Source organism: Elgaria multicarinata, chromosome 15 (assembly GCF_023053635.1).
Source record: "Elgaria multicarinata webbii isolate HBS135686 ecotype San Diego chromosome 15, rElgMul1.1.pri, whole genome shotgun sequence".
NCBI lineage: Eukaryota > Metazoa > Chordata > Lepidosauria > Squamata > Anguidae > Elgaria > Elgaria multicarinata.
The window spans coordinates 22,318,245-22,380,519 of NC_086185.1; the positions used below are offsets into that span (position 1 = coordinate 22,318,245).

General features: G+C 44.9%; 2 protein-coding genes and 1 long non-coding RNA gene across 5 annotated transcripts; 2 read left to right on the forward strand and 1 right to left on the reverse strand.

The window, feature by feature from the left end:
- Nucleotides 1-2,629: 2,629 nt before the first annotated feature.
- On the forward strand, nt 2,630-27,931 carry LAMP2 (lysosomal associated membrane protein 2). 3 transcript variants are annotated; one of them, XM_063141943.1, is made up of 9 exons: nt 2,630-2,729; nt 9,449-9,567; nt 10,554-10,764; nt 11,436-11,597; nt 14,664-14,875; nt 15,449-15,568; nt 18,580-18,646; nt 20,459-20,626; nt 25,454-27,931. In XM_063141943.1, the coding sequence occupies exons 1-9, from the start codon at nt 2,660-2,662 to the stop codon at nt 25,594-25,596; spliced, it is 1,272 nt and encodes a 423-aa protein (XP_062998013.1). In that variant the 5' UTR covers nt 2,630-2,659; the 3' UTR covers nt 25,597-27,931. The 3 variants fall into 3 exon arrangements, with proteins under 3 accessions (XP_062998013.1, XP_062998015.1, XP_062998014.1); XM_063141945.1 differs by lacking the exon at nt 25,454-27,931 and adding an exon at nt 21,733-23,634; XM_063141944.1 differs by lacking the exon at nt 25,454-27,931 and adding an exon at nt 21,727-23,634 and having other exon boundaries at nt 20,459-20,620.
- A 5-nt stretch (nt 27,932-27,936) lies between these two features.
- On the forward strand, nt 27,937-28,833 carry LOC134409282 (uncharacterized). The gene is made up of 2 exons (XR_010026170.1): nt 27,937-28,582; nt 28,618-28,833. It is a non-coding gene; the product is annotated as an uncharacterized LOC134409282 (long non-coding RNA).
- An 8,128-nt stretch (nt 28,834-36,961) lies between these two features.
- ATP1B4 (ATPase Na+/K+ transporting family member beta 4) lies at nt 36,962-56,564 on the reverse strand. Its single transcript, XM_063141724.1, has 9 exons — nt 56,208-56,564; nt 55,897-55,961; nt 48,464-48,629; nt 45,243-45,371; nt 43,468-43,575; nt 41,427-41,620; nt 40,640-40,696; nt 38,986-39,078; nt 36,962-38,185 (listed from the first exon to the last, which is right to left on the reverse strand). Exons 2-9 carry the CDS (start codon nt 55,957-55,959, stop codon nt 38,024-38,026), a joined length of 972 nt encoding a protein of 323 aa, XP_062997794.1. The 5' UTR covers nt 55,960-55,961; nt 56,208-56,564; the 3' UTR covers nt 36,962-38,023.
- Between the last annotated feature and the right edge of the window lie 5,711 nt (nt 56,565-62,275).

A 62,275-nucleotide genomic window follows, 5' to 3' on the forward strand; every position in this document is an offset into this window, starting at 1 on the left:
TTTTCATACCATTTTAAAAGTGTTATATTCTATATTCTAGTGTTATATTCTAGTGCCTGTTTGCATTCTCTTCCCCTCCTTATTGTTTTATTATGATTTTATTAGAATGTAAGCCTATGCAGCAGGGTCTTGCTATTTACTGTTTTACTCTGTACAGCACCATGTACATTGATGGTGCTATATAAATAAATAAATAATAATAATAATAATAATAATAATAATAATAATATAGCTCTTGCAGCTTTAACTGTTGTAATGAAGAGGGAATTTCACCAGGTTCTCCATATATACAAATGACACCTGCAGAAATTCCCTTTTCAATACAACTGTTAAAGATACAGGAGCCCTGTCCTCCTTTTCATATGGTCACCCTACAAATACATTGTATATGTATACAAATAAAATATATACAATTGTAGACAGATTAGATATAATGAATTTCATACACTATAGTGTGTGTGTAGATAGAGTATGTGAAGTAAATAAATAAACGTCTGCAGAGTAATCCTTCCGTCCACTAATGAGTTCAAACTTCAGAGTATCTCTTTTTGGCTGATTGCCTGCCTTCATCGCTCCTCTTGGGGCAGGCAGACAAAAGTGCCTCCGGCTCTCCTGCCCAACTTCGCATTTCGGAAAAATCAGGCACCCACGCAACAGCCTCTCATATGAGCTCAGAAGCCGCAACTCCCCTCTGACCGGTGCCTGGTCTGCTCTGATCTCTTTGCATGACAATGGCCAGCTCCTTTATTTGCAATTATTACAAGGCTGCACGTGACCGGCCCCAGAGCGTAACCATAACTCAGCATTTTCTTTCGGCCGCGGCCCGATTTAATTGTTTGGTTGGCCGCCGCCGCCTCCACCGTAAGCGAGCTGCGTTTCAAAAACAAATGAACCAGGAGCGTGGTAAAGCGCATCCCAAATATATATATATGGGAATATGGCCTGTTGGACCCGAGTAAACACGCACAGGCTCAAGCTGTTGACTTTGCTGGGTGACCCAATTCGTTGCAGTCCTTTCTAAAAGCGCGTGTTTCCAGCTTGGAAAGGCAGCTTGCATGGGAGGGAGAGCTTCCGTTAAATACAGGCACCCTACAATGAAGCCCCTGTATGTGTGTGTACATATGCATATGGATGTCTACAACAGGGTGACCATATGGAAAGGAGGACGGGGCTCCTATATCTTTAACAGTTGTCTAGAAAAGGGAATTTCAACAGATGTCATTTGTATGCCTGCAGCACCTGGTGAAATTCCCTCTTCATCACAACAGTTCAAGCTGCAAGAGCTATTCTAGAGTGACAAGATACAAAAGAGGGCAGGGCTCCTGCAGCTTTAACTACTGTGATGAAGGGGGAGTTTCACTAGGTGCTGCATGCATAACAATATCCTTGTTGAAATTCCCTTTTCAATACAACTGTTAAAGATACAGGAGCCCTGTCCTGTATCCCTCTGCTATACATGTATAATACCTCTGTGGATAAAATCCAGCATAAATCCAATTTAGAGTAGAAATGAACAGGGCTAGGAAATGGCTAACTTATGTCATTCATTTCAATGGGACTTGTGCTGGATTTTAGCCTGTGTGTTTGCAAAATATTGCAGGCTCTGTGTGTGTGTAAAATGTATATCTACACACACACATATACAAATATAATTGTTTAGATGTGGAGCAGTATGTATATAAATGCAATAAAATACATATGTAGATGTACACACATGCGAATACACATATCTGTTTAGATGTGGAACAGTATAAAAATGCAGTCAATAAATAGCTAAATTATATCTATATATTTATATGCACAAATGTATATGTTCATACTAACGCACGATATATTATATTTGGTTATATATTTGGCCTGTGGAGAAAATCGGAAGTCAATTTTATGTTTTAAGTAGGGTGACCATATGAAAAGGAGGACAGGGCTCCTGTATCTTTAACAGTTGCATAGAAAAGGGAGTTTCAGCAGGTGTCATTTGTATATATGGAGAACCTGGTGAAATTCCCTCTTCTATACTAGAGCTATACTAGAGTGACCAGATTTTAAAGAGGACAGGGCACCTGCAGCTTTAACTGTTGTGATGAAGAGGGAATTCCACCAGGTTCTCCATATATACAAATGACACCTGCAGAAATTCCCTTTTCAATACAACTGTTAAAGATACAGGAGCCCTGTCCTCCTTTTCATATGGTCACCGTAAGTGTTATGTGTGTTTTTTAACTTTGTATATGTTTCTCTCTCTCTCTCTCTCTCTCTTTTTTGTATAGTGTTTAAGTTGGTTTTGTTTTGAAAAATAAAAACTTTAAACGTAAAAAAAAAATCAACCTGTATTTTTCTATTATGTTACCTTTTAATTATCTTTTACATGCTTTGTATTAAACTCCGCTGGTTTGTGACCGTAATGAATGAAAGGATGGCAAACCCCACCCTCCCTCGCCTGTTACCGGAGCCGTTGTCGGCCCGTGAACCGCAAAGTCTGCGGCGGGGCGAGAGCGGCGCTGGGATTGGCTGGCCGGCGTCGGGAAGCTCCTCCCTCTCCCCCCTCCCCCGGCTCATATGACTGGTTTTGGCTGCTCAGCCTGCTGCGCCTGCCCGCGCGTTCTTTTTGCCTCTCGCTGTGGTCGAACCGGGCGCCGACGCCGCCAGCCAGCCAGCCAGCATGAAGACGCGCTGCCCCGCTGCCCCTCTCGGCCTCGTCCTCTTCGGCCTCCTGCTGCTCGACGGCTCCGGTGAGCGACGCGTCGGACCGGCGGTGGGTGGGTGGCTGGCTGCGTGGGTGGATTCCAGCTTTTCAACCGAAGTGGGCTCGGGGCTCGGGCGCCCCCCGAAAATACAGTGGGGGAGAGAAAGAGGGGTCTTCCTTTGCGGAGGGCTGCGGAGCGACCCTATTGTTAATATCATAATTATTTCATCATAATTGAATTCACTATTACGCTATTTATTTATTTATTTATTGCATTGATACAGCCGAAGCTCTCTGGGTGGCTTACAAAAGTTAAAAACAGTAAACATTAAAAACAAATATACAAAATTTTTAAAAAAAAAACAGAAGAAGATAAAAACAACAGTGTCCTTGTGAAAACAGCTATTCTGGTGGGGGGGGGGGTTCAGTTAAAAACGAACAAACTCAACCCATGTTGTTAACTCGTATTAGTAGTATTTTTGCAACGTTATTGAATTACATTATTATTTCAGCATTATTGCTTCATCATCATATGTGTTTCTGCATCATTCTTGATTTACTTTGTTGTTACTACAACTATTTGCTGTTGTTGTTATTTCAGCATTAATATTGCTATTGTTTCATCGTCATTGCATTTTTAACAACAACACCCAAATATTTTTCTCTTAGATGCCTTGAGCCTTTTGGGGTTTGTTCTTGCAACTTACAAGAATGGTTAGAATAAACAAAAACCTGAAATGGCTAAAACCAATTATTGCTATCTTATGTGTGCACTAATTTAGGAGCTGTGAGTGAAACTATTATGAGAACTATATGCCAAACATTAGTTTAGATGGCTTAGGTTGCAATGCTGTGCATGTTTAGATGGGGAATGGGGGGGGGGAGTCCTGCAACTCCCAGTATTCCCCAGCAAGGAATGCTGGGAGTTGTAGGACGTTTTTTCAGATTACATATGTATGGGACTACACCCTAAATGATTCCGAGAACTTCTCTATGCAAAGGTTAGCTTTCCATAGAGAAGGTTTATTTATTTATTTATTTATTTAGAATATTTATATACCGCTCCCGATTGAGAAATTTCGGAGCGGTGTACAAGGTAAAAATGAAAATAAAAACAGAATAAAACAGTTAAAACAAAATTTAAAAAGAAGCAAAAAACAACAACACAGAAATCCAAGGCTGCATGTTAAAGAAAGGCTTCTTGGAATAAAGATGTTTTCAGGAGGCGCCGAAAGGAGTACAAGGTTGGTGCCTGCCTGACCTCCAGAGGCAGGGAATTCCACAGGAGGGGGGCCACCACGCTGAAGGCTCTTCCCCTGGTGGATTCCAATCGGAGGATGGATCTAGGTGGAACCACCAGGAGCAGGCCCTCGGATGACGTCAGTGACCGGGCAGGTTGGTAAGGGAGAAGGCGCTCTCTCAGGTATCCTGGTTGCCTGCTGTATCTCTGCATAAAGGACTGATCTGGCTTGCTTCACCCTTTTCCTGTTGGCCTCAGCTGCATCTGCTTGTTCTTGCCATAGGTGTGCTTGGGACATTTAACCACACCCAAATGGGACAGGGTGTTCCCAGTTCTGTCCTGTCCCTGCATTCAATGCAGTGGGGAAACTCCAGTTACTGCTACTGCCAAGGTGTTCCAGAAGACTACCTACCTGAGGACAAAGGGGCCTGTGTTGTGCCTCTGCATGGATTACTGTGCTGGCTTGTTTTCTGGTATCAGAGGCAGTATATGCCTTGTAATACCAGTTGCTAGGGAGCAGAAAGATGCTATTGCTTATGGGAAGTCCTGGGCTTGCCAGCTTCTCATAAGCATCTGGTTGGCCATGGTGGGAACAGAATGCTGGATTGGATAGGCGTTTGGATCTGTTCCAGCTTCTGATGTTGTGAGTCTTCAGCATGTCTTTGGCTTGAGGGCAGTTGAGTCATTCAGTATCCACCCAGCACTGAGATGTGCAACATGAAGTCAGTGACTCCGTATCTGTCTTAAGATGGAGTCAGGAGTAGGCGACTGTTGCACATTCTTGTATTAAGAATGTCTGTCCTTGGAGACAGCTGTCTGTTGGCGTTCCCTGCATAAGTCATGAGTTGCCTCTTTCCAGTGGGACATGCGCTGAGCACAGTGACATGTGCAGAAATGCAGGGTGGTCACTATTACAATTTTCCTGCTAAAAAATGGAACTTCTAGGTGCAAGAGTGACTTGCACCTTCAGACTCTTAATACTAAGGGAAGTGAGTTTCAGCTGTCAAAAAGTTATTATTATTATTTATTTATCTAGCACCATCAATGTACAATTTATATAGCACCATCAATTTATATAGCACCATCAATGTACAATGTACAAGTTCTAAGGTACTAGTATATGGGAGGGGCCGAAGAATGAAAGGTAAAAATTAGGCAAGTGGTCGTTTTTGGGAGGAGGGCTGGGTATTGTATTGTGTTCACACTTAATGTTTCTAATCTATTCCTCTGGCTCAATGAGTCTTGCAAAGTGGCTCCCATCAATCTTTAACAACTAAATATACAGAGCTCAAACTCATTCTCAGAGCACCAGAGATAAACTTGCTTTGAGAGATTAAAAATACCTTTCTGCAAGAGCCTAAGACAGTTTTTATTGCCATTTCATGCCTTGTGCATTAACTTTGAAATACTAAGGCTGCAGTCCTAAGCATGGTCCAGCTACACGACAGAAAATCCCAATAGCTTTAACTGTTTTAAGAACAGAAGAAAACTGAAAGCATTAAAATGTGTCTTAACTCTGGCATAACAAAGAGATCCCTCCTTAGTATTAGAGCTATCAGCCATCCAGAACTCATATGGATTGCTCATCTTCTGGAAGATCTGTCCATAAACAGAACACCTGTTTAGTTCATCTTCTCTCTTGCATCTTCTCAAGATAGGTTAGCAGGGCGAGTGATTTACATGATAAATACAATTAAATTAACTACCATTTCTGGTTGTCAATGTGTTTCTCTTGGAATTCTGTTCCACAAATACATATGGGGCAGGGGAAATAGTTTTCTGTTCAGGAAAGTACAAGTGTGCTTTTTGTAAAATTCATCTGTAGAACAGCTAGTTGCCCACTGTGAACAGAATGCTGGATTAGTTGGTACCTTGGCCTGATCCAGCATGGCTCTCCTTATGGTTGTATAATAAAGCAAGTAAATGTAAATAATGTCTATGGTTGTACTTCAGCAATAGGCCTTTTCATAGAGCATTTTCCCCAATTACTGATGCTGTGAATGGCTGAGCTTAACAGGTTAAAAGCATGTAACTTGGGTGACAGACGTGGGCTGGGAAAACGCTCCTCTCAAGAATGCTCTTACATATCCAAAGAGTAAGGCCATTTTGCTTACCTGTCTTAACAAGAGTGCAAAAAACAGGTGTGTGTTTTTAAAATCCTTGTGTCAGTCTGTGCAGATGTTCTTCAGACACTTTAACATAGAGCTAGGCAACCTGAGTCTCTCCAGATGTTTTGAACTCCTCTCAGCCAGCGGGGATAATGGGAGATATGCAAGGGGCATGAAGTTGTCGAAGGCTGACATAGACAAAAAGACAGTAGCACGGAGGTGTCGTAGCTCAGTGGGAGAGCAAAAGCGTTTACACTCCATGCATAAGAATCCTTGGCATTCCCAGTAAAAGCAGGACTTGAGTTGCTGCTACACAGTGCGTATAATACTGGTTCATCCAGCCCATTACTAATTCACTTGAAGGGAGTTTCACGTTGGAGGACAGTGTGGGAAAGACAGGATTGAGCACGCCTTGGGTGTTGCAGTAATATTTGTCCGAGGGCTGTTAGAATGTCATCAGAGGGGTTGGCCAGCTGAAATAAAAGTGGCTTCACAAGAGTCTTTGTCCTCCACAGTGTGCTTATGCATTTGTTTTCTCTGTGTTGCAAGACGAAATGGAGAAACAATACATTTTAGACTCACTCGGGACTGAAAACGTTTTCCCATGCTTATTAAGTGTGTGACCCTTGATGTGGCTTCTTGGCGTGGTTTCTTTTAAACAAAAGTAAAAGTTTGTTTCATTTCTCTATTCCTACAAGGAGGTCAGTTCTGTAGCTGTAGTTGTGTCATAACTATGAACTCAGATCATCAAGCACAGTGTAAGCTTGGCTTCCGTAGACAGCACAACTTGAAGTGATCCGTTGACTCTCTCAAATGAGAAATACAAATACTTGCATAGCTCACAATTCACTTCAGATGGTAAACCTTAGTGGTCTGCCCTTCTGTAGGGAAAAGCATATCGTTGGGGTAAATGAGCAAGAGCCAATCAGATCCTAAAGTCTTTCCATGGATTTCCCAGCATAATCCCCAATTCGAAGAATTCCCCCTCTGCACTTCTCTCCCTTGTGGATGCTAAAGGTGCAGTCTTATGCATGTTTAGATAGAAAAAGTCCTACAACTCCCAGCATGCTCCAGCCATGCTAAACATGGAGCTTGTGGGTGAATTCTGCCTTGCATCTCTTAATACAAAGGTCTGATGGATGACCTTTATCGAGAGAGGGACAGGGGGGATGCAACCCTGTTAATCCTGCTCGATCTCTCAGCGGCTTTTGATACCATCGACCATGATATCCTCCTGGATCGACTCTGTGGGATGGGCATCGGAGGCACTGTTTTACAGTGGTTCCGGTCCTACCTACAGGGTCATTTTCAGAGAGTAGCATTGGGTGATCAGTCCTCGGCCTCTTGGCAATTGAGCTATGGAGTGCCGCAAGGGCACCATCTTGTCCCCAATGTTATTTAACATCTATATGAAGCCGTTGGGAGCGGTCATTAGGGGATTTGGAGCTAAATGCCATCAATATGCTGATGACACGCAGCTCTATCTCCCTGTGACAACTGAATCAGGTGAGGCTGTGCAGGTCCTGGACCAGTGCCTAGACTCAGTAATGGGCTGGATGAGGGCCAATAAACTGAGACTGAATCCTGGCAAGACGGAAGCCCTGTGGGTGAGTGGTTCTCGAGTCCGGGAGACAGGCTCATTGCCTGTTCTGGATGGGGTTGCTCTGCCTCTGAAAGAACAGGTTCGTAGTTTGGGGGTACTCTTAGACCCGTTTCTGTCGTTGGAGGCTCAAGTAGCCGCCACGGCTCGAAGTGCCTTTTACCATCTTCGGTTGGTTCGCCAACTACGGCCTCTCCTGGACAGGGACAGCTTGACCATGGTGGTACAGGCATTGGTAACCTCAAGATTGGATTGCTGCAACACGCTCTATGTGGGGCTGCCCTTGAAGCTGCTCCGGAAGCTGGAGCTAGTGCAGAATGCTGCAGCTCGGCTGTTGTCTGTAGCTGCCCCTTTCCAGCATGTACCTCCTCTCCTGAGGGAACTGCACTGGCTGCCTATTCGCTACCGGGCCAGGTTTAAGGTACTTGTACTTGTGTACAAAGCCCTAAACAACTTAGGACCAGGATACCTGAGAGAGCGCCTTCTCCCTTACCAACCTGCCCGGTCACTGAGGTCATCCGAGGGCCTGCTCCTGGTGGTTCCACCTAGATCCATCCTCCGATTGAAATCCACCAGGGGAAGAGCCTTCAGCGTGGTGGCACCCCTCCTGTGGAACTCCCTGCCTCTGGAGGTCAGGCAGGCGCCGACCTTGTACTCCTTTCGGCGCCTCCTGAAAACATCTTTATTCCAAGAAGCCTTTCTCTAACATGCAGCCTTGGATTACTGTTATTGCTTCTTTTAAATTTTGTTTTAACTATTTATATTCTGTTTTTATTTACATTCTACATTGTACACCGCTCCGAAATTTTTCAATGGGGAGCGGTATATAAATATTCTAAATAAATAATAAATAAATAAATAAATAAATAATACAACAGGAAGTGAGTTTCGGATATCAAAAAGTTCTGAGGTACTAGGAGATGGGAGGAGGAGGCGGCAGAAGAATGGAAGGTTAAAACCTAAAAAAAAAAAACCCTAACCCTTCCTCATCTGGTTCACACAATATCCTGTGTGGGGTTGCATACTCAAAAGGTGTCCACAGGGGTCCTTCTCCGCGAGCCCCTGCCAAAGGAAGTGAGGCAGGTGGCTACTAGGAGGAGGGCCTTCTCTGCTGTGGCACCCTGGCTGTGGAACGAGCTCCCCAGAGAGGTTCACCTGGCGCCTACACTGTACTCCTTCTGTCGCCAGCTGAAGACCTTTTTATTTTCTCAGTATTTTAACACCTAATTTAACTTAAATTTAAGCTTTGCTGTTTTAATTCCGTATTTTAATCTATATCAATTTATGCTGTGTGGTTTTATCCTGGTTGTGCTTTTTATATTGTGTTTTGCATTTCTGTTTTTAGACGGTCGTTTTATTATGCTTTTCATGGTTTCAATTTCTGTGAACCGCCCAGAGAACTTTGGCTATTGGGCAGCATAAAAATGTAAGAAATAAATAAATTGTGTCATTTGAGTAGCTCCATGGTGATTTTAGATCTTCTTACTGTATTTTATATTTGTATGACGCTTAGCAGTCTTAGAACAAGTTATGTGTAAATAAAAAAAACAGCTGCTTATGTTCTAGTGACCATCTTGGGCTGCTGCGCTTTGTACCTTATGTTTGTTAACTAGGACGCTTCTGGCAAACAAGGCAGCGTCCTACAAAATACCCTTGATGCAGCCAATTCACTCTAAACATTGTTGCTTGCAGCAGTAGGCTGAATCTTTAACTTTTCTTTTTCTTTTCTGGTCTTGTTTACTCTAAACAATGAGCCGCCTAATTGTGGTTTACTGGAGGTAGTTAGAACGCTGTCTTACGAACAAACAATGTTCTAGTTCTTTTCCAGACCTATGCTGTGGATGTAGAAGTGAAAGATGCCTCCAACATTACATGCCTGTATGCAAAGTGGATGATGAACATCTCAATAACGTATGAATCGGAAAGCAATGGGTTTGTAAGTGTCATACCTGGCATTATTTCTGCTGTTCAAGCTTTCAGAATCTGAGAGATGCCTGCTTGCTAACTATTAGTAGTAATAAAAGAAAAATTGCTGCATTTATATTCTGCTTTTCCTCCAAGGAAATCCAGGTGACTTACAAGGCTTCTCTTCCTTCCTCTCTCCTTCATTTTATCCTCACTACAACACTCTGGAGTAAGTTAGGCTGAGTTACTGACAGGCCTTGGTCTCCTAGTGAGTTTCATGGCAGGGTGGAGATTTGAACACGGGTCTCCCTGTTCTGAGTATTCTAACCGCTACATCACACTAGCTGTTTATATTCTGGGAAATACTGAATGTTTATCATTTGAGTTTCAAATCTTCAAATTAACCTTGTGTCCAATACAGTAAACAGGGTTCAACTTAAAAGGAGGTACAAAATTTGCCAAAATTTAGCATGTTGTGTGAGCCATTCCTAACCATGGTGGCTACATAACCATGGTTTAAACCCGGTCACTAAAAATTTGCTGCGAAAGTGTGGCTTAGCGTGTTGTATGAACGGGCCCAGTGAGTCAGTCCAGCTAGGCCAATATTGTCAACACTGACTGGCAGCAGCAGCTCTCCACGGTTTCGGACAGGAGTTTGTTCAAGATGCCAAGGATTGAACCTGAGACCTCCTGCCTGGAAAGCGTGTGGAACATAGGAAGCTGCCTTCTACTTAGTCAGGCCCTTGGTCCATCTAGTCCAGTATTGTCGACACTGACTGGCAGTAGCTCTCTAGGGTTCCAGGCAGGATTCTTTCTGTGACCTTCCTGGAGAAGCCGGGGATTAAACCTGGGGCCTTCTGCATGCAAAGCAAGGTGCTGTATGACACAGAGCTATGACCCTTCCCTGCTGTGTGGTCTACCACTGTGCCTCAGCCCTTCCCCAAAACAGATGAGCATTATCCTGTTTATGCAGTTTGAACATGCTAATCAGTAACTGTTGTCTTCCAAATCTTTCAGAAAAAAACCGCTTTTACACTCCCGGAACAGTTAACCTACGACGGAAGCTCTTGTGGCAACGACACCAAGGGCCCGGTGCTGGCAATAGAGTTTGGCAAAGACCATTCTTGGGTGATCAGCTTCACAAAAACAGCCGACACCTATCAAGGAAGCATCTCCTTTACCTACAATACCAACGATACGGAGTTATTTCCAGATGCTAAAAAGAAAGGTAAATGGGATTCCAAGTTGCTTTGCTGTAGCTTTTTCTGCAGCTGTCATTATTATTGTTGTTTGGTAGGGTTTTCTGTTCCTCGCTTAAAAAAAAAAAGTCCTAAAATTCTGATCCCAGGTAATCCAAACTTGTACCAAACAAAACCAGTCTTGGAACAATTTGCGTAACTGTTATATAATTCTAATTGGGGAAAGGGATAGCTTAAGATTCAGCAGGCTGATACAGGGTTTCAGCGCCTGAGGCTGTGGCCTACTCAGAATATGCCATATATTGGTTAGTCTTCAAGTCATCCACACAGCTTTTTATCACAGTTAATGGTGAAAATGGTTCTTCTCCTGGACTTAGCGATGGCTTTTACCAGAACATAAGAAAAACAACCCCTTATTTTAAGGAGTTGCCGTGCTTTCATAAGTGTCTGTCTTGCAATTAACAGAAGAGCAAAATTCTTTCTCTGCACCCAGCTTAATACCCTGTTTTAATGTAAAATAAGTCGCAACAGAGCGTGACCCTCAGCCGTTTGCATTTCAAACTGTGAGCAAATAGTGCGAGGAGGGTGGATGTTGGAAAACTGCTTTTGTACTTGAAATGCACCAAGAGACTTCTTGCATCTCTTTAATGTTTATCCGCATCCGTTGCCAGTCCTGAGGCCTCTGTTCTGTTCTTTCCAGGCCTAATTACTATCTCGGCGAACTATCCTGAGCGTCCAGTCCAATTAAACACAGTTTTCAGTTGTAATGATGTGGACTTCATTGAAGACGACAACGTTAGACAAGACTTCTGGAATGTCAGTCTGCAGGTTTTTCTTGAGGATGGCTTTCGCAGTAGCAATAGTGAGTGATTTTTGCAAGCATTTCTCTTTAGCTAATGTTAATGGTCTCTGCTAGCTAATCAGGTCAGCATATACACTTGATAATGGAATGTACAGTGTCTGAGATTAGAGAATCTGTCTTGTACACCATGAGGGTTCACTGAGACCTGCTGCTTCTGGCAACCGAGAAGCACTGTTTCGTGTGTGTGTTTTCAGAATGAATCATAGAATCATAGAATAGCAGAGTTGGAAGGGGCCTACAAGGCCATCTAGTCCAACCCCCTGCTCAATGCAGGAATCCACCCTAAAGCATCCCTGACAGATGGTTGTCCAGCTGCCTCTTGAAGGCCTCTAGTGTGGGAGAGACCACAACCTCCCTAGGTAACTGATTTCACTGTTGCACTGCTCTAACAGTCAGGAAGTTTTTCCTGATGTCCAGCCGGAATCTGGCTTCCTTTAACTTGAGCCCGTTATTCCGTGTCCTGCACTCTGGGAGGATCGAAATGTTCTCTAACTGCCATGTTTACAGGACAGAACATATTGCCAGGGAGGGAGGGTGTTCTTTGGCACTATCCTGGAATCCTGTAGAGAAGTTGCTGGTTTGCTGTTAGTAGTTGTCTCCTGTTCTTTGTACACAAACTAGGATCTTTATGTAGTTCAGCTTTATGTAGTTGGGAACTAAAACGATCAAGGCAAAAACCCAACAACTTCAAGTATAACCTCATGGGATCTGAGCTGGCGGTGACCGAACAAGAAAGAGATCTTGGGATTGCAGTGGACAGCTCGATGAAAATGTCCACCCAGTGTGCGGCCACTGCAAAGAAGGCAAACTCCATGTTAGGCATTCTAAGAAAAGGAATCGAGAATAAAACGGCCAGTATCGTACTGCCCTTATACAAATCTATGGTGCGACCACACTTAGAATGTGGTGTACAGTTCTGATCACCACACCTAAAAAGGGATATTGTAGAGCTGGAAAAAAGTACAGAAAAAATCAACTAAAATGATTGAGGGGCTGGAGCATCTCCCCTACGAGGGAAGGTTACATCAACTGGGATTGTTTAGCTTGGAAAAAAGGAGGCTGAGGGGAGACATGATAGCGGTGTATAAAATGATGCATGGTGTGGAGAATGTGGATAAGGAGGCATTGTTCCCCCTCTCTCAAAATACTAGAACCCGGGGTCATCCATGAAACTGATTGGTGGGAGATCCAGGACAAATAAAAGGAAGTATTTCTTCACACAGCGCATAGTTAAATTGTGGAACTCACTACCACAAGATGTAGTGATGGCCACCAATGTGGATGGCTTTAACAGGGGGTTGGATAAATTCCTGGAAGCGAAGGCTATCAATGGCTGCTAGCCTTGATGGTTGTGTGCTATCTCCAGTATTCGAGGCAGTAAGCCAGTGTGCACCAGTTGCTGGGGAACATGGGCGGGAGGGTGCAGTTGCACCAATGCACCATGTCCTGTTTGTTGATCCCTGGCCGATGGCTGGTTGGCCGCTGTGTGAACAGAGTGCTGGACTAGATGGACCCTTGGTCTGATCCGGCATCAGGGCACTTCTTCTGTTCTTAAGGCGCTGGAGTATCTCCCCTGTGAGAAAAGGTTACAACACCTGGATTTCTTTAGTGTGGAAAGAACGGTGATTAAGGGGAAGCGTTATAGAGGTGTACAAAACTATGCATGGAGTGGAGAATGCGAATAGGGAGATTTTTCTCCCTCTCATATAATACTAGAACCCAATGGGGTCATCCCATGAAGCTGATGGGTAGGAGATTCAGGACAGATAAAAAGAAGGACTGCTTCACACAGCGCAGAGTTAAAACTATGGAATTTCCTACCACAAGATGTAGCGATGGGCACCCATTTGGATGGCTTTAAAAAGGAGTTGTGTAAATTCCAAGGTGGGGAAGAGGCTGTCAGTGGCTACGAGTCCTGATGGCTCTATGCTACCTCCTCCAGCATCAAAGGTCGTATGCCTATGTGGATTGGTTGCAGAGGAATATGGACAGGTGGGTGCTATTGCACTCATGTCCCGTTCGTGGGTTTCCTGTGGGCAGCTGGTTTGCCACTGAAGAGAATGCTGGACTGGATGGACCCTTTATTTATTTATTTCATTTTTATACCGGCCAATAGCCGAAGCTCTCTGGGCGGTTCACAGAAATTAAAACCGTAATAAAACAACCAACAGGTTAAATGCACAATCACAAAATACAGTATAAAAAGCACAACCAGGATAAAACCACGCAGCAAAATTGATATAAGATTAAAATACAGTTAGAACAGCAAAATTTAAGTTAAAATTCAGTGTTAAAATACTGAGAGAATAAAAAGGTCTTCAGCTGGCGACGAAAAGAGTACAGTGTAGGCGCCAGGCGGACCTCTCTGGGGAGCTCGTTCCACAGCCGGGGTGCCACAGCAGAGAAAGCCCTCCTCCTAGTAGCCACCTGCCTCACTTCCTTTGGCAGGGGCTTGCGGAGAAGGACCCCTGTGGATGATCTTAAGGTCTGGGCAGGTACATATGGGAGGAGGCGTTCCTTCAAATAACCTGGCCCCAAAAGTGTTTAGGGCTTTGAATGTCGATACCAGCACTTTGAATCGGGCCCAGACCTGGACTGGCAGCCAATGAAGCTGGAAAAGGACTGGTGTAATGTGATCTCGCTGGCCAGTCCCTGTTAGTAATCGTGCTGCCCTGTTTTGTACCAGCTGAAGTTTCCGGACCATTTTCAAAGGCAGCCCCACGTACAACGCATTGCAATCCAAACGACACCCTTCTGTTATCCAGCATGGCTCTTCTCATGTTAAGGGTTAGGGTATCTTTCCTCCCCTTCCAGATGTTGTTGGATTGGAATCGCACCAGCCTTCACCACTGGATGTGCTGGCTAGGCATGATGGGAATTGCAATCCGACGACATCTGGTCAACCACAAGCTGCCTACTCCTGAAGTAGTTGGAAAACTGCATTAATCGGTAAACACATTAGATTGAAGAACATCAGAATTTGGAAGGTTAATGTAACTGGGATGTAAACATAGCTTGGGTGCAGCGGATTGTGCTGTTGCAAGTGTCTGCGTTCCTCTTTTTCAGAGACTCTGTGTGATCAAGTTACAGTGCCGACAGCCACTGTGCCGACAACCACAGTGCCCAGCACCACCACAGAGCCTAACGACACGACATCTTCTCCTTCACCCACTCTTCCTCCAGAAGAGAATCCTGCCACCGGAAAATACTCTGTTGTAAATGGGACCGCAGCCTGTCTTTTGGCAACCATGGCTCTGCAGCTGAACATCTCTCAAAAGGTTTTTACACAGTCGCTGTTTGATCTGTAAACGTAGACCCCAGCTGGCTGGGGCATTCTGGGAGATGCAGTCCCAACACATCTGGAGCGCCCCAGGTTGAAGAAGGCTGATTTAGAACATCTGAAAGTTGATGCGTTATTCAAAGGATGGGTGTTTTTCCTAACTTCAGCTGACTGGGACAGTTTTGAAGTGGGCTTAATAAAAGCAATAGAGTGGGATTGTGTTGTGAAACCAGGTGAAAATGCCTTGGAATAGCCCCCCCCCTCTCCATCTTAAGGCAGTATTCTATACTGCTCTCCTAATACCTGCCAGTTGTAGATGCATAGTTCACCTGTAGAGGGAACCCACACTTCTGAGACTTGCTATTGATGCTTGTTTAAAGCTCCTTTGGATTGTAAGGTGGAGAAAAGAGCCATTTCAGCTGGAAGTTACTCAAGATAGTTTTACAGCTGACTACAAGAGCTATTCTGTGTCCACCAAACAAGCCTGCCTGTCCTGTTCAGGCAGCAGTAAAAGTGATGAAAGAATTGGTTTTAATAGGACTGAAATGCCTGATTCTCTCTCAACCTTCAGGAACCTCTAATAATTAACTTTAATCCAAACACCACTTCTGCCAGAGGGAGCTGTGGCGCTACATCTGCCGTCCTCGAGCTGAAGGATAAAAACAACAGGGTTGTTTTCGTGTTTGCAGCCGTAAGTCGCTCTGTGTTGTGTATGTCAAGCGTTTCCATTTCATTACAATCCTCTTTCCTTCCCCCCCTTTGTGCTCCGATGGAATGAATGCTCCCTGCGAGAGTAGTGTCACAACTCCGCAAATGGTATTGGGGTGAGGAGAGAGACGGGGGGGACAGGGGAGAAGCCGAGTTCGCCCCTTTGCGAAAGTGCGCGTAACTCAAATGAAAAATTATTTTATAGATTTCGTTTCATCTCTATACCGTCCAATATCCAAAGCTCTCTGGGAGGTTCACAAAAATTAAACTCCTAAAGTACAGTGTAAAGTAGGGATGTGCTCCGCTTCTAATCGGACCGGTGAATTAGAAGCGGAGCGGGGGGCTTCGCCTGCCCTTAAGGCGGAGGCGAAGAGGATTGGGGGGCCGGTGGAGCATGGCGAAGAGGATCGAGGTGAAGGCGGATCCTTCGCCTCGATCCGGAGCTCCGCCGGAAAGGTAAGTGGGGTTTACCAGGCCCTGCCGCTGTTGCTGTCGCCCATGCGGTGACAGCGGCAGGGCCCGGTAACCCCCCTCCCGCCCTCCTCTCCCTTACCTGCCTCCGTCCGCGGACCGTCGGCATCTTGAATTGAGCCCGCGGTTCAAGCGGCCCAGACTTCCTGGTTGAACCGCGGGCTCAATTCAAGACGCCGACGGACCGCGGACGGAGGCAAGTAAGGCCCCCCTCCCCCTTGGTCCCTTACCGGGCTCTGCCGCCGTCGCCGCCGCATGGGCGGCGATGGCAGGAGGGCCCGGTAAACCTCCCGCCCTCCTCTCCCGGCCTTACCTGACGCCACTCCCCTTCACTGCGGAGCTCCGATTTGGAGCCGGAGCTCCGCGGCGAAGAGGAGCGGAGTATGGGCGGAGCGGCGCAGAGCGGAGTGGGCCGATCCAAAATTTTCGGATCGGCCCGCGGGGCGGAGCGGGGGTCCGTGCACACCCCTAGTGTAAAGAATAAAATACGGAAGCTTAAACCACGATATAAAAGTACCAACAGAATAGAACTGAGCAGCAGCACAGAGATTATCCATTTTATTTATTTTTTTGCCTTCAATGTTTAATTCTGTCTCTCAGTATCGAGGCAATTTGAAGTGGCTCAGCAGTGCTGCAAGGGAACAGGTTATGTTTCTCTAGGATTTGTTGTCCGCCCTCAACCTGCAGCTTTTAAGAGCATGATCACAGACAGATGAATTGAGAGAACCTCTTTTCAGGGTGGTGAGGGGATCTCGTGCACAAGTCTTCCCAAACCTGAGAAGCTCCAGATTAGACTGCAAGTGCTTAGAAATGCACATCTGGAGCAAACTAGATTAGGGAAGGGCTCTCATACTGAGGGGCGAAGTAATTTGTGCTGTTGCTCTAGTGCCAAATTCTATGCTTACTGATGGCTATTAAGTCCTAGGCCTCTCGACCTCTGAAACTAACTAAAAACATTTATTTAATTAAAAATATTTCTTGGCCACCTTTCAGGGCAAGAGCCTTCCCAAAGTGACATACAACTCACATAATAAAACCCAGGGCAGTAATAATAATTTTAAAAGAAACGGCAAAAATTCTAAAACAGCATAAAACAAAACCTTCAGCTCACAATTACAGCTACAGTCTGTCCAATGAAACATAATTTGGGGGAGGCTAGAGTAAAGTATTACGCCTCAGGGCCTTCTTAAAAAGCCTGCAGTGATGGGATCTGGTACTCCCCCGATGGCAAATTACGCCAGAGATCAGGGGCCACTGCAGAAAAGGCCCTTCCCTTATGTAGCTGCCCAATTAACTGTCGTTAGAAGTGGGCAAATGAGAAGGGCCTCTCTTGCTGGTCTTCAAGCACAGGCAGGCTGATACGGGTGAAGGCGACCTTTCAAGGGATTTGATCCCAAACCATTTAAGGTGGTGAAGGTCAAAACCTGCACTTTAAATTGGGCCTGGAAACACCCTGGTAACCAGTGTAGCTGGTGCAGTGTTATTTATTTATTTATCTAAGCATTTTTATGCCGCCATTCATCCAAAAAAAGCTCTCATGGCAGCAGCTTACAAAATATTTCTTGGCAGTCCCTGCCCACAGGCTTACAATCTAAAAGACATGACACAAAAGGAAAGGGGATTGGGAAGGAGGAGGAGGGGGGAAAGAAAAGCAAATTCAGGCACCACATTCTTAGTTTCAAAGTTCAGCAGTGACAGTTGGCAGCAGGAGGAGGGGGGCTCTCAGCTGGAGCTGGACCCAGGCATGATGGAGAGGTGCCTGGCTGCTGCTTCCTCCCTCACTGGTGGCCTCTGCAGAGGCAGTTGACAGCAGGAGGGAGGGGGCTCTCAGCTGGAGCTGGACCAGGCACGATGGAGAGGTGCCTGGCTGCTGCTTCCTCCCTCATGGGTGGCTTTTGCAGAGGCAGTTGACAGCAGGAGGGAGGGGGCTCTCAGCTGGAGCTGGAGCCAGGCATGATGGAGAGGTGCCTGGCTGCTGCTTCCTCCCTCACTGGTGGCCTCTGCAGAGACAGTTGGTAGCAGGAGGGAGGGGGCTCTCAGCTGGAGCTGGACCAGGCACGATGGAGAGGTGCCTGGCTGCTGCTTCCTCCCTCACTGGTGGCCTCTGCAGAGACAGTAGGTAGCAGGAGGGAGGGGGCTCTCAGCTGGAGCTGGGAGTATCTAGTTATCTAATCTAGCCTTGCCCCCACCAACACTCAGGCAGCTGCTTTCTGCACCAGCTGAAGTTTCCAGACCATCTTCAAAGACAGTAGTTCTGCCTGGAGATCACTAGTGCCTGGATAACTGAGGCAAGCTGCATCCTCTCCTAAAAGGGCTCCAGCTGGTGTTCCAGCATAACTAGTAAAACACACTCCTGGACACCGCAGCCACGTGGCCTCACCCACTTAGCGCAGAATCCGGGAGAACCTCCAGTCTATACAATTGGTCTTTTAGGGGAGCTCAACTCTTAAAAACTGCTCATGTTCTCTTAAAGGCTGTTTCAGTTGTATATGTCTCTCGGATGTTTTTTCCCCTTTTAAACAGAGGGCTCAAAATGCTGAAAGATATTATCTGAGAGAGGTAAACATCACTGTGGCTGAGTCTACAAACGGTAAGAAATTCTACTTGCAATCAACCATTGGTCTAACTCTTAACTTTGAATGGAAGGTATCCAGGCACCTGAAACTAGGAGAGAGACTTCAGGGCATGTAAAACTTAGAAAGTCATTTTAGGTGGTGTTTATCTTTCTTGCCCCTTTTGCTGCCTGTGATGGCGGTGGCAGCAAGAGAGGGCCTTGTGACACTCGACCACCATGAATAGACCTTTCACCTCTACAATAGGCAGCAACAAAAGATGACCGGGCTTGGGGGGAGGTTAAGTACCATCAGTAGTTGAGTGTGGGCTGTTTTGAATTGTCTATTGAACCATGGGTCATTGTGTTGCCGGAACACAGCCAGGGTGGCTTATTAACCACGCAGGGTAGGGTGTTTTCTTCTTGATCAAGCCACCTTAAGAACCCATGGCTTGTTGTTCAGGGCGGTTAACAAGCCACACTGCATGGTTAACAATCCCACCTGGCTGCGTTCAGAAACACGATAACCTGCCTTGCAGGAAATGTGCTGCATTCAGACGACACGATAATCCACGGTTCAACAAGCAACCCCTGGTTCAAACTAACCCACACTCAAAAGAGTGTAGGGCCGGATCTACACTACTGCTTTAAAGCGCTTTATAATAGTTTTCCAGTGTTTTAAAGCAGTTAAAGCGCTTTATAACTGTTATAAAGCGCTTTAAAGCAGTAGTGTAGATCCGGCCTAGGTTAGCATGGTATGTGAACAGCTCAACTCGCTCAGGAAGCACCCTTCACTTTGCCACCCACAAATGGGTTTTGTGGAGTGGCATCTCCCCTATGAGGGAAGGTTACATCAACTGGGATTGTTTAGTTTGGAAAAAAGGAGGCTAAGGGGAGACATGATAGAGATGTACAAAATTATGTATTGCATGGAGAATGTGGACAGAGAGACACTTTTCTCCCTCTCTCAAAATACTAGAACCCAGGGTCATCACATGAAGCTGATTGGTGGGAGATCCAGGACAAATAAAAGGAAGTACTTCTTCACATAGCACATAGTTAAATTATGGAACTCACGACCATAAGATGTAGTGATGGCCACCAATCTGGATGGCTTTAAAAGGGGGCCGGATAAATTCCTGGAGGTGAAGGCTATCCATGGCTACTAGCCCTGATGGTTGTGTGCTATCTCCAGTATTCAAGGCAGTAAACCTGCGTGCACCAGTTGCTGGGGAACATGGGCGGGAGGGTGCTGTTGCACCATGTCCTGCTTGTTCATCCCTGGCCGATGGTTGGTTGGCCGCTGTGCGAACAGAGTGCTGGACTAGATGGACCCTTGGTCTGATCCAGCATGGCTCTTCTTATGTTCTTATGTACAGCTGGGAGGGGGGTTTTGTGCAGCCATAGCATGCAAGGAGGAAAAAGTTAAGCTTCCCCTTCCCCCTCGGCAATTCCCTAGGCAGTCTGCCTGTGTGGCATTTAAGCTCAGAATAAACCTCTCATTGACATGAACGGGCATTCAGGGCTGTGGAGATAGATCTGTGGCTTGGGGGATAGATTCCAGGGTTGGCTCCAGGCTTAGCAATACCTCTTGACTACAGCCCTAAATTAATCGATTAATTGGTATCTTAAACAATTCAACTGAGAGTGCTCTCTCCTCTCATATACACAAGTGAGCATGCATAAACATATACATACTGTACTGTGCTGTGAGCTTTTCAAAGAAATTAGCTGAAAATAGTCCTCCTAGCTACAGAACTCTTATCAAATTGGCTCTGCTAGTGCTTTTAGAAATGGGTAATTAAACCTCCAGCCAGCCAGCTCCATGTAAAATTGTCTGTTCCTTTTCAGAGACACTTTTTGCTGGAAATCGTAGTCTCAATTATTGGGACACCTCCCGGGGCAGTTCGTACATGTGCCGAAGAGAGGAGACTCTCGTAGTTGCTCCTGGATATAAAATAAACATTTTTGACTTAAAGATCCAGCCATTTGATGTAGAAGACGGCCAGTTCTCTCAAGGTAAGAATGAACCTCCAACCATTCACAGGTGGAAGAAGCTTTTGAATTGAAAAATCCGAGTTTAAAGTAGGAGCAAAACCTTGTCAACAATGAAGTCAAAAGCTACTTCCAGACCCCAATAGCTAGGTAAGTTTTCCCCTTGTCAGGTAGCAATCGGATGCTGCACTGTAGCTAAACTACAACTGAGATGGAACTGCTGGAGTTTCAGGGACTATCCAAAGTCTTTTTGCCAAAAATGAATTTTCTATGCTAGTAGGTTGTTTTTGTGGCTGCTAAAGATTTGGTCTATGAGAATGAGGTGGGGCCCATGTGCAGCGCTCTGGTTTTGGGAATTCCTGCCAGAGCTGGGCTTTGCAGTAATTCAGCTAGCAGAATTACTTTCTGGCATTAACTTGCCTGGGTTTGCTCTTGCATATTATATTGTTAGTGTGGTCTTAAGGTTGAGAATTTATGTGTGTATTAGAAAGCAGCCTTGGCTTATTGGAGGGGGGAAGAAATGAATTATAAAGAACAAATCTGACATGAAAGTGCATGTTCTGCTGTAAACAGTGTCTGATCTCTCAAAATTAGAAGTTTCACCTTCTATTTGAAGATTGCTACTGTGCAAGAAGCCTTTAGACCAATAATTAAGGCATCAATTAGCTACTTGTTATGCAACAGTGTTTGTACTCGTCTAGCTGTCAGCCTTGTTTTGAACGAAGTTTATTGTCCGTGTTCTGTGTCTGAACAGCCGGAAAGTTTTAGTTTGATTAGATGAACTGATGTCCCTGCACTGAGGAAATTAATCTATACCACCACCTGACATGGCTCCTTGATCTAAACTCTTGGTAAAGTTTCCATCATTGAACATAGCAAACATTTGGTTTATAGTTTTCATGTAAGTTTGGTCACTTTTAGGTGTGTGCTTTAATTGTTGATTGTCTGAAAGATTATTAGCCATTTTTTCTAGGGTATGGAGGGTTATGACAACTCAGCTCTTCGTTATTAAATCAGAGGCCAGATTCTAAAATTTAGGTTTATAATCCTTGCATGAAGCTAAAGCCTCTAGCATTTGCTCTTGGCAAACGTATTTTTTCTTCTTCTATCATCACCTTTCTCACCTACAGCGCAAGAGTGTTTGATGGATGATGACTCCATTCTAATTCCAATTGTAGTTGGTGCTGCTCTTACAGGCTTGATTGGCATTATAGTGCTTGCTTACCTAATTGGCAGAAGAAAAAGCGATGTTGGATATCAAACCTTATAAACCTTGCATGACTGCTGTCTACTCTGGTTGCGATAAAGCAAGTCCAAGCTACCCCAATGGAAACCGGCCACCTAAATTTCACGGTTCTCTCCTTAAAAGCCTGGCGATGCTCCAAACTAAAACGTAATCAAGGACATACCTCTTCTGAACAAAATAAGTACTTCATAAGATGTATTGGGACTGGCGAACGGCCATGGCAAAATTAGCCTAAAGTTAATCTTGCAAATGTTTTGTACGTGAACTCATGTATGGAAATGTATCTGTTAGTAGGCAATGGTCCCGAAAGGGAATCACACTGTACTTTTAAGTGGATCAAAGTTTTAGAGCAACATGGAAAGCCTGGGGTTTGTATTTGCTGCCTTGTACGTCCCATTGTTTACGATTGGAGGGTAATCAGGCTGTCTTGTCAATGAATATCTCTTGATAGCCAAGTCAGCCTGAATAAGCCTGATTAATGCAGGCAGGAGCGTGCAAGTTTTTCTAGCACTATTGCAATAGTAGCTTTTCAAGCTCTTAACTAATGTCTGCTCTCTGGTGAGGTGGAGAACTGCAGAGCCTTTACCTTGTAGGGGTTAATTTGGTTATCTGTCATCTACAGGGCAGGAAGAGTTTTTTTTCGTTAATTTCGCCTGTTCACTCTTTTTAATAAAAAGAAAAAGCGGTGTGGGGTGGGGTAAAAGCAAACTAATTAAGTGCCCTTAACTTGTACAGCAAATGTCTGGGCTTATTATTGAAGGCTTTTAGTTTCACTGCAGCCATTGATGCTAGTTTGAATCTGTTACATCCTTTCATACTGAATGCTCACCAAACAAAACAAGAGATGGAAGGCAATTGGTTACATGGCACATTGATTCATCGCTCTTTACAGCTATGCATTTTAAGAGCATGCTCCTTGGTGGCTGCTATGCTTGGAAGGAGCTGCTTCATGAAGGGTACGGTGGAGTGGAAGCGCGGGACCTAACCAAGGAATAAATCCCCACTGTACACCTTGGAAGATAAGTTCTGCAGCGTACAACGTTCTACTCCTCAGTTTCCATTCTGTTTCAGTAAGGGGTTACGTTGCATGAAGGCCGCTGAAATATGTAGAGCTTCTGCAATAATTGGGGCGTGCATGTGGGAAGTGGCCTCACGAAAGGGAGTCCTTCTCTTCTGAGCTTCAAACTGGCCCTGTTCAGAATTAAGAAAGGTGCTCTTAGATGACTAAGAAATGGCCACACACTTAAATTGAGCCTTCACTGCAACCCTTCGTAAGCATCCTTTTAAGGATGAAGAGAACGAGATGGTCGCCCTCATGCTGCAATAATCTACTTGGTTTTCTCCTCAAAACGCAATCGGCTTTTAGCTGAAAATCACTCTTGCAAGCTCTCTTCTAGAAACCCCTTTTCTTGGCCTGGTAATTTGATTATGCATGTGTGTTTGTATAGCGGTTGTCTTTGCACATATGACATTATAGACTTTTAGATCAGCTGCAGCTACTTAAAAGTGGCCATGAACATGTTCCTCATAACCAAGCCAAGGCCACGCCTTCATTTTGAAGGTATAGAAATGCTTCTGCTAAACACGTGGAGCTTCCAAATGAAAAAAAAACACTCCACACAAAATCACCTGTGCAATGACTTTAGAGTAACTGGCTCATGTAAAACCCTAAACTTTAATGTCTCCTTTAACCTGTCAAAGTCATTCTGTTTCCTATAATTGTATTTCTACAGAGGGAATTGTCTGTCTCCTCAAAATGCTTTAATAAAAAAAAAAATCTTCTGTTCGTAAGGAATTTGGGTCACACTGCTTAATTGCAAAAGCTTTTCAAGAAGGCTGCTCTAGGATAATCACCGTTGTCCCAAAGCTGGAAGAGGGATTCTTCATTATTCTAAATTCAGAAGTTTTATACCTTCTAGTTCCAGTCTATGGTTATTTATCTGCTGGAGAACTCGTGAATCTGCCACAGAACCGATTTATAGTGTCCTGGGGTGGTTTCTAGTATGCGCACAGGTCATTGGGGCAGGGCGGTATGTCTGAAAACTACTTTAAGGGCGAAACTAAATATGATACTTGCAGTCAGAATGCAATGTAATTTACGTACGATCAGATTTCAAAGAAACTACTCCACTGTCTGGTACAACATAACCTAGGTCCTGCTTATCCATAAATATTCTGTATTTAAGTACCTACAGTTGTCAGCCCACTAGCAGAATCTTGGGGAGCTAGGAAGGCCATGTTGATAGTTCAGCCCTGCTTGCTTAAACAATCTCGGATGCTCCGAAAAGAAAAATTTCTTCTTTTAGCATAGAATTTGCAGCAGCTAGTAACTGGGGCCCTGCCGTGCTTACCCAGTTCATGTGGAGGTTCTTAAAAGTATCTCAAGGCATGAAACAATTGGCTCACGCCTGTAATGTTTAGCAGCTACATCACATAAAATGGTGGCTGAAATCTAGCTTGGTCAGTAGTCCTCTCACATCTAGAGGTGAGGGGTCAGGAACTTCCAATTTCTAACTTAGACTGTTTCAAGTGTGTGATAAATGGATCCCCTTCAAAACTGCTCTGCTGATGCAACGTTAGGCTAGGTGGGATCTGGGTTGTTACATATGTACGGTGGCGATTTTCTGTTATTCGTTCACTTGAGCAAAGATTTGGATTAGCTTTAAGATATCTCAGGTGTTTCCTAAGGTTGGGTGGTCTTAACATGCTTGAAGGAACTGCTACTGAAATAAAGGCAAGGCTTTCAAACTGGCACAGTTTGGGATCAGGCTGCAGCCACATAGACTAATGAAAGGCACAGCTCCTTTCAGTTGTGTTAGGCTGGTTCTAGAGAATGTTCTGTGCACTCTGAAGGTGAAACCAATGAATTCTAGAACCGTGATGTGTGTCAAGTGCAAAATCCCTTTCGAGATAGCAGTGGCTTCTGAGAGCTCCACAATACGCTCGTTTTTAGTTGGGGGAGAGGAGATGAAAAGGCAGGGCTAGCAGAAAAAATGCCTTATTTTTGCCCAAGGAATACTTTATTGGCTTTGTCCCAAGTTTAGGTTTTTCACTTAAGCATTTTGTTTGGGGGTGGGGATCCCAGAATGTGGTCATATTCAACCCGTAATGAACATACGGAATTTATGGCCGCAAGATGTGTTGGAGGGCCACTGGTTCTGAAAGGGGATTTGACAAATGGAGGAGCAGAAAAAGTCTGTCAGTTGCTATGAGCCATGATGGCTAAATGGAACTTCCGTCTTCAGAGGCAAATATCACAAAGCGAGGGACTATTGCCTTGGAAACCGTAAACCAGGCAAAGGATCTTGTCCAGTAGACAATCTTCCCCAACCTGGCTCCCTCCAGATGTTTATGTCTTTGGCTTCCATTATCCCTAACCATTGGGCTTTCTGGCTGGAGCTGATGGGAATTATTGTCCAAAACATCTGGAGAGAACCAGGTTGGAGAAGGGTGCAATGAGGCAATTCGTTTTGATGTCTGCACTGGAAATTCTCCCCAGAGGAGCTTACTTTTTCAGCCTAGATGGGAAGGGGGCGCGGAATGATTTCATCTCTGGGGGGGGACCTCATCCACTTAACTGTTCCTATTACACTTTCTCCATTTAGCTGAAGATTGCATCTTCGATGTGGACAACTTCTTTGTGCCTATTATGGTGGGAGCTGCCCTGGCCGGATTAGTTTTTCTGGTGCTTATGGCTTATTTTGTTGGCCGCAAAACTCATCGTAACGCCGGCTACGAGCAGTTTTGAAAAGCGGGAGGCAGCTTGCGCTGAACACTTCCATTTTCAACCGGCTGAGGAGCGATTTGCACCTGAAGACTTGGCTGTTACACAGAGGTCATTTAAAGAACTACTTATGCTGATTCAAGGAGGCGAGATTATTATTGTATGTTGAATTGGCTACTCATTAGAAAAAGCTGGAAGTGACTTAACTTGGAACTCTTAACTTAAGCCAAATATGCTTCTCCCCACCCCCCAAAAAACACACTACAGATCACTGCACTGCCAAAGTATTGTGACACTATAGGCCACCACAGATGTCTGGTTCTAGAAGGACTGGTGCAGAATTAATGTTAGCTTCCTGCAAACCATGATTTACAAAGCTACAGCCAGCTTTCGAAGTACACATTCTTTCGTCTGCCATTTCTCTTCCCAGGGTTAACTGCGGTTTTGACCTACATGTGCACTGGCGCAAATCATTGTTCAAAAACAAACACCCAATGATTAGAACCATAGTGTGAAGTGGGTTCCCCCCCCCCTTTCAAACCGTAGTCATTAGAAGACCCAAGTTTGTGTCGATGCATATGTATTGCGAAACCAGGAAAGGGAGAGAGGAAATCTCTCCAGAGGCAGGAGGCAAAAGGACCGTACATTGGCTTCTGAATTGCAAACCAGAGTTAAAGTATCAACCTAAAACACGAGGCGAGTCGGTTTGATCACGTTTGGAAGTTCAAATGTAAATCCGACATGTGAAATTTCCTGGGCTGGTTTTGTGCATTCCTTGTGTGCTGTGTTGAAAGGGCTTTTATTCACACTGCAGGGAAACCAGGGAAGTTGTCACTCACCTCTCCTGGAAGTGGAGGTTGTGCATTAAAAACAAATTATTAAAAACAACAACCCAGCAACCCTACTTTTGAGAAGTAAGGATGGCACGTTATTGGGTGCCTCTGCCATTTAAATGTCTGAAGTCTGGGGCGATTTTCCCGCTGTCTCACTGAGTGCATTGAGTTTATCTCGCTTTCCAAATGTGTGACTCAGCCAAAGAAGTCCCCGTTTCATCAGTTTCCTTTTTACACTACAAACATCTAAAGTGGCCCTACCTAAGTGTACTTTTAATATTTATATGTTTACCACTTAAGATAAGTTTTTTCTATTAAGCGGTTAATTCGTTAATGATTAATTAATTATGAAATGTTGTACCTGCTGGCGTGATCGAAATGGGTTATTGTAGCTTTGCACACCTGTTTGTGAACAACCTCCAGTGTTGTGTCTTACTGTGTTTTGCCTTAAGTTATTGCATGTGTCTATATATGTACAGCCCTTTTATATGTAATATGCTTATACTTTGGGCTGGTTCACGGAAACAAAATAAGCCACTGTGGCTTATTTAAATTGCAGCGCATGCCAAGTGTGTCTTTTCTAATTACTGTGCGGGCACAGCTTGTTATGTTGTCCAAAACTGGGTGGCTACATGGCTTGTTGGGAGGAGGATCAAACCTACAACAGACTGTGGGCATGTGCCACAGTTTAAGCCACCGTGGCTTGATTTGATCATGTGCGAACCACCCCATAGTTAGTGTCGGTATTTTATATGAGCATGACCAGTCGTGGCACACTAAACCATGGTTTGCGACTGCTCTCCCATTCCCTCTCCTTTCATGATCAGGAGAAAAAGTTCACCTTCCCTTAATCACATTTTGATGTGTCACCTGGAGCAACAAATTGTGGTTAACATTAACTATAGTTGGTTTAGAATGCCAACTTGAAAGCATGGTTTCTGAAGCTTCTCTAAATTAACCATTGTTAATGTTAACCAGAGTCCCCATTTTAGATGACTTGGGAAGTTGAGATGGGCTAAAAGTGGACGTTTCTGAGTTCCTCCTCTTGGCTGCGCAGGTGAAAGGGATGGGTGTACGTGCAAGCCCAGACTCTATGTGGCATATTCTTGCTCATGCATGACATGTTAAACCATAGTTTAGTATGACATGGACTCTGCACTTTGTGTAACTTTTGCTAAAATAGCTGCCTTAAGCAGGTCCTTTTAGGTCAGAAAAACAGCATATAAGCTTCTAAATCAAAGTGGAAGTCTCCCTTTGGGGAAACCGCTGCCAAAGAGATCCTCAGTTCAGTAATGTCAATACACTTTGGGGACCTTCGCAACGAAGAGTTTTCAGTACAGCACAACTTCTAAAAAAAAATTGTAACACCTAATCTTGTATAATGACTTCTTGTAACTAAAAAAAATAATGATGTAATATTCTAGATTCCAGTTTGCCTTGTATGTTATCTCTAGTGAGCTGTTGAAAATGTTAATGAAGTGACTTGCCTTGTAACCCACACAGTTTGGGAGCTGGGTGAAGCCTCGTGATTAGAGGCCTCAGAAAAAAATCTCTCCCAGGCCTGCTTCTGAAACTCCAGCCTCTTGCTATTTGAAGTGTTGGTATCAGTTATTTTGTAGATCAGTGTCCACATCTCCCTTTGCAGATTTGACGGGAAGGCGAAAGGTTAGCTGGGCATAGAGCCCGTCTTCTCCCTCCATTTTTTTTCGTCCTTGAGGTGACCATTGGCATGACAGACAGCAACCTGGCAGTCTATGCACAGATGAAATTTAAGTTGCCGTATTTTTCCCATCCTGTTTGTGGAGAAATAAGCGAACTGCTTCTACCTAGGACTAGGGAACAATTTCCAATTTCAAGGCAGTGGCATCAAATTGTTTTAGGTGGGCTGATATTTTTTTCTGTCCCGGGCCAATGCTGGAGTCATGAAAACTGGGCATGTTATAAAAATGTTGCTCTTGATGGGTGGTAGTGATGGACAGAGTTTGGGTTTCCATGATGCTGAATTTTGTTTGCCGACAAATGAACACACTATTGCGAAGAAGCCTATAATAGCCACCTTGCCCCCCCCCCCCCCCGGTATCTGTGTTAATTAAGGATGCCGCATTGATGGCCAAAAAAGAACTTTTATTAGCTTCATTGCCTGGAGGAGATTTTGACTCGCTATAGCTGAGTAGCAAGTTGCAAGCCTGTTTTAACAGTGTCCTGAAGACAGATGGATTGTCACTGCCTCCACCTCTTCCTGCCTGGCCAACTGCAGAGCACGCATGCAGTCGCTCTGACTCTGAGATTAATAGGGAGTCCTTGATGAGATCTCAGAAAACCTTCCAAGGCACCATCATATGGTCTCTGGTTTTTCCTTACTAGCCTTATCGGTCCCCCTGGTTAAAAGAAACCTATGTATAAGTTTGTACATAAAATTTCTGAACAATATTGTGTTTGTCTTGGATTTCTTATTTTTACAGTGTGGATGTGGTTGGTGCATGAGAGAGCTGCATAGGTCTGCTCCCAAAGAGCATACAGTCTGTAATAAATGATGGGAAAACAGAATGATTGGAGGAAGAGGCAAGAATAGGAGGAGAAAATACGGACAAATATCATTACATGTTACTCAAAACTTGGTTACAGCCGAGAATGAGAAGAGGATAAGTCAAAGAACCACAAACAGCCCAATAACCAACCAGGGCTCTCTTCCTGGGTTGTTTGTGGGTAACAACCCAGAGTTAAACCATAGTGCAGGGTTTGCATTAATGACAGTCCGACATCAACTCAGTATTCAACAACAGCCCATCCTTCAGGTTACAATTATGTGCAAACCAGGCCAAAATCCATGCTGAAAAGCTGTGTTCTGAAGAGGGATTTAAAAGTGGCCTGTGGGGTCCCTCTTCCAGTCTCTGCCCTTGCTGGTCCTTTTGTTATCAGGGTCTCCCAAAATTCAGAAGCTAGACCTGCGTCTCTATTTTAGTTCATGTCTACAGAGAGCCAAGGTGAAAACTGAGAAATTCACCATTTGTTCCACTTGGGTCCACAGGCAGGCAGGTTCATTATCTATACCAGCTACTTCAATTCTTTACAGTTCTTTTACAAAAATTTCTTTCTGCCGTATTTATTTTTTCCCCCCGGAATGGGTGGATAAATGTTGAGAATTGCTCTCCATTCTGCTGCGCAACCCTTTCTTTTTGCCTTTCAGTTGGCCAAAATGGGACAGAGATCTTTGTATTAACGTGTTTGATCTCATGCTGGAAACAGAATCCTGCCAGATGTGGACTTCAATCAAATCAACAGCAATGCAGTTCTAAGCACATTTACTCAGAAATAAACATGAGCTCAATGCGATTGACTTTCCAGTAGATGTGCCTTAAGATTGCAGCCTAAAGTGATAACATGAACAGTTGGGGAGTTCTCACTTTTAAAATTTTCTAAAATCCCAAGCAGGGTTGAAACCCTGTAATAACTCATGGAGGAGAAGGCTATGAACGTCTATATATTACCTCAGATATCACAGACAATATGTTTCTCAGTACTAATTGCTAGGGAACATGAGCAGGAGGGTGAAATTAGTGGTCGAGTCTGGCTGTGGGTTTCTCATAGGCATCAGGTTTCCAGGGCGCGGACAGAGCGCAGGACTAAATAAGCCTTTTGGCTGATCCAGGAAGGCTCTTACTAAGGACTCATCTAGACCAAGCAGGATATTCCACTATGAAACTGTTATATAAAAGGCAGGAGCCACACTACTGCTTTATAGTGGTAATGAAGTGCACTGACAACTGTTGGGGCCCACGGCACGTCTACACCAAGCAGAATATAACACTATGAAAGTGTTATATAAAAGGCAGGAGCCACACTACTGCTTTATAGTGATATTGACGTGCACTGACAACTGTTGGGGCCCATGGCACATCTACACCAAGCAGGATATAACACTATGAAAGTGGTAAGAAAGCGGTATATGGTATGTGTCAACGGGCCCCAACAGTTGTCAGTGCACTTCCATTACCACTATAAAGCATTAGTGTGGCTCCTGCCTTTTATATACCGCTTTCATACCACTTTCTTAATGGAATATCTGCTTGGTGTAGATGAGTCCTAACTTCCAGAGATGGCTAGTTTGGAGGAATGTAAACAACTAAACTAAGAACAGCTTTGCAAATATATAATTTGTGCTTATACTAATTTGACCTCAAATGCTTGCTTGCTTCATTAATTTCCTGTCCCTTTGCTCTTTTTTTCCTTTTCTTATTCCCCCCCTCTTTCTTTTCGCAGCTGAAGAATGTAGCTCTACTGAACTCCTGTTAGTCATTCCGATCGTAGTGGGTGTGGTGGTTGGACTCTTTCTCATCGGTGCCTTTGTCTTTTACATGATCGGAAGACGGAAAAGTCACAGTGGCTATCAATCCGTATAACCCTTTTTGTGTCACTTTTGCTGCCCATTTTCCTCCCCCGTCCCCTTCCAGTCCTTTAACAGACAACTCTGAGTTCATGATTTTCTAACAGTAAAAAGGGGAAAAAAAGTTATGTGTATCTGTGCATAAGATTGGGGGAGCAAATGCAGGCCGAAGCTGTGGTCTGATTCAGACGTTTGGACTAAAGCTGCCCTTCCACCACTTTGCAGATGGAGTGTTTCTGAAGGAATAAGCATTGGCAAGAAACCTGACCTCAACAAACTCACCTTCCGATATCCATCCCCAGAGTTCCTGGTACTGTGGCAGCATGAAGCAAATAAAATAGCTTCAGGGCCCGGAACAACGTAAAAATCTTACGCCGTTAGGGGAGTGGCATGACATTTCGGTGGAGTTCTAGATAAAGATTCAAGTGGTGGTTTCTTTAACTGTTCAGTAGCTCAGCTAAGGACCAAGGTACTATGCACCTAGCTTTCATACACCCAAGGGAATCATAGAATAGTAGAGTTGGAAGGAGCCTATAAGGCCATCGAGTCCAACCCCCTGCTCAATGCAGGAATCCACCCTAAAGCATACCTGACAGATGGTTGTCCAGCTGCCTCTTGAATGCCTCTAGTGTGGGAGAGCCCACCACCTCCCTAGGTAACTGGTTCCATAGTCATACTGCTCTAACAGGAAGTTTTTCCTGATGTCCAGCCGGAATCTGGCTTCCTGTAACTTGAGCCCATTAGTCCATGTCCTGCCCTCTGGGAGGATCAAGAAGAGATCCTGGCCCTCCTCTGTGTGACAACCTTTTAAGTATTTGAAGAGTGCTATCATGTCTCCCCTCAATCTTCTCCTCTCAAGGCTATACATGCCCAGTATTTTCAGTCTCTCTTCATAGGGCTTGAGCCTTGTGTGGCGTAGAGCGGTAAAGCAGCAGTTTCTGCAGCTGAAACTCTCCCCACGGCCTGAGTTCGATCCCAGCGGATCCTGAGGTTGGTAAAATGAGTACCCAGCTAGCTGGGGGAAAGGTAATAACGGCTGGGGAAGGCAACTGGTTTCAGGCAGCCGGCTCGGGTCAACTCAGCCTTCCAGCCTCCCGAGGTCGGTAAAATGAGTACCCAGTTAGCTGGGGGAAAGGTAATAACGGCCGGGGAAGGCAACGGCAAACCACCCCGCTATAAGGCCTGCCAAGAAAACGTCAGCGAAAGCTGGCGTCCCTCCAAGAGTCAGTAATGACTCAGTGCTTGCACGAGAGGTTCCTTTCCTTTCCTCATAGGGCTTTGTTTCCAGACCCCTGATCAACTTTGGGTTTCCATTTCTTTTTTAATTTAATTTTTATTAAGAAACTTTTTTCAATACATAACTTTCTTCCCAACCAAATAAATGAAGATCAGAAAAGAAACAAAGGTCAAACCAAGTTAACAGAACCAAGAACATTTGAATAATACAAAAAAGCGTCAGCAGTAATGATATCATATTCCTCCATCAGCCAAAATGATATACATCTGGAAATCTTTTATACAGATCTTCTTGAGCTGTACACCTAATAAAGCATGGATTTCTGTTTTTGAAACAAGGGCCCAAAACTCCACCTCACGTGACAAATTAATTTTGAAATGAAGTGGAGTTTCAAAATGGCGCATGGGGAGACGCATGTGCAGTTCAAAGAAAACAAGTCAGACGGCCTCACTGGCCAACTAGGATGTTTCTCCTCCACAGCTATTGCTTTATAGCACAGGAGCTTAACTTTTCAGTAGATCCAAAGTATTTCACTTAGCTACTAGCTGCCTGTTGCAGGTTGAACCTATATTCTTATGGAAGGTTGCAACACATCCAGGAGAGATGTACTCACCCACTACAGAGGGAACAGGTAAGTTCTAATAAGGTCAGATGGACCTAGTCCCAGGTTAAATTGGCATATGGTGGTGTCTTTGCGGCGAAAGGCCCATTAAATATGGAATATCCATCAATCATACATTCCTGAAAACCATCTCTTCATGGCTAGAAACATCATGGATTGCTATATTCACAGGCGTCACATATGGTATCTCCTTCCAATGTAAGCACAACTTCTCTGCAAACTTCATTTGTTAATGTATAATATATTTGTATGCCATTTTTCAGTTGTGTAATGGCCCTCGGGATGGTTCACAAGGATAAAATCAAACAGGTAGGCAGATCTTAATAGGTCTGGAATCCCAGGTGAGTTCATGGTGTACTGTGGGTTTGGTTACTGATGATGTCTTGAAATCCAGGCTGTAGGGGAATTAACATAAGCCAGTTTCCTAAGATGAGGATAGTAATTGTGGGGTGTTGTACATCTTCCTGTCCTGCATTTAGAAACCGGGGAAGCTGTTTTATACCAGATCAGAACTTTGGGCAGTATCCAACCGTATCATTCTGCTATTTGAAACCATGCTTTGAACTATGTGCAAGAGGAGAATCCAAATAAAGTTTTGCTTGCATCATCACTGTTGCAGAAGCCATTGGGCATTATGCTTGCACAACCAGTTGCGTGTAGCTCTTGTGCAACCCATTGTGCAACCTCTTGTGCAATGGGTTCTGCATTCCCCTTGAGCAACCTATTCTGCAATGGGTTGCATAACGGGTACTGGCTTGCACAACGGAAAGATCTGGCAGAGCTCGCTAGTTCTATTTGAGTTTGCAGAATGACAGTGTTGGATCATGGAATCATAGTAGAGTTGGAAGGGGCCTACAAGGCCATTGAGTTCAACCCCCTGCTCAGTGCAGGAATCCACCTTAAAGCATCCCTGACAGATGGCTGTCCTAGGGAATGCCTCTAGGGTGGGAGAGCCCACGACCTCCCTAGGTCATTGGTTCCATTGTTACACTGCTCTAACAGTCAGGAAGTTTTTCCTGATGTCCAGCCGGAATCTGGCTTCCTGTAACTTGAGCCCATTATTCCGTGTCCTGCACTCTGGGAGGATCGAGAAGAGATCCTGGCCCTCCTGTGTGTGTCAACCTTTCAAGTATTTGAGGAGTGTTATCATGTCTCCCCTCAATCTTCTCTTCTCCAGGCTAAACATGTCCAGTTGTTTCAGTCTCTCTTCATAGGGCTTTGTTTCCAGACCCCTGATCATCCTCATTGCCCTCCTCTGCGCCCCCTCCAGCTTGTCTGCATCCTTCTTGAAGTGAGGAGCCCAGAACTGGACACAATACTCAAGATGAGGCCTAACCAGTGCTGAATAGATGGGAACCAGTACCTTGTGCAACTTGGAAGCTATGCTTCCATTAATGCAGCCCAAAGGGATACTGCCCTTTGTTCCTTTAGCTGAGTACGGTCTACTCAAATTGCCAATGGGTCTTGAGTAGACAGAGATCTTTCCCATCGCCTTAAGCCTGCAACCCTCTGTGTGTTTGGAAGTTTGCTTCTGCCCTGGCCAGCAGCCCAAGTGGAGAGTGCAATTTCCCTTCCAGGTGAAGGGGAGGTAGAAAAAGAGCCTGAAAGAGGCAGGCTGTGTCCTGCCAGGTTATTGTGCAGTGACCTAAAGGAGTACAGTCTCTACCTGCCTTATGTCTCTTTCTTCCCACCCCCACAATCCTGGCCACGATAGGTTCAAATTACTCCTAGCCCAAAGGAGGCAGGGAAAGGAAGACAGGGGAGATGGGAGGCAGTTCTGGGAATGCTTGGCCCGCAAAACCCCATTGCTTCTCCCCCAGCAACTCCCCACCCCATTGTGTGACCAAGAGGCAGAGATAGGATGACGAAGAGACGGAAGTATAAAACTGGTGACAAGACCCCCGAAGAAAAGGAATGACCATTCAGATTTCTTTCAAGTCATGTCTGTTTTACTTTTCTCAGATGTAGCCATTGCCTAAATACTGAGCTTGAAACCTGAAAGAGGAGAGGGGCAGCGTCTTAAGGCACACTTCCCTTTTCCTTATGTAAAAGATTGTCACACAGAGGAGGGCCAGGATCTCTTCTCGATCCTCCCAGAGTGCAGGACACGGAATAACGGGCTCAACTTAAAGGAAGCCAGATTCCAGCTGGACATCAGGAAAAACTTCCTGACTGTTAGAGCAGTACGACAATGGAATCAGTTACCTAGGGAGGTTGTGGGTTCTCCCACACGAGAGGCATTCAAGAGGCAGCTGGACAACCATCTGTCAGTGATGCTTTGGGGTGGATTCCTGCATTGAGCAGGGGGTTGGCTTCGATGGCCTTATAGGCCCCTTCCAACTCTGCTATTCTATGATTCTATGATTCATTGTTTTGGCCCCAAATGATTCACTCTGGTCAAGAGGAATGGAGATACCCTGTGAAATAAAACCACCAAATGGGTTTGATTTCTGTCATGGAAACCAGGGCTAAAGCAAGACTTTTGCTTCCTTTTTCTTAGCATCAGAATGCAGAAGGCCAATGGTCATGTCTGATTGCGTTCATTTCGTGACTTACTCTTAACGTTTGCCTTCTTCACAATGTCATTTTTGTCACATAGGTATGGTTCCCCCCCCACTTTCTGGTGGGTGGGTCTCATTCATAATTGCTTCTCACAACAGGTCACCCCACCCAATTTCCTTCACATCGGGACAGGTGCTGAATTTTTTCTGCAGGATCCTCAAACCCACATAACATTATGCAGCTCACTTGAATTCTCGAGGACTTAATGTGAAGGTGGCTCATAACCATATCCTCCAGTGAGAGTTTACTTCGCCACACAGTGCATAGTTAAACTGTGGAATTCACTACCCCAAGATGTAGTGACGGTCACCAATTTGGATGGCTTTAAAAGAGGGTTGGATAAATTCCTGGAGAAGGCTATCAATGTCCACTAGTCCTGATGCTATGTGTTACTTCCAGTATGAGAAGCAGTAAACCTGTATACACCAGTTGCTGAGAGCATGGGCAGGAGTGTCCTGTTAGTGGGTCCCTGGTCGACAGCTGGTCAGCCACTGTGAACAAAATGTTGGACTAGATAGACCCTTGGCCCGTTGCTAGACCTACCTGAAAATCTGGCGGAGAGGAGGGGAGACCTCACGTTGTGAATAATGTGAGATCTCGCCCTCGTTTACACGCAAGGCACGATGAACTCAAGAAGAGAGGCATCGTGCCCGCCATTTTTTTCTTCTTAAAGGGCTGGTTGCACACGAGCGGAAAGGTAACGGGTTGGTTTGTTTTTTAAAAAATGATTTTCCCGCTCCCCCCACCCTAGCCCCGATGGGCGCAGCGCTCCTGGGGAGCATGGAGCCAGGAAAAACCGGGCCCAAAGTGTAGGGCTTTATCCTGGGGCCAGGGAGGGATGATCCCTCCCTGAGCCCAGTATCCCCTGTGCGTCATCTGGATCCACAGGGGTGATCCTGGGATAACCGCTGGACTAGATAGACCCTTAGATAGACCCTCTGGATGGTCAAGAACTAGTTGAGCAGTAGAACTAGTCGAAGTCTAAAACCAAGCAAAGGATAAAGGATTAAATGCATCACTCCCCTGTAGTAGTAAGTCAAGGATAACAGCGTATCAGCTACCGTGAGCGACAAACTATCGCTTGTCGCTCACAGTAGCTGATACTCTGTTATCCTTGACTTACAGCTACAGGGGAGTGATGCATTTAATCCTTTATCTTTGGGAATTCCCTAGTCAGCCCCTATTTTTGAAGCTAGTTCCTAGAATGTGGAATAGCGGTGTAATAGGCCATTGAAGAAGACTTCCAGTTGAAACGCATCTGGCCAAGACCTTCAAAGTTTACAGAGCACTTTTATATTGTATTTTAAACCTCTTGTATTTTGCACATTGTGAGTGCTCTTTATATATATATATATATATATATATATATATATATATATATATATATATATATATTACTTTAATATGAAAACGTCACTATAAATTCATTATTACCTTAACTTCCTTGGTTTTTTTTTTTTTAGCATTTTTTCAAGTCACCAGGAAACCTGGTGTGGCACAGTCCTGCAGCAGTGATAACATATTTGAGCTACAAGTTAGCTATAACCCTGCAGCAGACATCCAGTGTGTGTGTGTGTGTGTGTGTGTGTGTGTTGCACGGGCACAAAAAAGCTATGCTACAAGGCTGGTTCCTTTCCCAATGTACTACTACCAGGGTCTCCCTCAAGCTTCTCATTGTACTACAACCTGTTTTACTCCCATCCCCCAAGACACCCAGTCTAAAATGCTGTAGAAAAAAAACGGACTCCATGCACATTATAAAGTTTTTTACTAATTCATTTTGATTTCTAGTCCACCCTGTCCAAAGAGCATGGGGTCAAGTGAAAATACATTAATAACAAAACTCCCAGTTACATTGATTAAGCCCTATCTTGCCCTCTGCTTGGATGCCCATAGCCAATGGGAATAAAAATGGACTTACAACATTTCCAGAAAGCATCCTGGGAAGGGGATACAAGAGTCAAGGGACAGGCCAGGAGCATGCCCCTCTCTGTACACCCCTAGGGAAGCATACGTGTGGAAATTAGTCTCTTGGCTAAGATGGGCTCAGGCTGTTCAGGCGTCATCGCTACTACTTCAACCTGAGCCTGAAAAGCAATGGAGCCAGCCTGTGGTACAAGGGCTTTTCTAGACCAAAGCCAGTAGATTTCAGTAGATCTTCCATGGACCTGGTTAACATCATTGATGTTAAGTTTATCATGGTAGGCTTTATAATGTTTAAGGAGGTATCTCAGGATCTGCCTTGAACAGGACAGATGTCAACTTGGAACATCTCTTATAGCAATGGTTCTTGGGACAGCTGTCTTGCTAATACTCTCATAGAAAATAGCAATCTCCAGAGGGAGGTTACAAGCACCCTCACTCTAAGCAACATGTTGGACTGTTAATTGGTGACTGGCTAGTTCATCTGTATGGACAACGCGGTCAACCCTCGGGGAATGGGGGAGAGACAATAAAGAGTTCCTTTTGAGGTTGGATGCAATGGCAAAATTGCCTGTTTGTTACTGAATGCCATTCCCGCTGACACCCTGATCGAATCGGAGTATCTTGCACGCATTTTAAAATTAAAACGTTCTCTTACATTCGTCTGTTTGCTTGCAGGATGAACCATTTTCAATGTTTTATGTTAAGTTTTACAGCCTATGTCCCTGATTAGCTATAGCCTTTCTTTTTATTTGTGATGGAAACCAAAATAGTCCCCCAAAGCAGGTTTGAGTTTTCTGGGTGCTTGTTATAATGGCTGTTTTCCACTCCCTGTGGTAGGAAAGATTAGATTGCCGTAGAAAGAGTGACAGCAAAAATGCTTTTCTGGTCTATTCTCCGATGTTCAATGTGAAGATGATTCGCCCCAGAAACCGGTCATTGTTATAGTGATTGATGATGCCCCGACCATTCAGTTGGCACTGGATGTTCATGTTGTGGTTCTTTGTCACATCTGTAAACTGTATGGCCACCACTGGTTGTGTATAGTTGACCTGGAAAAGGAGAAGTAAGTAAGAGAAACAGGAAGGTCCAGTCTCCATCTAGGATAGCTCTATTGTGAATTAGGCTTCAACCTTATACCTGCTTACCTGGGAGTAAGTCCTATTGAACTCAATGGGTCTTCTAACTAGACATGCACAGGATTGCACTGTTATTGAGTGTTTATTCCTTGCTGGAGGACTCCTCTTCCTCTGGGAAGCTAGAGCTCCCAAAGATTGATGATGCCATTGAACCATCCATATCATGAGACTTGGGGGCGGGGGGAGGCTGAGCCCTCAGAGAAGAGGACCACAGGTCCATCTCCACCAAAAGAGGGGAGCTCTGCTTCAGAAACAGAGCCTGTGCAACCCCCTTCCCAGTCCCAGAGAGTGTTGTCACCTTAAGAGGCTAAATGGCAGGGCTCCTGTACAAAGTGCCTGACTGCAAGGAAGGGCTCCTTCTGACCAGAGAGTTCTTGTGTCTTCTGCCTTGCGCTGTGTTTGATGCTCCATGCTACTGATCACTGGACGTCTTCTTGACTCTGCTTGTGGACTGTGTTCCTTATCTGACTGCCTAACTGTGTTGCCTGCTACCTCGACTGCTCCTGCCCATGGATCTGACTGCCTTCCTGTGCTTCCCCAGCAATCATTGCCTAAGTTGAACCTGTTGGGCTCCTGGCCTATACCCACTTACTCAAAAGAAAGCCTCCCTAAACTCAATGGGGCTTACTTCTGAGCAAATGTACATGGGATTGCAGCAGGTCCATCCTGCATTCAGAAATACCTGCTATCCAGCCAGCTGAATTTCTACTTACATGCGAGAGTTTGCCATAGTAAGGAAAGTACATGGGATCGAATGTTGCACTTGGAAAGAACTGAATTGCATGGAGATCGCTTTCATTGCCTTTCTGTGATTTAAAAATAGTAATTAGATACACAAAGTACGTAATAGGCTTCCTGAAACACAATACCCACCAACAGAAGTCGGATGATAAGTACATAAGCAGAAACCGTGGTCCAGTGGAAGAGCATGTGCAAAATGTCCCATGTTCAATCCCTAATATTCCCAAGGGATTTTTTTAAAGGAAAAGGGAGCAGGTGAAGCAATGATCTCTCTGACCTGCTTGTAAGGAGCTTCTGTCTGTCTGTCTGTTTATTACGTTTCTATATGCCCAATAGCCGAGGCGCTCTGGGCGGCACACAATAATTAAAACCATAAAATACAATGCGATAAAACATCATCTAAAAGTTGTAAATGTCAATAGAAAATAAAAACTAAGACAGAGTGACACCTAGCAGCATGCCTGGGAAAAATAAGGTGCTGAAAAGACCACAACGCTGCCATTTTCTTTTAACCCATCATAATTGAGACATCAAAGTGCTTTACAATTATTATTATTATTATTTATTTATATAGCACCATCAATGTACATGGTGCTTGCCTCTTTGTAAGTCCATAAGGCTACAGTTTGGGACCTAAAGTGGTGCAGGAAAGCCAGTGATGTGCATATACTGTTAACGTGACTTATTGACCACAGCAACAAGCCACCTTCTCCAGCTTCTTATGACACAGCAAGCCACGCTGCTGGAGGTAATTTGGCCAACCCAAATTACAAGCAGCAGGTACGTGTGGAGGTGGAAATAAGCCCCAATGGCTTATTTCCTCCGCTGTGATCATGCAAACCCAGTCAATGCCAGCTTCAGGGTTTTGTGGACCTTGGCCAAGTCACCCTCCATGAGTGAGTCTACCTTCTCACTGCCATTGTCATCAGCTGCTCTTGCTTCTCCTCTTTCAAATCATTGCTATTGCTTGCTTGACAGGCCAGAGAGGCAGTGAGCAAGTAGGCCGGAGCATCTGCTGTTCCTCCATCTCAACACCAACATTATCAGGGCCAGAATAAAGGCAGGTGAATAAGCAGGTTGCTTTAGTGAAGCAGACAAGGAAGTCCAGGGGGCTGTTTGGTCAGAGTGCTCCTGCTGGGGTGGTATGGGCTGTCAGATGCCCAACTATGCCTAGCCCTGCAATTACATATATGCACTCACATACGTTCTTTTTTGTTTTGCATAAGTGGCCTGCCTGGCACTGGAAAAGAGAGAAATCTACACCACTGGCCATGGAAGTCAAAGAACTACGGCAACAGAAAAAGGTCACAATTATTCCATTAGTCACAACAGTCACCGGCATCACATCAAAAACCTATACAGAAAACCGCCAGAAACTGGGCCTACCGAAAGACATCCACACCAAAGTTCAGAAAGCAGTCAGAATTAAAACTTGCTCAAGTGTCAGGAAATGCCTGAATCGGCAAAAGACGGCATGACTTGGCAAAGGCCGTCATGTCCGTCTAGAAAAACCACCATGAACGAGAAAGAGATACAATAACAACAGCAACAATAGACCACATTAAAGGAGGCTGGTCCAGATGCTGACCACCCAATACAGAATATATTAAAGGAAACAGATTTTACCTGCACTTTGCAGCTCACAGTGACTGGATTCCCATAACCGGGCTGATAACCAATAATCTATGGAAACAAGAGCCTTTTATTGGACTTTTTTAAAAAAAATAAAATAAAATCATATGTTAAAAAAAATATGAGTTAAATCCCATCCCGTCTCTGCTGCTCGACTCCCGCAGGTTAAGGGAGTAATAAGACAGGAGAATCCACAGCATTTGGGGGGCATTAAAACAATACACACTGTCTCTGGATATTTAACATGAGAACTCCAGTGTGCATTTGATTGAGTAATAGCCTTAAGGTGCAATCCTATGGATGTTTAGACAGAAAAAAAGTCCTACAAATCCCAGCATTCCCCAGCCAGCATAGGAATACTGGGAATTGTGGACTTTTTTCTGTGTAAACCAGCCTTCCTCAACCTGGGGTGCTCCAGATGTGTTGGACTACAACTCCCAGAATGCCCCAGCCAGCTCTGCTGGGGCATTCTGGGAGATGCAGTCCAACACATCTGGAGTGCCCTAGGTTGAGGAAGGCTGGAAACAGAATGCATCCTTAGTCTAATAGCTGCCACTTTTAAAAATAATAATTGGACATCCTTGAAATAAGACCCCAAACACCCATCTCTCTTCATGAGAGTTGTGTGACAGTTCTTGAGCGGGGTCATTCGTCCCACCCCTCTTTCTTGCTTGTGTAGATCTATGCTTGCCCTCCAAAATGCATTTACTGGAGAAGGCTGTAACCCCTGCCCCATTCCATGATGTGTAACAAGGTAGTAAAAGTGAGCAAGTGAACATACCCGGTTCATCTTTAGCAGGATGCAAGGCTGGCCATCAGAGTAGCCAAAGGTTTGATCGTCTATCCCCGAACAAGCCATCAATTCGGATCGCTTGAACTGGCAAGCTTTTTTCATGCCACTTTCTTCCTCTTGAATGAAATACTGGCCTGATTGGCACACAATATTATTGGCTTCTTGAACTACGTCGTCGTAATCTAAAGGCAACCGAGAAAGTTAACATCCCATTCATCTTACACCACAATGCTTTCTGTCATTGTGTCAGTACGATGTTAAGCAAGGCTTACATGGCTAGTGATACCATGTACCTTGTCCCTCTCTTAGGGGCCGAGATATGTGATGCAGGAGATCTGTTCATCTCCTATTAGCTGCTTTTATCGTGGCTATTTTCATTCCACTATGTCTTCCTAAATCCTAGGATCCTAGAACAGTAGAGTTGGAAGGGGCCTATAAGGCCATCGAGTCCAACCCCCTGCTCAGTGCAGGAATCCACCTTAAAGCGCAGATGGCTGTCCAGCTGCCTCTTGAACGCCACTGTAGATTTTTTTCTATAAAAAAAGTTTTTTATAAGAGGTCAATGAACAAAACAAAATATGACCCCTCACCCTTGGCCGAAATATCTGGACAGCCACAAATTGCACACTTCTGCTCCAAAAAGGATGTTAGGGTGCAATCCTATGGGATTCCCATCATCCTCAGAGGATGATCTGAATCCCATGCAGAGTAGGAGGAGCACGGATACGATTTGCCTTTGTGCTCCCCTCCGCTCTGTATTTCTGCTAGATGGGTGTTTTTGCCCCTCTAGCTGAGGTGTTGGGGAGGAAGGAAGGCTGAGGAGGCAGGAGGATTCCTCCCAAGCCAGCCCGCACAAGTCTCCTCTCAGCCCACAAGAACGCCCCCATTCCTCCTCGCCAAAGATGCTGTTGTGGCCTCGGAAAGGCAGCTGGCATGATCCTTCTGCATCAGCTGTGAAGGGGAGGGAAGTTTGGATTCCTGGATCCGAGATCGGAACGCTGTTTCTGACTCAGATCCAGTAATCTAAACTATCCTTCAAACACACACAGAGTCTAATGGCCATAGGATTGCCTTCCCCATGATTCCAGAGATCATAGTCTGTGTGTCCCTTTATTTACATCTGACACAAAGAGAAACTATATTTCTATGAATTGGTCTTGCTTTGATATTCCCCTGACAAGTTTGCTTTTCACTGGGGGGAACGTCTCTATAACCCTTTTTGATATTCCCTATCCAGCTCTTTGCCCTAACCACACCTGACAACTTAGCTTTGTGATGCTTATTATTCTAGGCCAGCAAACTTTATGGGTAGGTCCTGTAAGACTCCTACAGGTCAGCTGTCTGCTACCAGCACCCCGCCAGCCGTGTCCTACGATATCGATGGAGGTCAGCTATACACTGTAAACCAAGGGGGGGCAATCTGGTGCCCTCCAGTTGTTTTGGACTGAAACTTCCTACAAGTCCCAGGCAGCATGCCTGCCAGACAGTGGCTGGTGGCTCCAATTTCAGCAGGGCTGTGAATCTCTTCTGGGTTTCAGTCAAAAACAGACAAAACTCTAAGAAGACCTATCCAAGGTGCTGAATCCTATCCAAGGATAGGTTCAGCACCTTGGATAGCTCCTTTAGAGTTTTGGCTGGTTCTGACTGGAACCTAGAATGGATTGAAATCCCCACCAAAATCAGAGCCAGCAGCCTCCACTGCTTCTGGATGTTTGGGACTACAATTCCCATCAGTCCCAGCCAGTATGAGCAGTAGTCGGGATGCTGTGAGTTGTTGTCCAAGGCACCTGGAGGTTGTCTACCCCTGCTGTAAGCAAAGTTGATGGTCCTTCATAAATTATCTCTCCAAACCAGATCAACCTTCCAGTGACATTCTTTCTAACTAGTGTTTTGGCTCTGCTCCCCAGTTAGACCTTTTATGGCTAATACGTGTGTGTGTGTGAATAGTTGATCTTTCAAAACCCATTTTAGGTATCAAGCAGATTTCAGTAATCAATAAGATCTGGAGGTAGGGGAAAAAGAAAGCCACCTTTGAGAAACAGTTCCATGTTTTCCACATAAGGTTCCCATGAACTGCGTTCGGAGACATTGAAAACAATGTTGAATGCGTTTCTAATGTATGGTCTAATCATAACTCCTGCAACAGAAGAAAAGAGAAATGGGTTTTTTGTCACCAGATCAAGGCTAGCTCCATTTTGATGTGGGGTGAGCATGCGAGGGCAGGTGTCCTCTTTTACAGAGGACAGTCCTCTATTTGAAAGGCTGACAGAGGACTGCCTTCTATTCTGGTGGTGTCATTCAGTTGAAGGGCTGACCATATTAAAGACAGCCATCAGAAGGAAGAGGTGGGCCATGAAATTGCCCAATCAACAGCAGACCGAGAAAGGCACTCAAGTGACCTGGTCACAGTCATCTGCACTATGGTGACAGGCACTGTATTCCTATTTCAATTCTAATACTCATTTCTAAATTTGCATCTATTCATACAAATTAGCATATGCAAATACTATGCAAAGCAGTGCCCTCTTTTCTCCTCTCTTTACATAAGAAGAGGCATGTTGGATCATAGAATCATAGAACTGTGGCGTTGGAAGGGACCACAACACTCATGTAGGCCAACCCTCTGCGATCAGGCGGCTGTCCAGCTGCTTCTTAAAAACCTCCAGAGATGAAGAACCCGCAATCTCCATGGGTAGACAGACAGTTCCACAGTTGTACAAATCTTACCATCAGGAAGTTTTTTCTTATAGTTAATTGAAATCTAGGTAGCTGTAACTTATACCCATTATTTGGGTTCCTAATTTCTGTGGCCATAGAAAATAGTTCTTGACCATCTTCTCTTTGGTACCATTTATGTTAGGGTGACCATATTTGGGAAACCAAAAAAGAGGACACCTAGTGTGTGTGTGGGGAAGCAGCTTTCTGAGTCCTGCAGAAAGTACGTTATTCCCCCGCCACCTTAAAGAACCCGATTGGAGTGGAGGAGGGGAAAAGATTTCATTCTGCACCACCACCATCCACTCCAATTGGGGCCTTTTCTATAATGTCCACGAATGACCCACTTTCCCTTTTAAGACCTCAATTGGAGCTCGGGGTGGGGGAATGATGTGCCTCAAGAACGCATGTCATTCCCTCCTGCCATGCTAATGGCAGCCTTAAAGGGGAAGGTGTGTCATTCCAGGACATTATTGAAAATTATAGAAAATCCCCCCTGACACCATGGAAAGAACAAAAACCAGGACAAATCCGGGGAAATCCTGACAATTGGTCACCCTAATTTATGTACTTGAACACTGCTAACATATCTCCCCTCAATACTCCAAGCTGAACATCCCAAGTTCCTTTCATTTGTCCTCATGGGGCATGTCCTCTAGTCCCTGTATCATCCTCTGAACCGTATTTATTTATTTATTGCATTTCTATACCGCCCAATAGCAGAAGCTCTCTAATCTGTCAATGTCCTTCTGGAAATGTAATGCCCAGAATCGTACAAGGGAATCAGACCAAGTGTCCATCTAGTCCAGCATTCTGTTCACACAGTGGCCCACCAGCTGTCAACCATGAAACCACAAACAGGACATGGGAGCAAGAGCACCCTGCTGCCCATGTTCCCCAACAACTAGTGTATATAAGCCGTTGAGTGATACATTTTCTCTTTTGGGGTAATTTATAAGTGGCCACCCTATGGTCACCACCATACTCTGTGGGGTTGAGATGGTTCTGAGTACCTACTGAGCATGAGATGAGAATGCCCTGTCTAACCAAAGGCAATGGAGCCACACTGAGCCGAGCTCAGGTACTTACCTGGTGGAGCAACTCTGTCCCTGTATGTTGGTACGTGGGGGCTCATGGTGAGCAACATGACGTACAAGCAAAATACAAACATTCCAGCCAGGAAAGTGTACAGAACGAGATAAAAGAGGAGTATCAGGCCTGCAAGACAGACAAAATACGTTCTTGACAGCCTGGGGAGCAAAAGCGAGATTATGTCGTAATGCAATAATACCATATCATGTCCCTTTGGGCAGTTGTGCAGTTTGGGCCGAGAGGGAAGAGAGGGCAGGCGAGTAGGAAGGGCAGAGGTGGCTTGAAGGGGAAGAGAAGGCCCACTTGGGACACTTTATCCCAGGCACCCCACAAAACCTGGAACTGGCACAGAGGAAAGGCTCTGTGGACACCCCATGAAACGCCTCTCCCCAGATATCACAGCGTATCTGTTGAAGCAGCACAGAAATGCATTTTTCCTTTGGCTGTGTCTCAGTGGAAGGCCTAAGATGTTAGTCTTGAGGGAATTAAGGCCTTCAGAAAAATAAGGATACTAAAGCAATAGCCTAACCCAACGTGTGTGTGTGTGTGTGTGTGTGTGTGTGTGTGTGTGTGTGTGTGTGTGTGTGTGTATTTCCCAGCAGGAAGCCGAGTCCAGTTTCAGGACAAGCTCTGAGAATGCAGATGTGCCCTTTCACCTCCGCGTTCTTGAGGTGTTTATGCTGTGGGGAATTTCAAGTTCTGAGAACAAACCCTGGCAGGAGAGAGGGTGAGGTTGGAGAGAGAGAAGCAAACTTAATTTGGCTCTGTAATGCGCTTTGGTCAAGGGCCAGCGAGGGTAGGAAGGCGCTCTTTGAAAAGGGGTGAAGCGTCAATTCAATCAGGAGAGATCAGCTGACATGTTTTTTTTTTAATGTTGGTTTATTTAAAATGTTTTTCATTGTTGGTAAGGATAAGCTAATTGCTGCTTATTCTGCCATTTCTTTGGAGCTGAAATCTCCCCACACACACACACACACACCTCTGCTCAGCAATTTGCTCCCCTCCACCTGAAAATCAGTGGGGCATAGTGGCTAGAGAGAGTCAGAATGAAACCTGAGAGAGCTGGGTTCAAATCTCCATTCAGCCACGAACGTCATGGGCTGACCTTTTGGCTTCTTGGTAGAGCAGGAAATAAATGTAACCTGGATGTCATAAGGCCCCAGTAACCACTGCCTGCAAAAGTCAGAACAGGAATCCTACTGGAATCAAGGCCTTTTCCCCCCTTTGCCAATTAATGGATCATAACCTACGTTAGTTCTACTTAGAGTAGACCCATGGACATGAATGGGGCTTGTTATTACAATGGATCTACTCTCAGTCAGTCTAATGTTGGCTACAACCCTGAATTTGTATATATTCTTAGTGGATACTCCCTGTCTTGAGAGCTGAAAATGGGGGGAGAAATCATTTTATAAATACATAAAGGAGAAACATAAGATTTTAAGGTGGTTTTAACTGTGCTCCAATGTGTCGTCGTCCCCAACACACACACACACACACACACACACCTAAAACAAAAGGTACTAACAAAGGGAGGCTCTCGTAATCTTTTCTAACTCCAGTCTTATTTCATGTGAAACATAGTTTGTTCAGCATTTCAGAAGAGACCCCCTTACAATGCCAAAGGCAGGAGCAGGGTTGTGGCTTGGAAAAAGCCGTTTATGACAGCCCTGGATTGTACTTCAGTCTGTATATTGCAGTGTAGTGTAGTGGCTAGAGTGTTGGAGTGGGACTCAGGAGATCCGGGTTCTAGTCCCCACTCAACCATGGAAGCTCACTGGGTGACTTCGGGCCAGTCACAGACTCTCAGCCTAACCTACCTCACAGGGTTATTATTATTTATTTATTTATTTATATAGCACCATCAATGTACATGGTGCTGTACAGAGTAAAACAGTAAATAGCAAGACCCTGCCGCATAGGCTTACATTCTAATAAAATCATAATAAGACAATAAAGAGGGGAAGAGAATGCAAACAGGCACTGGGTAGGGTAAAACTAACAGTATAAACAGTATAAAGTCAGAACAAAATCAAGTTTTAAAAGCTTTAGGAAAAAGAAAAGTTTTTAGCTGAGCTTTAAAAGCTGCGGTTGAACTTGTAGTTCTCAAATGTTCTGGAAAAGCGTTCCAGGCGTAAGGGGCAGCCGAAGAAAATGGACGAAGCCGAGCAAGGGAAGTAGAGACCCTTGGGCAGGCGAGAAACATGGCATCAGAGGAGCGAAGAGCACGAGCGGGGCAATAGTGTGAGATGAGAGAGGAGAGATAGGAAGGAGCTAGACAGTGAAAAGCTTTGTAGGTCAACAGGAGAAGTTTATATTGGATTCTGGAGTGAATTGGAAGCCAATGAAGAGATTTCAGAAGCGGAGTAACATGGTCAGAGCGGCAAGCCAAGAAGATGATCTTAGCAGCAGAGTGGTGAACAGAAACCAACGGACTGATGTGAGAAGAAGGTGTGATGTGAAAAGAAGGTGATGTTGTGAGGATAATAAAGTGCAGGAGAGGAAGAGGACCCTTACAATCCTACATACTGCAACAAGCCCCACCACCCCATATCTTCCCCTGCATGGCAACTAAGCTTAAGGGAGGGGGAACTTTTTCCCATTGGTATAGGATAATCTGAGTCAGGTTGCAAATGAATTGAAGAATTTGTTTTATTGGGCATGATTTGCCTCCTCTAAAACTTAAATGAATCCAAGTAATGATTTCTAAATTTGCATAAGCATATGCAGATTTTATATGCACATATGTCCTATGGGCTTGGGCCCTGAAACATTTAAGTACTTAGCAACACCCCTGTGTTCTCTTGTAGATTATGGTGATGTAGGGTGACCATATGAAAAGGAGGACAAATATTTAACACTTGTACAGAAAGGGGAAATTGCAGCAGGTGTCATTTTTATGCATGCAGCACCTGGTGAAATTACCTCTTCCTCACAACAGTTAAAGCCGCAGGAGCCCTGCCCTCTTCTGTATCTGGTCACACTAAGCAGGGCTTCTGCACCTTTAACAGTTGTGATGAAGAGGGCATTTCACCAGGTGCTGCCTGCATACAAACGGCAGCTGCTGAAATCACCTTTTCTACACAACTGTTAAAGATACAGAAGCCCTGTCCTCCTTTTCATACGGTCACCCTATGATAATGATGCAACATCATGAAAAACAGACAGTAAGATGAATGCAAACCAACCCCAGGGAGGGCAGGAAATTGTTCACTTACCCCAGCTCTGAGCCGTCCTGCCCATGCATTGCCTCGTCTCTGGATTCCAAAGGAAGACCTTCGCCTCCCTGACTACATCGCCCCAAGTTTTCTTGCCCATCTCTTTCCCTTTCTTCTCCTCCTCTTCGTCTGAGTCCTGCTGATCTCTCTCTTCATCCTTATTTTCCTGGAATGATGACAAAGCAAACTCCACCACCACAAGCCAGGCACACAATGTTTTTGCTTTGCTTTTGTTTTGCTTTCTCTCCCTCCAGCCAAAAATAAACGCGAGTGAGTTTAGTATCTGGAGGTGGTTCAAATTTCCATTTTCTCATCATTGCTCCCTACGTTACAGAGAGATACAGTTCTGTCTGCCCCGGCCTTTCTCTCTTGGGTTTGCAGTTGGTTATGGTGGTGGTTGCAGCTGCTATTCTTTGCAGAAGATCCACAACTTTCCTGCTTTGCATGCAGAGGGTCCCAGATCCAGCCCCCAACTTCTCCAGCTAGGGCTGGGAAAGACCTTTCTGTGAAACCCTGGTGAGGTTTAGGACTAATGGCCTGGCTTGGAAAAGGGTGCTTCCTGGGTTGAGGGAGGACTGGAGCTCTACAGCAGAGCACAGGTTTTCAGGGCCGGCCCTACCATAAGGCAAAGTGAGGCCATCGCTTCAGGCAGCAGATGCTGAGAAGTGGCAGCATGGTTTTGGAGGCGAGAGCTGTGGGCTGCATGATCTGCACTATAATTGCTAAACTAGCCTGCTGCCTTCAAGTGTGGTGGAGGATGCTGTCCCATCACCAGTGTTGAAAGATGATTCAACAGCCTGTCCAGTTGGCTTTTATACATAAATGGGACAGGATGTCCTCTTGTCCTGTGCCTCAGGCAGCAAAGTATAATGGACCAGCCCTGCATGCTTTGCATGCAAGAAGTCCCAGGTTCAATTCCAAATATCTCTAGGTATGTCTGGGAAACACTACTGTCTGAAAACCTTGAGGAGCTGCTTTCAGTCAATGGAGACAATACTGAACAGCAGCACTCCATGCTGCAACATTTTGTTGCAGGTCTCACCTATTATTTATCATGTTTCTCCCTACAACGTGATATTTCCAGAGCTAACTCCTCATCCTGACACCCCTCTCACTTTTTCTAGAGTCCTGTCTTTTATTTCTAACCCCCTCAGCTTCTAAGAGCATTATGAGGTTGTTTTATTGTTTTACTATGTACAGCACAATGTGCATTGATGGCGCATAATAATAATAATAATGAATCAGAGGAGACACGAAGCATTCTGGGTAGGGCAGTTCCAAATGAAGAAGAGAGTACCAAGCGTTACACCAAAGGAGAAGTGCAGTCCAGACAAGGTGAAGCCACAATATAAAACAGTGGAGGCTACTGGCTCCAATATCAGCAGGGCAGTGAATCCACTCTGGGGTTCAGTCAAAGCCAGCCAAAGCTCTAAAGGAGGAACCCAACATGTTCTACTCCTTGACTTCTTTAGAGTTCTGACTAAAACCTGGAGCGGATTCACCACCCACTGACGTCAGAGCCACCAACCTCCACTAGTATAAAACTAATATAAGGTTCTCATGTAGAAATGCCCCCAGTTACTTTTTACAGTTCTCACCACATCCATCATTCCAACAACTCCAACAACATTCCAGCCCCATCCATCATTTCAACAACTGTCAGTAAAAGACAGCGACATTCAAAGCCACCCAGAATTTGTTTTCATAGTTAGGCATGATTCACACATTGCAATTCACTTTTAAGGATTCCCACCAAATGTTTTACATGTATGCATAAGGTTCAAATCCCAATTCAGCCATGAAGCTTACCTGATTCTGTTGGTCCAAGCGCAATCTTTTAGCCTAACTAGGGTGACCATATGAAAAGGAGGACAGGGCTCCTGTATCTTTAACAGTTGCATAGAAAAGGGAATTACAGGAGGTGTCATTTGTATATATGGAGAACCTGGTGAAATTCCCTCTTCATCACACCAGTTAAAGCTGCAGGAGCCCTGCCCTCTTTTAAATCAGGTCACTCTAGTATAGCTCATACAGCTTTATCTGTTGTGATGAAGAGGGAATTTCACCAGGTTCTCCATATATTATTTATTTATTTATTTAGAATATTTATATACCGCTCCCCATTGAAAAATTTCAGAGCGGTGTACAAGGTAAAATGAAAATAAAAACAGAACAAAACAGTCAAAACAAAAATTAAAAAAGAAGCAAAAAACAACAACACAGAAATCCAAGGCTGCATGTTAGAGAAAGGCTTCTTGGAATAAAGATGTTTTCAGGAGGCGCCGAAAGGAGTACAAGGTTGGTGCCTGCCTGACCTCCAGAGGCAGGGAGTTCCACAGGAGGGGCGCCACCAGGCTGAAGGCTCTTCCCCTGGTGGATTCCAATCGGAGGATGGATCTATGTGGAACCACCTGGAGCAGGCCCTCGGATGACCTCAGTTCTCCATATATACAAATGACACCTGCTGAAATTCCCTTTTCTATGCAACTGTTAAAGATACAGGAGCCCTGTCCTCCTTTTCATAGGGTCACCCTAAGCCTAACCTACATCACAGGGTTGTTGTGAGGATAAAAAAAGGAGGGACAGCCACATATGCCACCTTGAGTTTTTTTGAAAGGGGTGAAGGGAATGCAGGCTACAAATCAAATAGATAAATAAATATTATGCTAGCCTTCCCCAACCTCATGTTTTGGCAATGCTTAGACATGTTGCACGTTGTAGTCCAAAAACCTCTGGAGCGCACTGGGTAGGGGAAGGTTGAGTTAGTCAATAAAAACAGGTAATACTTGCCAGGAAGCTGGAATTGACCACAGCAATCCAGTAAATGTATGTGTGTTTGCCCCTGGTGTTCATGTGTGAAGTGAGAACTTGAACCCGGATCTCCAACGTCCAAATCGAAACCCACACCCCATCCATGAACTTTACTGGCTAGCTTTAACTACAAGTTCACACAATCATTCAGCTGTATGAGCTGCCTTCGGAGCTTATTAGAAAACAGTGGCTAAGAGATTCTTGCCTGGCAGAAGGAGTCTTCTAGGAGATTGGAGCACTCAACAGATCAATGAGTCAGAGTAGGACAAGACCTCAAAGGGCTCATCATTCTCATGGCTGGGAATGATGGGACTTGGAGTGCTAACACATCCGGCAGGTACCAGGTTGGGGAAGGGTGATCAACTCCTTTCCAATGCAGGAAATCCGCTACTGCAAGATGTCTATCTAACCTCTGCATGAAAACTTCCAATGAAGGAGAGTCCACCACCTTTGGAGGAAGCTTGCTCCACCGGCAAACAGTTCGTACTGTCCAGGAAATCCCTTTCCTTGTAATTTGAACCTGCTGGTCCAGTTCCAACCCTCTGGAACATCCTTCTTGTCTGTGACAGCCCTCGAAATATTTGAAGATGCCAATCCCATCACCTCTTAATTTATCTCTTCTGCAGGCTAAACATAGACAATTCCTTCTACCTTTCCTCATGGAATTTGGCTTCCAGGCACCTGAGAGATGTCCCTCTAGCACTGGGCCAGCTGATACAGACCTGCTTCTTTCCTACCTAGTCAGCTTGTACATGTACGCAGGATCTGCTCCTTACATAAGCATTGGACATGAAACATTGGACATGATCCAGACCCTGAAATGCCATTCTGTTCTCTTTCAAGTCAGGAGGATAGAACCTCAGCACCCTGTTCTTCACCCCCAGTTTAATGGCTTCTACCAGGAAAGCTTCTATTTGCCCCATTAGGAAAAACATACTGCTCTCCTTCCACCTTCTCCACGACTACAAAGGTTTAAAGAGAGCAGGGTCATGCATCATCTAGCCTTTATTCCCCGTTCTTCTCATGAGGAAATCAACAAGGAAGACTCCCAGAATTCCCTGTGCCCCGGAGAACCCAGCAGCATGCAAGATTATTTTCTTTGCCTTTGAGAATTGTAGCTCTGTGGCTCTTCCTCTTCCTTGCAAGAGGAGAGGGCAGAGAGAGAAACTCTGCAAACACGTTTCAAGCTGAAGAACCCAGTGGGACCATCTCATAGTAGGCTCTCATGTGCTTGCATGAGAAGTTAGCTGTTCCAGATAATCTGCCAGGGCTATGCAAGGTTACTTCTGAACATTGAACTTCCATCCCCGCAGACCTGATGACAGAGCAAAGCGAGGACAACCTGATCCATCCATCAGGGATGTCCCAGGAAAAGGTTTCCTGTCACTTACATAATGGTTTTGCCTAGGACAGTCTGTCCATCATCAGTGGGTCATGGGAGCATGAGTCACATGAGAGACAAGGTAAACGATTAAAATAGAAACTAAAAAGCACAATCGGGCCAAAGTTAAACACTTTCATTAATTTCAACGACAGAATGAAATGCCTACTACTTAGCAGCACAACTTCTCATGTCTACAGAGAAGTAAGTCCCACTGAGTTCAATGAAGCTTACTCCCAGGTTAGTATGTATAAAATGGCTGTCTCATCTGTCCCATTGACACCAACTAGTAGAAGTGCTTAACAGTGCAATCCTATACATGTCTACTCAGAAGCAAGTCCCTTTGAGTTTAATAAGACTTGCTTCTGGGTAGGCGAGTATAGGATTGTAGAGTAATTCTGGCTAGATTATGCAGCCCGGTCAATTCTATATATGTTTGTTTGGAAGAAGTCCCATCATATTCAGCAGACTTTGCTCCCAAGGAAGTGTGTCATACGATTGCAAGCAATGCCTACGCATGCTTACTTGGGATGAAGACCCATTCAACTCAATGGAGCTTGCTTGGGAGTAAACGTGCAGAGATTTAGGCTGTAGAAAGTTTTTCGAAAGAAAAGTTTTAAAGTTGATTCAAGAACCCACAAATGTTTAGTCTGCAATCTTAATATGCACCCTTACTTATTATTAAACTCCATTGAACTCAGTGAAATTTACCTTTTAGTATAAATGCCATCTATATATAAAACAGGAGCTCTATCCTCTTGACTTTTGGGGTGGTGTCCCCCCCTTCTTTTGGTTTATCATCATGTTTCCTCCTGACATTTACAATAGGAATGGTTTGACTTTCCCTACCATTTAGATGAAATCTGATCTCATTAAAACAGCTGAAGGTTGGACATTCTCTTCTGTAACCAACCCTCTAGGCTAGCAAAGTGTGGGCAGTCAAATCTCTTAAGATAAATTCTCTCCACAGCCTCTTGCTCTGGCCCAGACAAGAAGGAAGAGCACCTAATACACACCCAGACAACAGTCACAATCATCAGAGGACACCTTGCTTGTCATTCCAAGTGGGCCTTCTCTGTAGCGGCACCCACCCTCTGGAAAACCCTCCCTCATGCAGTTCAGGAGGTGGAAAACATAACTTTCAAATGACTCCTGAAAACACATCTTTTTAGACAAGCTTTCCCTGGATTATAACTTTTTCTGGTTTTATACAGCTTTTTGTGTGCGCGCATTTTTATAGTTTTAAATTTTGACCTCTGTGTCTTTTGGTTTTAATTGTGAACTGCCCAGAAAGCCTTGGCTTTGGGGCAGTATAAATATGTAATAAATAAATTAAATAAATGTTGCCACTGCCTACTTGCTCCTTGGCTCTCTGCTTGTCAAGCAAGCAAGTGGGAGCAATGATGAGAAAGAGAAAGAACAGCTAGTGATCATGGCAGTGAGAAGTTCAGATCATGGCAGTGTGAACCGCCCAGAGAGCCCTGGCTATGGGGGCGGTATATAAGTGTAATAAATATAAATAAATAAACTTGCTGACGGTCCTTGGAGGGTTTCTGCCCAAAGAACCTTCAAAATCCTGGAACCAGACATGGAGATCAGAGGTTGCACGTTGCTGTGATTTACTCTTAAAAGTTAAATCCCTTCCCTTCATGAGGGTGCACGAGAGCGTCTTATTTCCCAGAACACCGAGAGGGCATCGGATGCATGGAATCTTAGGGCCGGTTGGCTACAGCCATATTTGTGACTTGGCGACCGAAGCATTGAGTGAGGAGTTGCACGTGTGAACGAGCCCCCACCGACAGGAATTCTCATCCCCTCATGTAACCTCAAACAAAAGGTGCTTCTCAAAGGAGCCCTTTCACAGATTCCCTTGCTGCGTCATCAAACGATGAGTCATCAAGCGGTGAGTCGTGGATGCAAGAGACATGCACATGGGAACCTGTGGGATTCCCTCTGATTAAGCCATGCGCAAGTCACAGCACAGTGTGCTACAAGCAGAGCACAAGGGACTGACAAGAGTCTCAGACCGCTTGTGTGGAAGTGATCTAAGCCACATAGGAAAGACACACACAAAAACTTGGCCACTTTAAACACTGATTTTGCTACGTATGTCCTGCTTTTCTTTTTCGAAAAAAATAAAACCCGTCTCTCATGGTCATGATCTGGTAACGCTGAAGTGCTCCAAATCACATGCAGCATAGACAAAGTGCCACTGGCACACCCTGAGAGTGATGGCAGGGCCATAATAGATTCTACACAACTGGATGGTGCGTGGTGCTGTTCTGTTGCTGCTGCTAAGGAGGACTTAGGCCAGGCCAGGCCAGGCACCTGGATGGGAGAGATTCTCTGAGAGCTAGAATGTAAACAAGCCTTCCACAACCAGGTGCCCTCAAGATATGTTGGACTACAGCTCCCAGCATTCCCCCAGCCAACACATCTGGAGGGTACCACAATGGGGAAAAGTGATGTAACCCATTCTGAGCACAAAGGAGTGTTGTGAATCTATAAGGTGGAGTCTTGTGAATCTACAAACACACCCAGATTGGGCACATTTATGCGTGTGTGTGTGTGTGTGTGTGCGCGTTATTATTACTATTACTACTACTACTACTACAACAACATTACATTTCCAACCCGCCTTTTTTTCTGCCAAGGAGCCCAAGGTGGCTTACATAACCCTCCTCCTCTCCATTTTATCCTCCCAACAACCCCGTGAGGTAGGCTGAGACTCAGGGACTGGCTCAAAATCACCCAGTGAGCTTCATGGTTGAGTGGAGACTAGAACCCAGATCTCCCAAGTCACAGTCCAACACTCGAACTACTAGACCACACTGCTTGATTCAGGCCGCGTTCAAATCCTTGTTTTAATCTGCGACGGACACCGATTATTTGCATCAATGAATTTATTCATAGTTTTGGCCCTAACATCTTCTCTCTCTCTCTCTCTCTCTCTCTCTCTCTTTCTCTTTCTCTTTCTCTCTCTCTGAGCTGACAGCCTTTTCCATTTAACAACCAGAATTATCTAGCTTTGCATGCTGCATTATTGTACTTGTCCCCATGTAGTTTCCCTGTCTCTCTCCCCCAACTATTGCAAGAAGGGTAGCAAAGCTTCCTGCTCAGCCTATCCAGAATAAGGAGAGCTGATGCAACTCTCTGCATAGGTTCAACATCTTTGGGCACAAAGGACAACTGACCTGGTACAAGTCTGTCCCTCGAGTACCGTCAAAGGCAGCCTACTTACCGGCTTTCGGTTAAAGTTCCTTTGGTGATCCTTGGCCCCTCCAGAGGCGGCATTCACTTCCATGGCTTTGTACAAAACGCAGGAGGGATGGAGAGGGGAAATGGAATAATTAGTATGGCAGGAAGTCAATTCCTGGGCTATTGGTGCAAGCCGCTATCTCCACCATGTACGCCAACCCTGGAGAGTTGAACAGAAACCTCTCCTTGGAATTCATCCAACAATCCCATCACATACACAAATGTATGTATATATATACATATTATAGGGGGAAAGCAGATTCAGCAGTAAAATCAAGTGCAAAGGACCAACACCTTTTTCAGGGGCTTCACGGCTAGCACTCAGTGACCAGTGTTGCTTTTTCGATGTTGCAGAATAGGGGGCGCGTGTAGGCAGAAGACCAATAAATAGATTGCTCTCATCAGGCAGCTGAGATCATGCAAAAGGATTCCAGGCGAGAATGAAGGCTCTCTTCCGCAAAAATCATTAATGAATACAAAGCAGTCTACAATAGGAGGAATTCCAGGAAAGATGAGGATCACTCTAGGGAGGGAATCACGGTTAACTCCGTCTCGAGCAGTCAAGGATCCGTTTATACAGCATTATTATAAAATAGCCAGATCCTAACTGAGGGGATAGTATATATGTGCCAATATGTTCCCGTCAGTCATGCGGAGTGTTGTGGGGAGGGGGGAGCTTCTTCAATTGCTTACAAAATCTCTTTAGCAGCCAGGGGAGTTGCTATATTTATCGCTTTGCATTCAGACAGGCCAGGAGATGGGATCCTGCAGTGTCAATTTCCCAGCCATCTGTAATGCCACAAACCATCTGAAGATCCTTGGAGAAGACCCAGGAAGAACAGTGCAAGGGCCAATGCACAGCACCACTGTTGGGTTACTGGTGGATAATTGCATTATTACCAACTGTCTCTGGAGAGGCCACCAGTGAGGGAGGAAGCAGCAGCCAGGCACCTCTCCACCATGCCTGGGTCCAGTTCCAGCTGAGAGCCCCCTCCCTCCAGCTACCAACTGTCTCTGCAGAGGCCATCAGTGGGGGAGGAAGCAGCAGCCAGGTACCTCTCCATCGTGCCTGGGTCCAGCTCCAGCTGAGAGCCCCCTCCCTCCTGCTGTCAACTGTCTCTGCAGAGGCCATCAGTGAGGGAGGAAGCAGCAGCCAGGCACCTCTCCACCGTGCCTGGGTCCAGCTCCAGCTGAGAGCCCCCTCCCTCCTGCTGTCAACTGTCTCTGCAGAGGCCACCCGTGAGGGAGGAAGCAGCAGCCAGGCACCTCTCCACCGTGCCTGGGTCCAGCTCCAGCTGAGAGCCCCCTCCCTCCTGCTGTCAACTGTCTCTGCAGAGGCCATCAGTGAGGGAGGAAGCAGCAGCCAGGCACCTCTCCACCGTGCCTGGGTCCAGCTCCAGCTGAGAGCCCCCTCCCTCCTGCTGTCAACTGTAACTGCTGAACTTTCCAACTAAGATTGTAGTGCCTGAATTTGCTTTCCTTTCCCCCCCCTCCTCCTCCCTCCCAATCCCCTTTCCTTTTGTGTCATGTCTTTTAGATTGTAAGCCTGTGGGCAGGGACTATCAAGAAATACTTTTGTAAGCCGCCATGAGAGCCTTTTTTGGCTGAATGGCGGCATAAAAATACTTAAATAAATAAATAAACCCAAGGCAACTTCCATGGTCCCCTGCCCCCCACCCACCCCACTCCTTTTTATCCTCACAACAACTCTGCGAAGTAGGCTAGGCTGAAAATCAGTGACTGGCTCAAAGCCACCCATTGAGCTTCATGGCTGAGTGGGGACTAGAACCCAGATCTCCCAAGTCCCAGTCCAACATTCTAACCACAACGCAACACCACACTGACTCCCGTGCATGGTCCGAGCACACAAAATGTTCACTCTCCCCCAGTTTTTCAGTGCAATGATGTGTTGCTCCAGCTGTACGCGGTCTGCTGAGGACGTGGCTTAGGTTGCCACATGTACTCCTTCCCCTGTGCCTTTCACGGCATCCTGACACACACAGATTTCGCAGTCAAAACTTTGACATGCATATACTTTGTGTCGGCTGTTGCCTTGCCATCCCTTTCGTACAGTAGGTGGCTGTTAAATTTAGCCCAGAGTTGTCAGCCGATGTCTTGCCGACATCTGCTAATGGATAGATCAGAAATGGCTGGAAATAAATTGCGTGCCTTCGGATGAAATATTGATCATATTCCTTCACTGTTTGCTCCTGACTCCCATTTCTCTCTCTCTGTCCTCCGTGGTTCCCCTTGGGTCTATTTTTAGATTGTAAGCCTCTACGGGCGGAGAACTGTCCGCTCATTCTTTGTAAAACACCATGTACTTACATGGTGCAATATAATCATAAACAGCCTTGTCGTGGAGCCAAGGCTCACAGGGTCAACACGCCAGGCCTTTTCAATGAGCACAGAAGCTTGTTGCCGTCTGCCAGGCCGCTCAGACTTCCTTGTTCCCTCTGAGCTCAGCTGCAATCCTCACAGAAGCTGGGGGAGAAATAGATTTCCCCAGCAATAATATATCGTGGTGAGCGATCCCAGTTGTACTGCCAAGTATTTTCAGGGGGCTTGATCTTGCAAGGACAATTAAGACCCATTCGCTTGACAAAAGAACTACAGAAGGCACAGAGAACACACGCTGAGAGATATGAATCCAGAAAGCTGCCTGCTTTTTTGGCCTCTCTTTGGGAGCAGAGCTATGCAGACAGTCATGGGGAGCACCTGCACTTCAACATCCCTGATCCTAAATAATAATCTGTTGGAATTTGAGGAAGGTGGCACCCACTCACACAACTGACCTCATTCATACGGTCATCGTGTGTTCAATAAACCATGGTGGCTTGTTTAAGCTGCAACGTGTGCTGGGAGCCATTTGCCTAATCACACAACCAGGCATGGATTGTGATATCTGAACCCAGGCAGCATGACTTACTGGAGGGGAAAACAACCCTCAAATAACCCATGGGCTGTTGTTGTCAAATAACCCACAGCCTGTCATGTCCTGCTTGTGGGCTTCTGGTTGATCCATTCTCATGTACTAGAAGCTTGGGGAATGCTCTTCTAGGAAAAAGGTAGTTTAAATATATCCTTTTGTTAGCAGATGCCTGTACTTTGCACATAGGGCACATCTACACCAAGCAGGATATTCCACTATGAAACTGGTATATAAAAGGCAGGAGCCACACTTCTGCTTTATAGGGGTATTGAAGTGTACTGACAACTGTTGTGGCTCATTGACACAGACCATATACTGCTTTCATACTGCTTCCATAGTGTTATATCCTGCTTAGTGTAGATGTGTCATGGGTCCCAACAGTTGTCAGTACACTTCATTACCACTATAAAGCAGTAGTGTAGATCCTGCCTTTTATATACTGCTTTCATAGTGGAATATCCTGCTTGGTGTAGATGAGCCCATAGATTATATCACCAGGGACTTCTGACAGAATGAACAAAATCCTCAATAAAGACAGACTGTCTGACCACCCGTCAAAATGCTCCAAGCTATTCTGCTAATTTCTGGCCTCCGTGTCCAGCATCCTTTGCTTCCTATAAATACTCCTTCACACATTTCTCCCCGTAAAAGAACAATACACAAAAGTCCCCCCCTGCAGCACACCCCAATACCTTGTCCCCTCCTTAAACCCTCAGATGAATTACAACGCCTATAAAAATAAGCTTGCAACATTGCTACGAGAAGTACTGCGCTGTCTCCACGGCAGGAGAGATGTGCTTTCCAAAATGTTTTCTATTTTGGTTTTGTGCCTGTCGTCACTGTTAAGAGCTTCATGTTACATGGATTGGTAGTCCAAGTTTCATTTCAATCTCTTTATAAACTCTCTTCTGCCACCTTCTGGCTACGATTGCTCCAAAGGGAAGTTTCTTTCAAATAAGGATTGGGAAGATCTAGGAACAGCATGGTCTACTTTGCTCTTTATAGATCCACTAACTGTAGCCTGATGCAACAGATATAGAAAAGAAGTATTCGGAGCCCAGGAATTTCTTTTGAGTGCCAGAACTGAATGGAGCTCATGGTTCTCCACTCACAAAAACAACACTCGTTAATCCAAGCTTTCTTCATTTCAGCAGCATAATTTTGGCCAGCATCGAGAGGTGCATGTGCCATTTTGCTGCTTTCTTGCCAGTTACTGCAATCACCCTAAAATCTGTTTTAAAATCGTTTGTGGTCAGATCTGTTTTAGTAACAAACGAAAATAGATTGAAAGACCTTTAATTTTTCAATTGAGACATTGCAAAGAAACTTTCACAATATGTAGCGATCCTCCCTTTACAGTATGATTCTATTCATGTTTACTCGGAAGGAAGGGCCGTTGAATTTGGTGGGATTTGCTCCCAATTAAATGGACACAGGATGTCAACCTTTCTTATGATAACTTTACATGGCTTATTATCGTTGGCTCCTTAGATTTACAGCACAATTGTTTATACATGTCTACTCAAAACTGAATCCCGTCCAGTTCAGTGGGACCTACTCTTGGGTAAGGCTACTATCTTATACCCACTTACCTGAGAGTATGTCCCATTGAGCTCAATAGGACTTACTTGTGAGTAGGCATGTATAGGATTGTGGTGTAAAATGGGCTTTTTTGTAATGGCTTGATCCTACTGAAACCTTTTCTATTTTTATTGTATTATTATTATTATTATTATTATTATTATTATTATTATTATCTTCTGTTTACAACTTTTCTTTGTCTTGCTTTTTGATCATTTTGTACTTGCCTCGTATACCTTATGTACTTTGCCTTGCTTGATAAAATAACTTCCTATTTACCTACTTTTTTGAAGTAATAATAAATTTTAAAAAGGGCTGCAGCCTTATCCTATTTTATTCCTGTTCTCCCATGGGCCATGGCATTTTTCTCAGTGAATTCAATTTTTACTTTTCAGGTTTCTCTAACATTTGTCTTCCCCCATGCGAGTAGGGGAAGAGCCTGAAAGAAGAGGAGATTGAAGAAGAAAAACACAGGAAGGCAATGCTGAAAAAGGAGTGAGGAAAAATGACCCACTGCAAGTAATCAGTTTAATTTCAGGAAATAGCAGTCTGTCCCTCCCCTGGCAATCTGCTGGGGAGGGAGGGAGGAGATGACAAAAAGGTAGAGAGAGAGAAAAGGAATGTCCCTGCTAGGCCTAGCATCAAGGGTAGGGTGACCATCTGGAAAGGAGGACGGGTCTCCTGTATCTTTAACAGTTCTATAGAAAAGGAAATTTCAAGAAGGGTCATTTTTATGCATGCAGCACCTGGTGAAATTTCCTCTTCATCACAACAGTTAAAGCTGCAGGAGCCCTGCCCTCTAGATCAGATACAAAAGAGGGCAGGGCTCCTCCAGCAGCTTTAACTCTTGTTAAAGGGAATTTCACCAGGTGCTGCATGCATACAAATGATACCTGCTGAAATTCCCTTTTCTATACTACTGTTAAAGATGTAGGATCCCTGTCCTCCTTTCCATAGGGTCACCCTAGTCAAGGGTACATGCACCATGATGCAAAAAGGGAGGTGCATGTCTATTAACTGAAAAGTTGCAGAAGGACAGTCAATTTATTGCAAATCTGAGACCTTTTAAGGTTCACAGTCCAGAAGATAAGTATTGCACGGAATCCCTTTTATAAAAGCACTTTGGGATTTGCAATCTTTTAAAAACGTAATTGTGTTTTTCATCAAAGCAATTCGGTGAATCCAGATCTTCCATTTTCAGTTCTCTCCACAGCCTGTGGGACTAAGACGATGATGATGATAATGATGATGACATACTTTTATTATTGCTGTTGCTATGATTTAATTAGTAGTTGTAGTACTATTAAAAAGACTACTCATAGATATAGGAAATTGTTTTATAAAATGCAATCTTTACTTGACCCAATTGAATAAAATTTTAGTCGGGGAATGAAGGGGGTAATTTTTGTCTGCGGAGCTGAAAAGAGTGCACACAGGTATACACACACACACCTGTTGCTGTTTTTTTGTGGGTTTTTTTTTTTTGTTTGTTTTGTTTGAGGCTATAAAGCTACTCTAAATGGTTGGCGAAATACGAAAAGTGGCTGGGATAGGTTGGAACCCCCCCCCCCCATCAAACTCCGGAGGTGGGCTTCCCGCAGTTAAGACGGATAGGATCGGGCTGCGCCGCAGAGGCGCTCGAATCGCCTGGCAGCCCTGATGATTGACGAGGATGGCGGCGACGACCTCTCCCGATTTCTGGATCCCCCGGGCGTTCTTGCGCGTTTCCAGGCGTTCTGGCGCCCCCCAAGAACGCAGGGAAAAGAGGCGCTGGGACCGGTGCGGCCGGCGGGCTGCACCCAACCGCAGGAAGCCCCCGTCTCCGTCTCTCCCCTTCCTGGCCTTGTTT

Excerpts from the sequence above, each read along its gene's own strand:
- ATP1B4 (XM_063141724.1), bottom strand. The coding sequence starts at position 55,959 with ATGGAAGTGAATGCCGCCTCTGGAGGGGCCAAGGATCACCAAAGGAAC. Across the intron at positions 48,630-55,896 it reads GGAACTTTAACCGAAAGCCG|GAAAATAAGGATGAAGAGAG; the intron begins GTAAGTAGGCTG and ends TCATCATTCCAG. Across the intron at positions 45,372-48,463 it reads CAGGACGGCTCAGAGCTGGG|GCCTGATACTCCTCTTTTAT; the intron begins GTAAGTGAACAA and ends TCTGTCTTGCAG.
- LAMP2 (XM_063141943.1), top strand. The coding sequence starts at position 2,660 with ATGAAGACGCGCTGCCCCGCTGCCCCTCTCGGCCTCGTCCTCTTCGGC. Across the intron at positions 2,730-9,448 it reads CCTGCTGCTCGACGGCTCCG|TTCTTTTCCAGACCTATGCT; the intron begins GTGAGCGACGCG and ends ACAATGTTCTAG. Across the intron at positions 20,627-25,453 it reads AGACGGCCAGTTCTCTCAAG|CTGAAGATTGCATCTTCGAT; the intron begins GTAAGAATGAAC and ends TTCTCCATTTAG.